Source organism: Vicia villosa, linkage group LG3 (assembly GCF_029867415.1).
Source record: "Vicia villosa cultivar HV-30 ecotype Madison, WI linkage group LG3, Vvil1.0, whole genome shotgun sequence".
NCBI classification, from domain to species: Eukaryota; Viridiplantae; Streptophyta; class Magnoliopsida; order Fabales; family Fabaceae; genus Vicia; species Vicia villosa.
Genome location: NC_081182.1, coordinates 20,512,247 through 20,584,335, shown reverse-complemented (window position 1 = coordinate 20,584,335; position 72,089 = coordinate 20,512,247). Strand labels below are relative to the sequence as shown.

The 72,089-nt window shown below is 35.4% G+C and overlaps 3 protein-coding genes across 6 annotated transcripts in view; 1 reads left to right on the top strand and 2 right to left on the bottom strand.

The window, feature by feature from the left end:
* Positions 1-2,688, bottom strand: part of LOC131660574 (DDT domain-containing protein DDR4) — a 4,561-nt gene extending 1,873 nt beyond the window's left edge. The window contains exons 1-9 of the mRNA XM_058929834.1: positions 2,279-2,688; positions 2,079-2,189; positions 1,096-1,182; positions 957-994; positions 795-876; positions 527-633; positions 282-438; positions 111-203; positions 1-2 (exon numbers count right to left, since the gene is read on the bottom strand). The exon at positions 1-2 is cut by the window's left edge and continues 122 nt beyond it. Of these exons, the coding sequence (XP_058785817.1) occupies positions 1-2; positions 111-203; positions 282-438; positions 527-633; positions 795-876; positions 957-994; positions 1,096-1,182; positions 2,079-2,189; positions 2,279-2,422 (821 nt within the window). The 5' untranslated portion in view covers positions 2,423-2,688. The remainder of the gene's footprint in view (positions 3-110; positions 204-281; positions 439-526; positions 634-794; positions 877-956; positions 995-1,095; positions 1,183-2,078; positions 2,190-2,278) is intronic.
* A 13,416-nt stretch (positions 2,689-16,104) lies between these two features.
* Positions 16,105-62,107, top strand: LOC131660573 (uncharacterized). 4 transcript variants are annotated; one of them, XR_009300976.1, is made up of 37 exons: positions 16,105-17,132; positions 19,551-19,695; positions 21,920-22,198; positions 22,330-22,497; positions 22,602-22,814; positions 23,478-23,572; positions 25,298-25,472; positions 26,681-27,102; positions 27,335-27,458; positions 28,535-28,609; positions 28,718-28,789; positions 29,779-29,916; positions 31,221-31,374; positions 31,493-31,860; positions 32,556-33,019; positions 35,494-35,832; positions 36,376-36,594; positions 37,285-37,375; positions 38,213-38,290; positions 38,472-38,762; positions 38,876-39,073; positions 39,277-39,765; positions 40,041-40,202; positions 40,389-40,712; positions 40,802-40,884; positions 41,030-41,134; positions 41,716-41,944; positions 42,098-42,460; positions 43,560-43,661; positions 52,504-52,641; positions 53,009-53,097; positions 54,270-54,352; positions 54,448-54,563; positions 59,500-59,585; positions 60,151-60,250; positions 61,462-61,657; positions 61,794-62,107. XR_009300976.1 is itself a non-coding variant. In XM_058929831.1 (36 exons), exons 1-36 carry the CDS (start codon positions 16,327-16,329, stop codon positions 61,525-61,527), a joined length of 7,449 nt encoding a protein of 2,482 aa, XP_058785814.1. In that variant the 5' UTR covers positions 16,105-16,326; the 3' UTR covers positions 61,528-62,107. The 4 variants fall into 4 exon arrangements, 3 of the variants coding, with proteins under 3 accessions (XP_058785814.1, XP_058785815.1, XP_058785816.1); XM_058929831.1 differs by having other exon boundaries at positions 61,462-62,107; XM_058929832.1 differs by lacking the exon at positions 16,105-17,132 and having other exon boundaries at positions 19,558-19,695; positions 22,023-22,198; positions 61,462-62,107.
* A 6,347-nt stretch (positions 62,108-68,454) lies between these two features.
* Positions 68,455-68,820, bottom strand: LOC131657678 (uncharacterized). Its single transcript, XM_058927046.1, has one exon. The coding sequence runs from the start codon at positions 68,818-68,820 to the stop codon at positions 68,455-68,457; it is 366 nt and encodes a 121-aa protein (XP_058783029.1).
* Between the last annotated feature and the right edge of the window lie 3,269 nt (positions 68,821-72,089).

The window sequence follows — 72,089 nt, the reverse complement described above, 5'->3', positions numbered from 1 at the left end:
TTCTGCATAATTTGATAGTATTTTTACATTATGTTAATATCAAAAACAAATAAAGGGTATTCTCCATAAAATAGACACATATTTAACAATAATCAATAGGATATATATACCTTTTGAAGTTTATCAAGAACAGGAATAGCTTCACTTTGAAGCTTCTTGCCAATAAAAACTTCCACATGAGACTTGCTGGATGATAATTTTTCCTGCAAATAACATTCAAAGACAGTTAAGATTTTAAATACAGGTAAATCAAAGACAAAAGACGGTTAGCTTTTTCTTACAGCTACTTCTGAAAATTCTTCAAGATTGGAGGCAAGTGTTTCCCATTGAAAGTTGGGAAGTGATAAACAGCTTTTGACCTTACGGTTTGGAGTTGAGACTGATGTGATTGTTTCCTTGTACAATCTGTGACTCTGTGCTTTTGTGTTGGCATCGTACCTACAATAAACATAGTCAGACAGATTAATAATGAGGATTTCATTATAACAATAATCATGAAGATATTGGAACATATTCAAATAATTACCAATAGGTTGTGCCAGTTCCAACTTTTCCAAAGGCATTTTTACGAAAAGAAGAAATTTCAGTTCCTTCTTTTAGAGAATCATTAATATATGATACCACATCATGTTGCTGAACAATAACAAACCATCAAAATAATCAGTATCATGAAAAATTGAAACATAAAAATTTAAAAGGGATTAGAGAGAGATCGGGAACATGAGTATACAAATACTATTACATTAATTAAAGAAACAAATAATTTGAATAAAATAAACAGAAGGTCACAATACATCAGCTCTAACTTCACAAATGGCTTTTAGTAGTAGTAAACGATCCAATGGATCAAGCTCCTTGTACTTTGATATCTCCTCTCTGCATAAGCAATAATGACATGAGTTCCTTGAATGCCATAACAATTATTATTAGTAGAACATGATGATTTCTCTCCGTACCCTTTAGATGGTACAAGTGGATTCTTGCCCTCAGCAACCTAGAGCAAAGAGCCAGCCAACAGAATAAAGCAATAAATTCTATCAGCAATGGGAAAGAACAAATTTTTAAAAAGAACATAAACAATCAATTGTAACTCACCCATGGCCACCACATACTCAGTTTCTTAGAGAGAACGGTCACCCATTTATCAGTTTCATTCAGTATTTTGCTCACTGGTGGTGTTCCCTGGTTGGAATGAAATGAAACTTAAATTTACAAAGAAACTAAGGAAGAACCAGTATCCAAATAATATTGGATAAGAAGCCACCACAAAGTTAACCAGTTTACAGACTTTGTATGTTAAACCTCCAAACTAAAATTGCATTGCCTTTCACATTTTGCGCTCTCTTAATAATTTTAGATACATAAGAAAAAACAATTCTTCCTCTATAGTGAGAGATGATATGCACCATGGGGTATACAATTTTAAGAATCAGATAATGGAGTTCGTGATAGGTTTAACTTATAACTGAACACTGCTTCTTCCAAATAAGATGTGAAAAGAAATTAGAATAGTGTTACTAACAGTGATAATTGTCTATAAAAAAAATCATACAGCTTGAACAAACATTACCCAAACAACAATGACATCAACATGGTCGGTCATTTATAACCCCTGTAGCAATGACACCTCTGAAAAAAAGTGTGTCTGTGTCCATGTTATGTTTGGTTTGTTCATTTTTTTTCAAATTACTCCTATTACCAATATCAGCGTGTCAGTGTAGTGTCCAGTGTTTGTGTTTGTGGCTGTGCTTCATAGTTTTTGACCCCCAGTGCTTTTTTCCAGCCCTAGGCCATATATTACAGAGAGAGCAATCATAAATCATATATCTTTTGATACTTAAATCATATCACATTCGCATAAATCTCAATCAACAGTGTTTCTAATTCTCACAACAAACAAAATATTTCGTTTCAGGAACTTAAACATCACATTTACATAGCTTTAAAACGCAATGCAGAAAAAGCAAGTTTTTGAAGTTGAATCAATGAAAAACCATCAAGAGTAATAAAATACCCACACCAAAAAAAAAAAACACTTTAGATTCTTAGAATAATAACAACAAAATCAAATAAGATACCTTCAAAAGCTGAATATGAAGGTTCGCAAGTGCAGCATTAGGCTGAACAAGACCGATCTCAATTTCTTCAGCTGAAACCTTCAAATCCTTACCAAGTATCGGACTAAACACCTGAATCATAAAATCACAAAATCACAAAACAAATAACCGAAAACATTACTAACATGAATACAAATCGTAACCTGATATGAATAACTTACGTCAAGGAAGTTGAGAACGGAAGCGAGTTCCCAGCGTCGACGTAGGTTTGAAATCTCTATCTGTAAAGGAGTTTCTGTTTCTTCAACGCGTGCGTTTTGGTCTTCGCTGCCACTACCTTCTTCTACGGTTTGCATTGTTATCATTCCTAACGGTTTCGCAACCGTAACTGTGTAGTTTCACGGTGAACGTAGAGAGAGAGGGGGGCACTTTCCCGCCCAAGTAGGTGATTGTTGTTACTGCTTTGGGAGTCGAGAATGTTTGCAGTTTGCTCTGTTAATTTCTAGGGTTAATAATTTCAGGATCGCGCCTTTTCCACTTCCAGTTCCCCCTCTATGCTTACACTGAAACGCATCGTTTCGTTGAACATTTGGATGTGTTACGGTTTGTTCCCGCAGTAAAATGCGGTAAATTTGGATCTTCAGTTCAAAGTTTCAGGGTTTTTTGAAAGTTTAATGTACGGTCGATTTAAAGTTTTAAACCAAATATGTGTCCTATGATAATCAATATTTTGATATGTCACCCTATTATTGTAATTTAAATGCCAATATGATGTATGTTTGTTACACGTACTATGGTAGTAATGAAAAGTGAGGCGACCTTACTATGGAGGGTCAAGGTGCATGAACTCGCCCACTTTGGAGGTGCGTTGGTGGAGGGGAAAAAACTCCACCCTTCAATGTTCTCAATTATTGAGAATAAACGTGGCTACAAAATTTTAGAATATGTGATATACTGCAATTAAAATATCATGAATGTGATAACTAGACGCCAATAACAATATAGTCGTGAAGCAAGCTCAATTTAGGTCGTTTAAGAAAAAAAACTAGATTTGATTGTTACATATAAAACGCGTTGGAATGATTTACGTTGAGAGAACAGCGTCCATGATAACATCGTCAGTTTAGAGTTAAGAAGTCGAACATCTCTCCTTAACACAATAAGGCGGAAGATAGTCAAGTATAGGATGTACCTTAACCCGCCTTCACATATGTAGTTAATGAGTATATGATGGACCTACATTACCATTTAACCTCCTTCAAAAATGAAAATCCAACAAGTATTTAATGTTCTAAATCACATTGACACTAAATAGGGTTGCACTTTTGCATTTTTTTCACCTCAAATAGATCCATCGAGTCGTCAAAACACTTTATGGGTTAGTCTCAAGGTTCATTAAAATCTGAATAACCCTTGAGAGCTCAACATGTCTTGTCGGGTTTAGTAAAAATTAAGAAGAGTTTCATAACTCTTCCACATACATATTTAATTAAGATATATCTCATCGGTGTCGGGTCTATAAAGTATACCTGCTTTGTAACTCTCAAACATTTGAGCCATCTAAGAACATGTACGTGATTATAAAAAAAATATACAAGAGGATACTTAATTTTTAAAGACAACAATTTAACAAAATGAGTATATTACACGAGACTTCCCGCGTAATGATTTTGATCAAGAGGAGGACATAATGATCGAGGAGAAAACACGGTGAGTGAGTATTTCTCCAACTACACTATTGTGAAGAAAATGTCAAAAATTATCTTTTGAAATGTCAATGACTCGAACCTTTTCACCTTACATCAATAACGAGACACCAACCCCCACTACATTCATAATGAAATACTTTGAGTGCCATAAAATTCATGGTTATTCCATGATTGACTAACCATGGAGAAAATAGTGATTGAGAAGTTAATATCCAATGGACACTTGTGTATCGATATATTTATGAATGATCCACCAAGGGCGAGGAAACCGCCAATAAGGGGAGGCAACCTTCTATTATTCGCCATGGGATAATTCTGCCTTAAGCATGTAAGAACAGTATTGATTCTGCATCTGGCCTTGAGTTTTGATGATAACTTTACATGGAATCAAAGAGAACAACCGCGTACTCTAATAGTTTATGTCTAGTGTGTAGCTTTTGGTAAACAGGTTGTGACTTTAGTAAGAAGGCGTGTGGCGTCATCAAGTTCTGAACTAAACACTACGAAAGAATACCTTTGTTGTGTTACAAAGTAAGTTAAGATTCTGGAATGCTACTTATGCAATGGTTCTAAGGAAAGTTGGTAGAAGAGCTTCTGATCATAACTTTGCAAGGAAGCTTTAAAGGTTTTCTAAAGTTTTGCTTCTGTTGTCCCAAGTTTTGAAGATGGTGAAGACAAGGTTTTGTTGAACAAGTTTTAAAGATCTAAAGACATCACTTCTAAAGACCAATTACTGAAGACTCTAGATACAAGGTTCTGTTGAACAAGTTCTAAAGATTTTAAATACTTAGGTTAAGAAGACTCGGGTTTTGATCCTTCTACAACATGCTTCAATCAACATACATGAGAAGCCTCCAAATACATAAAAGATCAAGACTGACTTGCGTGAGATGGTGATTATAAAAGTACAAAGTACATTGTGACCACTACTCTAATAGGGTGGCGTAAGGACAATCCTATTTGTACTTGTTGTATACCATTCCCATCATGAACGTTGGGAATAAAACAATTGGTTTTGTGTTTCCTCTATCCTCAAATGGATTTATCCTTCGACTATAAAAAGGAAGAATTGGAAGAATTTAAAGACAGCGAATCAGTTTTACAAAACTACACCAAAGCGTTGCACAAACACTGGTATTCTTTGTACACTTTTATATTCTTAGTAATGAGCTTTTGTTCGTATCTTGCTACCAACACTTTTGTGTTGTTGTAATTAAACATTGTGTAATCTGCTTATTAAAAGCATCTCTGTATACACACTTTGTATTTAACAGTTGTTGATAGGTTCCTCAAGAGACTGGATGTAGTCAGGATTCTCAAGAAGACTTTGGTTACAGTCATAGTAGTTTGGCAATAAGGATCAACTCAACTTGTTGGAGTCGTCAATAAGGTTGATCACACTTATTATGGTTGTTTGCGGCTTGGCATTAAAGATCAACAGAACTTGTTGGGGTTATCGACAAGGTTAATTGGACTTAGTATGGTTGTCTGTAACTTGACATTAAGGATCAGCAGACTTGTTTAGACTCGTCAACAAGGTTGATCACACTTATTATGATTGTTTGTAATCAGTGGATTATAGTGGAGTAAATCCTTGTGGATAAGGCAAATCACCTTGAGGGGTGGACTGGAGTAACTTAGTTAACATTTAACCAGAATAAGAATAATTGTGTTCATTAATTTTTATTCACTTGTTAGCTTTGTGTTTGAATTGAAAATGATTATATTTGGTGCAGCCCAATTCAAACTCCCATTTCTCGTGTTTCGTTCACCTTCAAAGCAATCCCCACTCTACCAGTTTGGGAAAACATGATAAATGACATGTCTTGATCAGAGAAAATGTTGACTTGTTTCTATCAAGTCAAAGACTTTCCTTGAATAAAATTGAATTAGGATTTAAAATCTGGTAGAACACATAGTAAATGGCTTAACAGTAAGAAAATGAATTGCCATGTCCATAAATGTTCTTACTACAATAGATTTAGCCACATAGAGCCTTTTTGTTTTGATAAACTAAGAAGGTTTAAAGTTAGTAACCATGGATGTCTTAGAATTACTAACGCGTCAGAGCCCAAGAAAATTTAGGTACCAGAGGTGAAAACCTAATGTGTTTTTGCACTGATGTCTTGCAACCTTAATTAAGTTGTAGTGTGTATTATAATCATGGACAAGTAAAGTGTATACACTACTATAGAAAAGTAATTCCACAACGGTTGGAGAAGTCTTACCACAACGACTGACCAACCTTTGTGAGGTAAGATGTGATTGTATGTACGATGTTTTCCATTACGGTTGTGCGGTAATTGTGATAAACTATGTAGCGCGTTACCTATCATATCGGTTAGCGTAAACAATTATTGTCATAAATGTATGTCATGGGTTCAATACCCAGTTGCAGCCAAAATCTAAACGCATTTAAAAATTACATTTCACTATGAGTATGTATCAGAACTGTTGTGGTTTATATAATAATTTATTATAAAATATGAGATTGCTTATTTTTCCTTGCCCCTCATTTATCATATAAAACAATTCAAATAAATTGTTAAGATAATAATCTGAAAAATTAAATTATTATTGAAAAGCAACTTAAACGATCCAGTGTTTTTTGAAATTCATGCATATTATAATTCATAATTTCCTCATTAACTCATAAAATTTGATTCAATCTCAAATTCTTCAAAGTAATGTTGATGAATGGATGTTTTCTGAGTATTTCACACAAAAATTGATTTTCTCTTCTTTTCTAGTTTATTTTTCAAACATTAAGATTTGTGTGAAAGACTCAAACTAACATTCGTTATTCAACATTGCTTTGAATAATTTGTGACATTGAATCGAATTTTTTAGGCTAAAGAGGAAATTGTGATTTACAAGATGGATGCATTTAGGAAAAAACATTGGATCGTCAAAGTTGTTTTTCAAGAATAATTTTTTCTTATTATTGACTGAAAAATCTATATAAATTAATGCACGTTCAGTGAGTGGTTAGTGAAACAAGCAACTACGTATGATATAACAAACTCACTGACAAAAACATCAAATAATTAAGATAGATTGGGAGAACTTGATAACTAACTGTTCTTGCAAGTTATGAAGAGTTAAAAACATGTGTTCTCTATGGAAATATTATATGAAAGACTCATATAATATTTCCACAACGAACACAACTTCGCAACTGTCTTAGATCCATGTTCATTGATGAGTATCTTCATCTGTGCCACTAATAACATACAACGTCAACAACAACATTAACAACATACAACAACGTATAAATAAATACCTATAATTCCAAATAAAAATAGTTGTGAGTGAATAACCTTAGAAATTATAACTTGTAGTTAATTATGAATGAACAATATAAAATACTTGTTATTTTTCCCATATTCCTTATTGATGTTCTTCATATTAAGTAGGCACAAGAATCTACACATAGAAGATAAAAAACAAAAAGATAAGAGAAAAATCTAGTAAAAACATAAACATCGATATAAAAGTCAGATTCTTGATGCATAGTCTTTAAGGCAGATTTCTTTTTATAAATTTTTTTAAACATAAACATCCATATCATATTAAAGCTAAAATGGGTAAACGTAAACTGTATAAGACTATAAAAAGGGATTTTAAGAAGGAGATTACCAAGTTGATGAAGAAACAAACAAAGGAAGAGAAGCAAAAGTTTGAGGAAGCTTTAAAGATTAAGAAGTTTGAAGGAGTATGCACATCTGTTGGGGCCTCCAAGGTGGAAGAGGTGAGAGATGGAGAATTAAATTATCTAATGTAAGCACGTCTGCTGATGATCCAAATGTAACGCCTTTTTAATGTATAAAAGAATTTTCTTTTCTGAGTGTTTGTTGCCATTTACTTCCTTTAATAACACCAAAACATAAAACACATCAACAATCCAATAATGAGTTTGTAACTACATAAAGTTATTGTCAAGAAATCTGAATAAAACATGAACAATACACATCACAATGTCATTATGTAAAAAAAAAGAAACTATGGGGAAGAACATAAACTTTCAGAAAGAAGTACCATTACCTCAGATAGATAGATAAACAGATAGATAGATAGATAGAGAGAGAGAGAGAGAGAGAGAGAGAGAGAGATAACAAGAAATGAACAACAAACAAGGTGAAGATTTCAAAAATTCTTTTCTAGAAATAATTTCGTTTCCAAAAATGAATGAAGATGGTGAAGATTTTGTTATCGTTGTCGTCTCGTTCACTAGGATGCCTTTGTGTGTTATGAACGAAATAATTTGCATGTTATGTTTATATTAAGTGAAAAGAATTCCACAATGGTTGCAAGAAACAACTGTAATAAAATATGAAACGAATAACCACAGTTGAATGAAACAACCGTGGTTGTTATACTTTTAATTTTTAAATAACAAAAAAAATATTAAGGTCCATGCACTTATTTTTACTTAAAAATGGAAAATATTGATGTTGAGATTTGACGCTTGTCACACAATTTCTATAATCACGGTTAGATTTAAAATTGTGATAAAATGTTTCTTCATAAGATTAGAAATATATAAATTACGCGTAAAAAATAAGATATCACTGCGGTGAATGAATGGTTGTGGTAATATATATTCATCACAGATATGTTTTGTAGTAGTGATACCTTCGAGTATACTATAGTGTTTGATTGGACCAACTTTTGTGATAAAAGGATTCTCGATGACAGTGTATATCAATGATCACGATCAAATTAAATGTTCATAAAGGATGGTCTTAACACTCGTGATATATGATGATCAGATGATCTCTTAGTATATTTACAAGATAAATCTGTAATAGATATATCTATCTCGTGTTTAACCACCTCTCATTTCCAATAATTTGTATAGAAGTATGTACGACAAGGGTTTTTATCAAGATTAATTTATATCCCATGTAGTACACTTTTCAGAGGTTGAATAATCAAAAAACTATAATTAACCCTCTAAATAAGTGTTTTATTGTTTGCTCGCTGATTTAAAACTATTTTCACTAATAAAATGTACGAGCTATTAGCATGTGTAAAAATAAAGTATGCAAATAGAATGAGTAAAGGTGCAAAAAGCAGTGTGCCAGAGTCAAGATTTAACTCAAGGCCCAAAGAGCTACAAATGAGGATGAAAAAACAAGAAACTAATCGATTAGTTAATCAATTAAATAACATATGCGCTACAAAATTCATACAAAATCATATTTAATAATCGTCTTCGAGCAGTCAAATCAGTGCCTCGATGAAAAGCGTGTGAGATCTTCAAAATCACCTTGATCTAATTGATTAGATGGTTTATTTTGGTAAGATTTTGCTCTCGTGTTTTTTGGGGAAAATCTTTGACGATTTCTGCGGGTTTTACACGCTCAAACCTTCAAAAGGAACAATATAAAAAGATAAGTTTATTTTTTTTCATTGCATCTCATTCCACTCTTCTTCTTGTGTGTATGTGAAAATATTACTTTATTATTTAATCATCATCACCATGGCACCTAGGAGGTTATGTTTCCTATCTAGTCCTCTCATTGATGACTTATCATCTTAACAACAAGAAGAAAGATTTTGTAAGACCCATAGTTCTAAAGTAACAATAAGTATAAGGGTTTGTGAATAATAAAGGAGTTAGAAGTTTTTTTATTATTAACCCACGTAATTGTCTATAAATAACACAGAGTTATTGAGTTCGTGCATGAGTGTTATCAGAACTATAGTAAAATTGGCAGAATGTTCATATAATTTTTAACTATCTATGCAAAATGTTCCTATTGTATCAAAATTTTAATTTAAGTTTCTTCTGATTCTTAAAAAAAACAAAAACTATCAGTCGTTTAAATTTTCACGGACTCCGATTCTTCTCAAAATTTAACTAGGAGTTTTATATATATCGCATAGAATGAAAGTTTAATCTTAATATATTTTTCTAAGCTAAAGAGCAAATATTTATTCAAAATAAAAAATATTCAAAATAAAAATCATTCAAAATAAAAAAAAATATTAAAAAAAACAGTTATTCAAAATTTTGTTTTATTTTAATTAAATCAATAAAGTCCAATGTTGTTTTGACGATTTGCTTGATATCCAAGTCTTGTTACCACAGTTATCTTCAAACTTATAACTTTTTCCTTCTTTGATAATGCATTTATCTAATTATCTTGATATGCTTGACTTCATTAAAACACTAAACACTTGTTGGGGGCTTGTCTTCACAATATCCCCTTTTATGATGATGACACTGATTGCTCTTGAAATGCTTGAAGTTCTTAAAGTTGATGTTTGTACAAAAACTTGATGCTTGATCAAATGCTCCCCTTGAATTTGAAATCCCACATGATTGATCCATATGTTATATTTCAAAAACTTTTGTTCTTGCAAAGGTTAATAGACTAACAACATACCATTCCCCCCTTGTCATTATAAAAAAGAAGGACAAAGTAGCAAAAAGATAAATGCATAACGAAACTTTAAATAACCATACGTAACCATATTCCATTCATATCATAAAACATAAGTTACTTAGTCTTACAATTACAAACCATAAGCACGACATAATAGAGATAACCAAAGTTCAAAACGAAGTATAATAAAGAAACCGACAAGGAAACATAAGCATAGAAACATAAAACGACACAAAATAAGACACAAGACAAGACATAAGAGACACTCTAGTCACTATCTTCCTCCATACCCTTTTGGGTTTTGTTCTCTTTTTTATTATTATTATTGTTGTTGTTGTTTTTCTTGTTGTTGTTACTGTTATTGTTGTTCTTGTTTTAATTGTTATTGTTGTTGTAGTTCTTTTTCTTCTTGTTTTTGTTGTTCTTATTGTTGTTATTGTTGTTCTACTGTTTATTTATTATTATTATTAAGAGACATACAACAGAAGTTGTTTAATATAATTGTGGTTGTATGTAGTGCGATATTCAGTTTACTACTGCGAGCAACTAACCGTGATTGTAAATAACTCACTTACAACCACATCCTACCTAGTAACAGTTGTTCAACCATTATTATAGGTCTTTCGCAACCACTGTAATAGGTGTTTTTCGCAGTAGTGTTTACAGCCTGCATAATATGAGTCAGGATAATAAACTAAATCACATGCATTACCTTCAGGATACCATAGCCCAACATTGATTGTTTCTTTTAGGTACTTCATTATCCTTTTCACAAAGGTAAGATGAGATTCCCTTGGATTTGCTTAAAACCGTGCATAAAAACCAACACTAAAGATAATGTCAAGACGAATTGCTGTCAAACATAGTAAGAAACCGATCATACCTCGATACTTGGTGATATTAATAGGAATGTCGGATTAATCTTGATCAACATATGTTCCAGAACCCCATCGGAGTAGCAATCTCTTTACAATTCTCCATATCAAACTTTTTCAACAATTTCTTGTAATACTTGGATTGGTTGATAAACTTGTCATTCTTTAATTGTTTAATTTGAAGTACAAAAAAGTAGTTCATTTTACCCATCACGACATCTCAAATTATTCTTGCATCATTAATGAAAATTATTCACAAAGGTCTTTGTTTGTTGATCTAAATATGATATCGTCAATGTAGATTTGATCTAATAAAGTATGATCTTTGATTTTTTTAATGAATAACATAGTATCAACTTTACCTTTTTCAAATCCTCATTCACAAAGAAAGTTGTTAAGTTTATAGGGACATGCTCTCGGTGCATGATTTAAGCCATTAAGAGTTTTTCTCAACTTGTAGACATGTGAAGGATTCTTGAAGTCTTAAAAACTGAGAGGTTGTTTGACAGACATCTTCGTTGATGTATCCATTCAAGAAAACACTATTGACATCCATTTGGAATAACTGAAATTTTAATGAACAAGCATAAGCAAGTAATAAGCTAATAGCTTCTAACCTTGCAACTAGAGTAAATGTTTCTTCAAAGTCGCTTCTTTCTTCTTAATTATATCATTGGGCCACCGGCCTTGCCTTGTTTTGAACAATTATACCATTCTCATCAAGTTTATTCTTAAACACTCATTTGGTACCAATGATGTGTTTACCACTTGGTTTAGGAACATGTTCCCAAACTTGGTTTCTTTCAAATTAATTTAATTCAAGAAAACTAAGTTATGGTTTAATTATCATTGCAAAAGGTCCTTTAGTGATGGCACTCGACAAGAATAAATCTCAGGCTTCATCATAAAGAAGAATTAAAACAAGCGTTAATGTGAGTGAATTATCTGAGAAGTCTTGAAGATTCAAAGTGTGAAAGAGAGGAAGTGTGAATGCTTGCCAAATCATGCCTTAGCGAATAACATGTTATAAAATCATAAGGACTTTTTTCATAAAGTCATACAACTAAATCACACTTAAACACTAAAACATATTTTCAAGTTTATTTTTCTTAAGGAATTATTCCTAAAAATGTTTCAAAGTCGTGCTCGTTGAATTAAAAGTTGTTTGAATGTTTTTGGACAAAATCTACATTGTCCAATCAATTGGCACCTATACCCAGTCAATTGGATTAATGCTAAAACTATCGTTAAACGTTTAGGACAATATGTTAATGAATGACAACAACATTAACAACAACATATTTGTTCCTTCCTTTTGAAACGACCTAAATGTTTATTTTGAGGGCTTATAATCAGTTGGTGCATGATGCCAATCGATTGACGCATTAAATATGGCCCAAGAAATTTTCCATTTATGTGCCAACCTCTATACTACAAATTTGTGGTCCTTCCCTTTACATTTTCACACCTAGAAACATGAGTTTTCATACCTCACGTCTCACACTCTTTCTAAAAATATTTTCTTTTACATTCTTTCACTTGAATTTAGCCATAACACTTTGAGAAAGTTCTTTTGTTTAGCGATGCTCCTTTATAATTCTATAAATGGTGGTATTGTAATTTCACTAAAGAGTATTTTCTTTTGGTTGAATATTTTATTTGTAAATGATTGTATATTTGGGTTCAAAGTTAATCCCGTTAAAAACTTGAGTTTGGCGATTTAGTTTCTAAGTCACTGCTTTGGTTTCTAAGTTAAGTTTGGTTTGAGATCAACCCGGTTCAAAATCTCTAGTTTATTTGTGGTTATCCTGGTAAAAATCGTAGTTCGGTTCGTAATCCCAGCTCGATCAAAAGCTTTATTTGATTCGGGTTAAGCCTGGATTAAAATCTCGGTGGTTTATGGTCATCCTAGTCAAAACCTCAGTTCAATTTGTGAGTTTAAGCTGATTTAAAAGCTCACTTTGGTTTAAGATACACTTGTGTAGAATCTTGTTTTAACTTAGGGACCGACTGCTTCAAGTTGTTGTTTGAAAAGAAGACTACATGCTTCAATCAATTGTTTGGAAATATGACTAACTTCTTGTTTCCACTGACCGTTGTTTCGTTGGAAGTTATGTTTAAACTTCATTTTCCTTGTATAAGGGGGGTTCGAGAGTTTAACCTATTAAAAGCTCTTCAACATTATTGAATACTCTTAAGATCAAGTATTAGGGAGATGATTATGTCACTTTATTTACTGCTTATTAATCTTTTTGCTGCTAATTATTAAAACATTTTTGAAATGGTTTTAAACTCTAAGGATAATTGTAAATTTTTCCCAAACTACCGTTTTTTCTGAAAATCCCAATTTATCCCTTCTTGTGTGTGGAGACACATGTCCAACACTAGGCACAATAATGTGTGTTTTTTTTGGTTATTTTAATAAAAAAAGAGAGACTTTCCAATCATTCGAAAGTGTGTGTGATTTGCCTTAATTAGTAGATTCTAGTACTAATCTAATACCTTTATAAACATATATCATTCCATACAGATTTTACGAGCTTTCGCACTTCACTGGAACCTTAATTTTCCACTAATGATGATTGATATGACTCTTCGAGATATACACCAACATCAAACACACAACTTGATCAGAGATCTTTAGTGATTATACCGAACACTATATGGCATAAGGTGTTGTCCTCTAAAAATGAGTTTTAATATATTGATCCCCAAGCACCATAATTCGATCACCACTTACAAGAGATTTGGCACCTTGAGCACCACAACTTAATCACCACATCAAATGGTAACTTCACCTCATAGTGTCGTCACCAACACTAGATCGACTCGATCAACATTTTTTATGAATACTTCTCTTAAAAACATTGTCAACATCAAAACAAAATAGATTACTGCAGACATAATACATGTAAGCACATAGATCCACATAACATTTAACCAAGATTTTTATTATTGGACATTAGTTTACAACACCCACAATTCTTCTCCTCTTATGTTTGTAATCATTTGTCTAACACATGGGCATCCATAAGAGGATAAACGACTTCAACGAGGATCGACTCTAGCGTAACTCTTTGGTCGCTGTGTGGAGTTGCTTTGCATACAGAGTGGTATATTGAAGGAGCGTATTGCAGATTTTCCTCGATTTGGAGTAGTCTTTTAGTCAAGAAGTGCAAGCTTTGTTGTTGGACCAAGTTGCATTGCAAACACTGATGAGCAGATCGCTCACCCTTTGTATGCCTAAGGTTGTTTGCAGTTGTTGGAGGTTCTGAAACATCTGTTGTTCAAGGATATGCAGTTGTGTTGGAGGCTGCTTTGAGGTTTGGTCTTAAAGCAGTTCCTGAGAATATTAGAAAGTAGGAAGAGAACAATATCAAAGTGAGATATTTCGCTGCATTGATGAATGTTTCCGATACGACAAAGTGAGGTGGACCTACAATGATAACACTCCAACATTCAAGTCAGTTAAATATTTAAAAATTGATCTAGAGTGAAAGTGAAGAGATACATGAAATCAATGTGTGTGGAATTTATATGAGGTAAGCGGTTAAAATCGCTTCCGTTCAACCCGACACTCTGTGCAAATCTCCGTTCAATTAAATCTAACGGTGGAAGATAGGCCGTAGTCCGAAAGACATGCTTCGTGTTTGGGTGAAGACATATTCCTGCCAATTATTTGCATCTTTGGTATGTGTTTTAGGGGTGTTCGCGGTGCGGTTTGGGCGGTTTTGACAAAAAAAATCATCCGAACCGTAAGAGAAAAAATCGTGCGGTTTGGTTTGGTTCGGTTGGCTTTTAAAAAAAAACCGAACCAAACTAATGTGGTTTGGTACGGTTCGGTTTTTTACAAATATTTTATTGAGCCATACATACACATATAGATGATAACATCATTTTGTATTTAGACATTCATACACTATCAAATAACAACAAAACTCGTCATATTTTGACAACAATTTTCCATTTAATATGTAAAACTTTAATTAGACAAAAGTGGAATATTGAACATAAAATAATAGCATAAAACAATATAAAAATTATTATAATGAAACAAAAAAATAGAAGAGACGAGAGATTGGTGAAGGTGAAAAAAAAAAGTTGAGAGATTAAAGAAGAAGATGTGCGATAAAAACGAAACTGAAATACGGAACATTTACATAAAAATGAGAAGGTGAAAAAGAAAGAATATAAGAGAGTATATATTATAGAAGAAGAGGGAAGATGTATGTGGCAAAGAATGTGCAATAATGTTATTAGAGATTTGAGAAGATCGGGACTGAAATTATATATGTAAGGATAAGAAAATTGTTCGTAATCATTAGGCTAAGGTATTATAGGTTTAAGTTTGGGTTGGATGTGAGTTAAGTAAAAGTTAGGTTGTAACATAATGCGGTTTGATTTGGTTTGGTTCGGTTTACAAAATACAAACCGCAAACCGAACCGTGCGGTTTTGTTAAAAGATGATCCAAACTAATCCGAACCAAATGCGGTTTTTTGCGGTTTCGGTTTGGTTTGGTTTGGTTTGGTTTGCGATTTTCTATTGGGTTGGTTTGGTTTTGAACACCCCTAATGTGTTTCATGTTTTAGCCTTTATTCACGTCATCAAATGCCCTGTGAATGGCCCGAAACAATGCTCATCATATAACATCCACAACCAAGGTTGTTTTTGGACCTCTGGATCCGAGAACTGGACCAATGAAATCGGACCAATGGACTGGTCGAAATGTTACTCGATCCGGAAATGAATAATTTTTTTATCCGATACCAAAAATGGATACTATATTGGATACTTTTGTTGGATATCCGAAGTAACGGTCCGATTTCGGTCAAAAAAAGGTCCATCACTATTTCGGTCTGGTCCATATTTACCTGATTACTATTTTGGTCCAATTTTTGAGATAACAAATATCCTGACCGGTAACACCCCTAATCCACCACCGAAAAAAAGAAAAAAACATTTTTAGTGTTTAAAAAACGGCATCTTAAATGATACTATATACATTACTTTTACACTTTGTTGACCATTCATTTATATCTACTAATTAAACTAATTATTATCACTTTCTTGATTTTACTACACCGCTTGCTTCTCACGGCGAGGCAGTGTTTAATTCATTTTATACTCCATTTAACAACACTTTCCGCGTGATCATTTCAGACTCGAAGTTCCAATTCCAATCACAAAATCACATCCCATAACAATACAATATCCCACACAATCAATTGAAAGAAACTGCGAGCAGAGAGCAAAGCAAAACGCCACAATCTTCAGTTTGAGGGCGATGCGATGAACAAAGAAACCGAAATCCTCTGCCGTCTCGTCGCGAATCATCTCCACCTAGCTCAATTCGAACCCTTACGCGGCGTTCTCCTCGCTCTCCGAACTCGAAACCGTGACCTAGCTCGCCATATTCTTCAATCCATCGTTGCTAGATCCGGCCGATTCCCGAACGTCGCTTGGTCTCCTTCTTGTTCGTCTCCCGCTCTTCTTACATACCTATCGACGCTTGAATTGCTTCAATTGGATGACGCTTCGTCGGTTTGGAAATTCGATACCGAAACTCTGCGTTTACGCGCGGAGTTTTTGTTACTGGTTCAGCATTTGATTGACCTGGTTTCGGACGATGGTGATGGATTGGAAGAATTGGAATTGTGTAGAAAAGTGTTGGATAGGGTTTTGGAGATAGGTGTGAAGAGGCTGAGAGTTGATGAGGACGGTGAAATTGAAAGTAGTGAAAATAGTGAAAGTAGTGAGAGTTTGGTTGAAGAGAGTGAGTTGATGAGTTTGAGGAAGCTGGTTTTGGATAGTGCTGATGTTTTTGAAGCACTGAGTGAGAATATAGAGAAGCAGGTTAGACGGTGGGAGTCTGAGGATAATGGTTTAGCGGTTTCTGTGAAAGGCGGTGGTGATGGCGGTGATGATGATTCGGAGGAGGATGCTATTGTTAAGGTGCTTTTTGGGATACAGAAGATGACTCAGGTTGTTCATTTGAATGCTATTAGAGAGAGTCTCGAAGGCGGTGATGTTGAAGGGGCGATACCTCATTTACGTTTTCTCCATTTTGATTATGGACTGGATCGGTCTGAGTACCGGTATGCTACTTTTTAACCCCCCTATTAAAATTGAAGCAAGGGTTGTTTTTATAATTATATTGGCTGTTTTCTACCATTCTTATCTTGTGATTAGTGACTTATGTCTGATGATTTATCTCCATGCCAATGCCAAGAGAATTATGCTTGTTTTGATTCATGAACGTAGAATTTAGGTCTACCTTTTGTTATCCGATATATTAAACGAATAGAGCGTGGGATAACTGGTTCACATTCGTAAAGACTTAACAATATTTTATTGAACCTTAACGAGGCTATAATTCTAATGTGGAAACCTATAAAGGTTCTGTTTCTAGATTTTATTTGAACTACAGAATTTTCATCAGCAACAGCAAGCATATACACCATCCGGCACTAAATATAAACACCCATTGTTTATTTTACTCTTATTAAGAAAAGTTACTAGTGCAGTAAATGTGTCCATTTTACAACAAATGTACCTAAAATATTTAAATACCCTTTGTATATCTGTGTACATTTAATTTTTTAGAGGTTTATTTGGAAAAGAAACAGTAAATGTATCTAGTAATTTGAAAAGAGGCTTATATTCAGGGACATTTTTTTCTTCCAAACGAGTGCCTATATTTAAGGACAGTGGGAGTAATAATTTCTTAATTCATTCTTATCTGGGTCTATATCTGGATTGATCTGGTAGGGCTCCTTATCTCAAATGTATATTTGCTTCAATTAAAAAGATTTTAAAATAGAAGGAAAGTAAGCCCAATACCGCTGCTATAGCTCACTATAGCAGAATAGCGCAACAGTTGTAGAGTTCGGTGTGGCGGCATCACCATGCAAACCGTCTTCAGCAGTGGCAGTTGTCGCGGCTGCGAATTGCGGCCATCCTGCTATCCACTATACTGCTATAGCAATCTAGACTTACTACAGCTGTGCTAATGGAGATGAGGAGTTGGGGGTGGAAGAACAAGAGTTTGAACCAAGGTGATGAACTAGATAATATTGATGTGGTGGAACTTAGAGTTAGAAGTGAAGATGAGACAGATGCAGAAGCATGATTTTTATTACTTTTAGAACTTAATTTTAATGGCTTTTCATATGTTTTCGTTTATAACTTGATTCTGTCATTTTGATGGGATGTCATTTTGAATACCATGTCATTTTGATCACATTTAGAACTTATTTTTGATGAACAATGACTTAGTTGGTTATAACCGTTAAGTATGGTTATCCCTTTAATTTTGTGTACTTTTCTATTTTTTAGTATTTATATATCTTGTTGGAATTTATGTTTACTTGGTTCAATGTTTTATAGCCTCCACAATAGCAGCCATCCCGCTATCCACTATAGCGTTTTTGGGGTTTGGCGCTATGTGCTGGTATCTGGGATTAACATCATAGAGCCCAATTTGCAAAGATGATAATATTATGATGCATGAGTCGGATCCTTACACTGTTACACAAAACAAGTTTAACTTAGGAATGCATCCCCAAATAGAAAAATGAGGTAGCCCTTATTGTAGAAAAATGGCAGGGTCTCATCTTAGATTCTTTGAGTATTCATGTAAAGACCCCATAAATACAGAAGGAGAGTTAGTCTGATAGGGGGGCAGTCCAATAGTTAAGAGTAGAGATATTGACAAATGGTCTAAATGTGAACTTAATACTTGGCATGGTATTGTGATGCCAATTAATCATATGTAACTGAGTGAAAAAAAGCTTGGTTGATGTTGTTGTATGGTAGGTAATAGGATGTAAAGTTGAAAACAGTTAATGTACATGTGGGAGGATTGGTGGATAAGAAGAGAATAGAAAAAAAAAACAGTGGGGCAACATGGCTCAGAAAACTGTTAGGCTACCAATTTCTTTGAACATTTGTAATTTCAATTATTGTAAAACAGTATTGAGTAGCACCTTAAGAATCAATAATCCGTATTCCAGACCCTATTCTCTAAATTAGTGGACACAAGGAAAGTGTTAAGAGTCCCACATCGGACAATATATGGCCTGAACATGTCCTTATAAGTGGGGCAATCTTCACCCTACAAGCCGGGTTTGAAGGGTTGAGTTAGGCCTAATCACATTTCTTAATATGGTATTAGAACTTCGTTTAAGATCTGGTGGGCAACCCGCTAGGTTTCCGCTATTGGGTCACCCACCATTCATTTCCATGCTTTAGTTGTCTAGTCCTGAGCGTTAGGGGGTGTGTTAAGAGTCTCACATCGGACAATATATGGTCTGAACATGTCCTTATAAGTGAGGGCAGTTCTTACCCTACAAACCGGGTTTGAAGAGTTGAGTTAGGCCTAACCACATTTCTTAACAGAAAGATTCGATTGCTATTTGATTTCGCGAGCTTGCAACCTTGCTGTATTTTTTTGAGTTTTTCCTCATTTTTCGGTCCTAGTAGTTCATACCCACATGTTCCTATTTCCTTTGTAGCATAGTTTTAAAGGATCTCTTGAAGGCCATTTTATCAAGAAGCAAGGATTTTGGGGAATCTTGGCTTATCATGCGTAACCAAATGCTAAGGATTTACAGTGAAGCTCTTTCATCAAATTGCAGAGATATTGTTCAAATGATGCAGGTATACAGTCTCTTTTTTCTTCTACTAAATTTTTTGTTTATTTATATAATTCTTCTTATGATCATTGAATGTTATCGAACTCAAGTGTTGTATAAACTTTCAGTGCTTATGTGCACTAGACTCGTAAAATCAACTTCTAATATTGAACTGTTTACCCAATGTAAAAATTGCAGTTGTATAAACTTTTAGTGGTTATGTGGACTAGACCCGAAAAATCAACTTCTAATATTGAACTGTTTACCCAATGTAAAAATAATATCGAGAAAGGCAAGGCAGTTCCATAATATAGCAAGGCACATTAATAAATGTGATAGTACAAGTCTTATTTTTGCACAAATGACTGAATCATATTTTTGGTAAGGTGAAAACATCTAAAGCAAGCTAAAATGTTCACGATCTTCAAAATTAATGGTCTCGTGGACAAACTCCAAACTGTAAGACTGCAAAAATGATGAATGGACAAATCACACAGGAATGGTTTCAACACATAATTGATAGGCATGGACAGCAATAAAAGAAGAGCAAAGTATATACAGTTACACAAACAAAGTGAAATTAGTTCAGTAGCAGAGCTGGGAATGGTTTGTTTCAACTAGATAGAACATAGCAGGAGCAGTTTTGTGCTAGGGGATGTGTAAGATGTTGGAGGGGGGAGACCGTCTAATGAAGCACACTAATATAAGGATGGGTTTCTAGTGCGGGATGCTCACCAGACAGTGCACATTCTTTGACTAAGTGTTGCGAGAGGATTTCCAGAAGGTAAGGAGATTTTTTATTGGAAGGATTGGAGATTATGAGAGGAGGCCAGCTTTGTTCGGCAGGGAAGCTTTGCGAGGGAACAGAAGTGCCAAAGTCTTATGAAGTTATGTTAAAACACCGTTTATTGCATGTTTTTGGCCCTAATTTCTAGGTTTCATAGACTTGTAAAAATTATATTTTAACTCGCAATTTCGAATGAGTTTGTTGCATGAATCTAAATGAATTTGTTAAAAACTGCGTTTGCATGTGATTCAAAATGATTTTACTACCTATAAACATTAACATCTCCAGTTTAGGAATCAACTGCCAATTTTCATACAACAAAGCCTTCTATTTCAACACGTGAGTTTGACAACCATCTTACAGAGCCTTCAATAGGTAGCATACTTCCGTTGCGGCATGCATTGTTACATGTATCATCAGACCTGCTAAATAAGGCTCTAACTCATGATTTTGAACGAGTTTGCATGGGTTCACAAGAGTTACTGCTAAACACGAGTTTGCATGTGGTTCAACTTGTTTTTTTTACCTAGAAATATCTTCGGAATTGCAAACCATCTTACAAAGCCTTTAGGAAATATTATATTTCATTGATGCACGCGCTGCTGCCAGATTTCTGTCATTGTTAAGTGGATTTGAATCTCACTCTTAAAAGCTAGCTTATAAGATGAGGGTGCATAACACATACATGAACAGCCTAGGAACCTTGACAATGTGAGACTTCAATATCCACCCTCACGGTTAGCGTGGGTACCGGGTCCAATTCCCACACTGTCATCTTTAATCCGGCTCTCTTACCATGTTTAGTGGAATTAGATCCCACTTTCAAAGCTAACTCATAAGATGAGGGTGCCTAAGTCCATATATTCATCCACTGACCTACAAAACTTGGCAATATGGGACTCCAATACAACTTCAACAGTCATAATGAGTTTTTTTATTTCCGTAACTTATTTAATTCAAAGTAACTTACATTCAGGAATTGCTGAAGTAGAATAATCACATATATATGAATAGCAAGACATCACTTCATATGGGATGCTAGAAAAAGCAAAGCAAAAAATAATTCAAATTTTAAGAAACTTATGATTTAGAGACATCTTATTTTAAAGAAAGCAGACAAAACCATTGTTCAGGCAAGCAGAAATTTTTGGGAATGCTTATTTTGTCTTTCAAGAAACATTTTGTTGTTCCATTAAAGCATTCTGGCTTTTGGTAAGTAAGTGTCTCACCTTTTCCCCCACATTTAGTCAACTCGGAAAAAATGGTTTCACTAGCAGTCAGTCCATATCAGTTTTAGATTGGTCATTTTGTCTCAGTGTTATTATTTTCCTTTATTTGAATTCGTTAGTTGTTAGATGAGTAACGAGTTTACACTTTACAGCATATATTTTTTTCCTTAGACATATTATTAAAAGGAAATTTGTTTTGTTTAACTGTATCAAATATCAACGTTTCTGTTTAGAGCATTCATGATGAGGTTTTGTCTGAAGAGATCGAAATTGATAAAGGTCAAACTGACGATTTCACTCCACGCCCTCTTGCACTTCTTCAAAATTATCTGGCAGAACTGAAACCAGGTCAGAACTTGGATGATAAAACATTATCGCTGAACGAGGTAATCAGACTATGCAAGACAGAGATGTATCATTATGCCCGTGTTTCTGGACTACATGTTCTTGAATGTATTATGGATACTGCCCTGTCTGCTGTGAAAAGAGAGCAGCTGGAAGAAGCTAGCAATGTATGTGCCAATTTATGTTTGACGCTTACTGTATCAATTATTACATTCTGTTAATTTAACTCTCCCTTATCCCTACCTAGTCTCTACACAGATGTATTTTCAATATAAACTTATGTACTTGCTTGTTGCAGGTCCTCCAATTGTTTCCACAACTTCAGCCTTTAGTAGCTGCAATGGGTTGGGATTTGTTGGCCGGTAAAATAGCAGCTAGGAGAAAATTAATGCAACTTCTATGGACAAGTAAGTCGCAAGTGATTCGGCTTGAAGAATCTTCTCTTTATGGTAATAAATCAGATGAGGTATTTTTTCGTCTTTCATTGTTTCTTATGTGATTTTTGGGTAATAAAAGTAAAATAATGAATAGGTGGATCTTTGCTGAAAGTTTGATTTGATATTCTGACAGATCTCTTGTGTGGAGCATCTGTGTGATACTTTATGCTATCAGCTCGATCTTGCCTCTTTTGTTGCTTGTGTGAATTCTGGCCAGTCTTGGAATTCAAAATTCTCATTAGCGCGCTCTGGAAAAGAACAAGCGGCATTTAGTGAAGATGTCTATTCTGATCATTTTGTTGAGAACTTTGTGTTAGAACGTCTTTCTGTCCAAACTCCAATGCGGGTAATAATTTTTGTCAAATGCACGACATTGTAGTTCGCATGCTTGGAATTCATTCCTATCTTTGAAAGGCTTATAATTGCACATCAATGGTTATTGATGTGATTGAACTGAAATATATGTAATTTCTGCATCTTCTCAGTAAAGACAATTCTCCTTTATAGGACTCACTTGAATATTTGAACTTTATGTATGTTGTATCCTTTGATACATGATGATATGTAGAGCAGGGGCTATTGGGGCTGCTTTTATTTTTATTTAGAAGATAGATGTAATGTAAATTGTTGACAACAATGTTATGATCTTAAATAAATGGCATGATTCCTCCTCTATTTTGGTATCATGTAACTATGCTAGTTCTTTGAATTCATTCCACACACAGCGAGTATATCTTTGATGATGAAAACATATTTGATTACAAAAGAATGTTAGTTGATGTGTAAAATCATGAAGTTACGCTCCTTTCTGAAATTGTCCGTAGTCACTACAAAATTGCCGTATTTATTTTTCAAAGGAAAATATATCACAAGTTGATACTTTATGGTTTTTTAAATTTTAACGAAATCCATCAGAATTCATTTGAGATTCATTGTACCTTATGTTTCAGTCTTAAATATGTAGCAGCATCTTCTCTTATCCTTTTCATGACGGGAGAATCTTCTGTAGGTACTATTTGATGTTGTCCCAGGCATAAAATTCCGGGAAGCCATAGAATTGATCACTATGCAACCAATTGCTTCTACTCTGGAAGCCTGGAAGAGGTATGCTTATGATTCTCCTTCACCAATAAAAAAGTAATGGTCAGCTGCATCTGCAGCGTTATCTTTTTCTTAGGACAGATAGTAATCCGAAGTGGCTGGTTTTACTGGATTTATTTGTTAATTAATTAGTTTATAAGAAGACAGACACACTTCATTATGAGGTATACTTTTCCAAGAAAATTTCAAGGTATTCTTGATGTGTGTATATTGTACTTGCACTTAGTAAACATACACCGACTCCTCAATGTTCCATTTATTTATTTTGATAGAATTTTTTTCTCACGAGGCTAGGAGAAAAATATCATGAAGGATAACATGATATCCATCAAAACTCCAAAACAGAAAAAAAAGAATGAATCATGAATACAGAATAAATCATGAATACATCAAAATTCCAATTGATACACAAATAAATAGGAAAAACCCCTTTGAATTACAGAATAATACTGCAAAACTTCGAGGGTCTGCATCTCCTTTAATGCCAAAATGACCCCTTTCCTGTCAAATTCCACGATAGTAAACCCTCCCTATGCCCCCCTATTTATTCTAAACACATAATTAGTAAAACATAATAATTTTCCACTAATACTCCTAATAATTTTCCACTAACCCATCCTTATAATATTATAACAGTTACAGAACCGAAGAGGTCTAACAATACTCTGCTCCTAAAGTTTCACCCTGTCTTCAAGGTGAAGGATAAAATAAGTGTCCACCAAGGTCCCACAACTTGAAGTAGAATGACAAAGCAACACATGAAATATGATAACTAATGCCTGAATCATACACCGTTTTGGGCGGTATGTTTGACCCAAATAGATAGCATGACAAACCACAGGCATTAACAACGCCGGTTCGATCAAACCAAAATATGATCCACCCTTCACCAATGACCCGTCGTTTGGAGACAGTCTGGTCATCGATTCAAACACCATACTCGCACCATGTCCATCAAAGTGTCTACCGATACAAATTTGCAAATCTGCTTTTGTCTCTTGTTGCTTTTCCATAATGACATTCACTAGGGAATTTTCGGCATCTTCTAATGCTCCTAATAATTTCCCACTAACCCCTTCTAATAATATAATAACAGTTGCAAAACTGAAGAGGTCTAACAATTCACTTCTGTAATCTATTCTCGATCTTTCATTAGTGTAATTAATTATTGGCTGTTACTGTAAGCAACTAACATATAAACATTTTGGTCTAAGATGAACTAATGTAGTAAAACATGACATTTTTATTTTTAATAAAAATGTTATTTAATTGTTTGAGATGGGATATTTATATGAATGGTAATTTTGTCAACTATGGAGTGGACGGACATCTGATTAATTAACTTGCATTACATTATGTTCTTATTACTTGCATTGCATTATATGAATCGTAATTTTGTCAACTATGGAGTGGATGGACATCTGATTAATTAACTTGCATTGTATTATGTTCATATATACTAGTAGTATTTAACAGAAATGCGCCACACACTTCTTTTCCTTTCTACACCATTTGATTTGCCTTTGGATTATTCTCAGTTGCATCAAGAATTTTTTGCACATATGAACATGTAATCTGATGGCACCTGACTGAATGAAAGCCACAATTGTATGACGAGACTTTCTTGATATGAAATGTTCAAATGCTTAAGGTCTTATTACTGTGATGTCTATATGTCATATTACCTGAGCTTTCTTTTCTTTGCTGATTTTCCTTCATTTGACATAGGAAGCAAGATGTAGAACTCATGCATATGCGGTATGCTCTAGAATCAGTCGTTCTCGCTTTAGGAGCAATGGAAAGGAGTATACCTGATGAAATAGAAACTCAACAAAATGTGCCCCTAGTTCATTTGAAGGACTTGCGGAGCCATTTGGATGCTATTAGTAATCTTCCACGCAAGGTTATTTCCTTTTCAAAGATTTATAATTTTTTTGTCCAATTTCTTCCTTCTCAGAGTGTTAATGATTGTAAGGAAGAAGCTGTTTTCTTCAGGTAGTCGAGTATATCAGGATTTTCTTGTAATCTTATACTTCTCATTCCAGAGACAGACATGTAATTCATTCTTTTTTCTCAACGTTTTTTGAACATCTGACCAGTGATAAGTGCTTTGTCAAATACTTTCATTTATTTAAAATTGGAAAATATGCCGTGTTTGGATCCTCCTATTAATTGTTTCTCACAAAATAAGGGAAGGACTTATGTAGGATGTAATATGTCATGTGATGTATCAATGACTGACAGTTGTGAAAAGTGCATTTTCTGTGATATTTTTAATTTTTTAAAATTGTTATATTTAAAGTCTTGGCACCAATTGTTCAAAGATTCTATAATGTATTGGTTTTTTTTTTTACTTGACATGGATGAAAGTTGAAACATATGTCTGGTGACAAGTTCTACCTGTATTTGAATATTTTATTAATTGCTTTTCTTCCTCTCCAATATTACTTTCTTTCATGTTTTTGCTTTTCAAATATATTATGTTTAGACGCTTCTGTTAATTAATTTTCGCAAAATAAAGTTAAGAAAAATACTCATAGGCTGTATAATATTCAATGTATATTTGACTAGACATTAAAGTTTGCAAGTAGCATTGTACACATTATAAAAATGGCCCACGTGTCATCGTTTTAAATGTTTTCTAATTTTGATCTCTTCTCTAATCAATTTTATGATTTTTTGCCCTAGTTTAGATTAAGCGTTTGTCCAGTGGCAAGTGCTACATGTTGTCTGTGTATTTGGTTAATTAGCTCATTGCTTCTCTTTCTCCATTATTACCTTATTTTATTTGAAATCAAATAATTAATTATACCTTGTATTTGGATCTTTTGTTGATGTTCACAATATAAATATGGGAAAAGTTTATGTAGAATGTAATGTCATATATCAGTAGCTAGTTATTGTAAATATTACCAAACAGCTTCTATGTGGTATGGTGCACACTATTTAAAGGATCCATTTGGCATTGTTTTTTGCATTTTCTGTGATACTTTAATATACCATTAAATTTTAATATTTTAAGTTTTTGCATAATTTGTTTGAAGACTCTTAAATTTCTTTTTCCAGTTATGATACTATGCTCATTGATCCCTGGTTTTTTCAATGATGCAGATTTTTATGGTGAATGTCATGATTTCACTGCTGCATATGGATAATATCTCTGCTAACTCCATGCATTGTGGATCACGAGGGAGTGATTCTAAATTATCCAATGCATCTTCGGGAGATAGTTGTTCTTCTAAAAGTGAAGAGGGAAATAAAATGGTCATATCTTTCACTAGTTTATTACTTGACATATTGCGTCAAAACATTCCGTCATCTGTGGTTGAATTAGAAAACACACTAGATGGTGGTGTAAGCACAGCTAGCAGACAGGCCCTCGAGTGGCAAATGTCAATCTCAGCACGTTTCATTGAAGAATGGGAATGGCGTTTATCAATTTTGCAGCATCTTCTTCCATTATCCGAACGCCAATGGAGATGGAAAGAGGCACTGACAGTGTTACGTGCAGCTCCCTCCAAGCTACTTAACCTGTGAGTGCAGCTAGTATTTTTGTGCTTTTTGTTATATTTTCATTTATTGTCTTCGGTTCTTCTCTAGTAAATTTCATGAGCATTAGATAACTCTTTGGGCTAATGTTCTAATGCAAGTTTATTTTATGTAGTTGTTTCATCTGTTTTAGGGAGAATTTTCCCTATTCTTCTATGTACTTGTGTGTTAAATATATTTTTTGTCCCAATAAATCTGATGTTTTTTCTTCTGCAGTTGCATGCAGAAAGCAAAGTTTGATATAGGAGAAGAAGCAGTTCATCGATTCTCATTATCCGCCGAAGACAAAGCAACCCTTGAGTTAGCTGAATGGGTAGATAGTGCCTGCAAAAAAACATCTGTATGTACTTTTATTGGGTTGGAATTTCCCTGATCTATTGAACTTATGGCTTTGACAGATTTTTCCTGTCATCTCAATGCATTATTGACATGTGTGCGGGGCTAAGTTATTGATTTTGCAAAAAACTATATTTAATTTCCTGTGAGTTTTGGCCTCATTGTTTTTACCAAAACCTTTGTAATGAGCCAACACAATTTGTTCCAAGGTAGGAGGATACATGCTGTGCTTAAAAGAATATCAAAGAAATCGTTCCCAAAAAGGTGGCTGCAACACAGAAGTATTCTGTTGTTTCAATTTTCAAAACTAGATTGCACACAACACAACACACTTAAGGTGAAAGAGAAGAGAGGCCTGATTTTAGTCAATAGGTTGAGAGCTTAAAGTGGTTGTAAATTGTGAGGTTGATCGGCAGGAAAACCCCTCTGAGATGACAGGCCTCTTTGAGATTACTCGCCTGAATGATTTGTCGCTCGGCCTCCATCCTCTTACTTCTTTTTCTTGATGTATGGGGTAATCCAATGAGTGTAATTCTTATGGGTTTTGCATTATATCCTTAGGGTATGTAAATGCTGTTATCATTTTCAAATTGCTAGATCCTTATGCTATGTGACAAATATACTTTTATTCTTTATTAGTGTTAAGATTCCGACAGTGGATGAGATAAAGTCTGATCTTATGTTTATTAGTGGGGTCAATCATCACCTTACAAGCTGGTTTTGTAATGGTTAAGTAAAGCCCAACCCAAATTCCAATATGCTATCAGAGCCTATTAGGTCACCGCTTTTCGGACCACTTGAGGAACACTCCAAATGGCCAATTTTGAGCCTATAAGATATGTGTTAAGAATCTCACATTCGATGAGATAAGATCTGATCTTGTGTTTATACATGGGGACGGTCATCACCTTACAAGCCTGTTTTTTAAGAGTTGAGTTAGACCCAATTCAAATTATAACAGTCAGTATAACACACCGAGTTGAGTTGTCTTCCTTGCAACTTTTGTATGGATTCCTTTTTAACACGTCCTTGACTATTTCTAATTGCTTGTCATGAATGATAATCATTTTATAAATGCAGGTAGATGATGTGGTGTCGCGGGTACAGGACCTAGATTTCTCCTCTTTACGCTCCCAGTTGGGACCCTTGTCTACAGTAAGTGACTTAAATGTTATGAAAGCAATTTAGATTTTATCATTTGAACTTATAGGGAATAGAATGCTTTGTATATTGCTGGTTCTGATAATGTGCATTTCTTGCCAGATTCTTCTTTGCATTGATGTCGCTGCAACTTCTGCAAAGTCTGCAGGGATGTCTCAACAACTGCTGAATCAGGTGCTGCAATAATTTCTTTAATAGATTCCCCCTCCCTACAAAAGAAGTTAGACATGTGGAGAAGCAAGGGAGCAAAACAATAAAAGTAGCATAATACTGTTCCTTTTCAGATACAACAAACAAGCTCATGATAACAAAAGAACTTTAGGTGCTAATGTTATAGAGACATATGAATACCATTTTTCAGCCTATACTTGGCTGTTTAGCTATTAGGAGAGTTAATATTTAGTTTTCACTTTTCTCTTTAAACATTGCAATTAAATGCCTTTTAAGAGACGAAGGCTAGAAAAACCAATCCGATTTCATAGCAGGGTCTCGGAATCGTAACTTTAAAAGTGCGGACACTCACTCTACTCTGCAGTTCTACTAAATACACCTAGTAACGGTGTGAGTTTACCACTCCCATGAACTCTGGCCTCTTTAATCTTTTAAAAGGTTTTGAAGCTAAATAACTCTAACTATTCCAATTTAACCGGAATTGCCAAGCTTAATAACAACTCCAAAAACCTATGTTGGATTAACTACTTAGTTATGTAAAAACAATGAGAAGCCAGCTCGGAGCTAGAGCCCCAATAAAAGATATTGTCATGACACACCTATTTAAAGACTTTATTTTAATATTGTTGGTTTTACAAATTATAGGTGTATCGTAAACTTGTTTGCTAGTTGTAGAATCCATGTTATTATTCATTCTCATTTCTTATTTCTCGTTAGCATATTGTTAACATTAATAGGGTGAAACCAATATTTTCATTAGTTGTAAGAAATCAGACAAGGGAGAGATTGATAGAACACAGAATTACACTGTCATTTATGATATGATTTAGAATCTAATGTTTGTGCACGCAATCATTGTTTACCCTGAATGTCTTCCATTTAGGCATATTTTCTTTTCATAAAATGCTATTCAATATAACTTTGATCTCTAGTCCTTTATTCTTAAAAGCTGTCCTCATGACTAGATAGTGCTTTTTATTATTCACGTGTAGGCCCAGATTATGTTATCGGAGATATATCCAGGAGGATCTCCCAACGTTGGCTCTACTTATTGGGATCAGATCCTTGAAGTGGGAGTCATTTCTGTGTCACGGCGTCTTCTAAAGCGCTTACAGGAGTTCTTGGAGCAGGTTAGGGCTCGAATATTATTTCTAAGACTCCTTTTCAAGAAAACCAGTTCCAATTTGCTCCATGCAAAAATTAATTTCCTTTTATGATTTTGAGCATTGACATATACACCAATATTACTATATTGGCGTCTGTTATTCCCATTAAGTTGGTTGGTTTCTCATGTCGATATAGAACATTTTTTTGGGTTTTTTTAACAGTTCATGTTTTCACTTAACGAGATTATTTTACATGTTATCATAGCTTTGCTGAGCAACTAATTTAGAGTTCAATACTATTTTGCTCGGAAAAGCACAAGATAGTGCTGTTTTAACTTCTGCATCTTCCAAGTTAAGGCATTTTCTGTGATAAAGACGGTTTTCAACCTTTTTGTTTGTTAAGGTTGCATCCTTAACAACACTCGCAGAGTGAATAGAGGTTGCAAAAATATAGTCCTACTCTCCAATAGTTTAAGAATAAACATTTTGAACATAACTACATGCATTTTCCTTTAGTCAAATACACCAAGGAACCACACAATTGTCACATGGCCAAAATTTTTTTGCCTTATCATATTAAAATAAAATATGTTTAAAAGATACACAAATTGTGGAACCGTAGTTACGAGTGGTCTAATACCATTTTCTTTTTGTTCACAATACCAGAATAATGAAACACATTACTAAATTTAGTACTCTCTCCATTTCACAATAGGTGTCATTTTTCCAATTTTTATTTGTCTCAAATTATTTGTCCTTTTAGAATACCAATTTGATATTTATTATTTATTTCTACTAACTTGCCCTTATTTATTGTATTTTAATTCATGTAACTACTCCACTATCTATTATTAATAAGGTTATTTTAGTAAATGATATTCATTTTATCATTAAAATCAACACAATTAATCATTATCTTAAAAAGTGTGAAAATTGCTAAGAGGACACATATTGTGAGACGGAAGGAGTATGTTAAAACCAAAGACAAGGACTGCAAATCCTTTGAACTTAAGTAAAAGAATTTGCTCCATACCTTGAGGCAAATATGATCACAAACTTTGCTGAACAGAAATAACACTTTTGCATATTGTCTTCTCGCTCCCCTTATTTTTAATTTATGTAAAACAGGCTGTATGAAGTGCATTTGGGTTTTTTCAATATGTATTTTTTTTCCCTTCTTTTTTAATTTTTTGGAGATACCAACGTTCTCCTTTACTTTCGTGGTCTTACTAGAGTACATACAAACGCCATACCATAAAAAACTTACATGCAGATGCTGTAGAAGGCTGTGGTTTTGGTAATGATGTTTATATGATTTACTCCTCCAGGAGAACCCTCCAACACTGCAGGAAATCCTATCTGGGGAAATTGTCATCACATCATCTAAAGAGTCACACCGGCAGGAGCAGAGAGAGCGTGCTCTGGCTTTGCTACATCAGATGATTGAAGATGCTCATATGGGCAAACGGCAGTTTCTGAGCGGTACTTATATTTACTGGCATTTTATTACTTTTTTGGTTGTAAAATCTTAGTTTGTTGAAATCTGTGTCCATCAAGTACGACTTCAATGGTTATAACATGTTTTTAATACTAAAATCAGGTAAGCTTCATAACCTTGCAAGAGCTGTCAGTGATGAAGAAACTGAACCAAGTACTACTAGAGGTGAAGGATTGTATTCTGAGAGGATTGTTATTTCCAACGGTGACAAGGACATTGTACTTGGGCTCGGCTTAAGAGTTGTTAAACCAATACCTTTAAGTACAGTTGGAGGAGAAATTGGCCCGCAGTCTTCTGGTTTTGACATTAAAGACTCTGGGAAGGGAATATTTTCTTCCTTGAGTGCCAAACCTATGACGTATTTATCACAATTCATTCTTCATGTTGCTGCAATTGGCGATATAGTTGATGGAACTGATACTACTCATGATTTCAACTTTTTCTCTGTCGTTTATGAGTGGCCTAAGGATGTAAGGTTCTTAAAATATTTAAATTATTTGACAGTGTTTGATTTTAGACGCAACTACCACCATGTTTATGCATATTTAAGCCTGTTACTGTTGCACAACTGTGGATCTATTTTTATTAGCATAAGTTATTCATATATCTCTTTTACCCCTCCACACTGTAATCTACTTGCTGAAATATCCTTCTATTTACACGGTCTTAAGTTTTTAGACCAAACTTAGCCTCACAACACTTGTAAGGTGAGGATTACCGAAACTTTCTAAGTTCTATTTAGGCCTCATCTCTGACCAAGAGGGGATTTGGGTTTTTCTCAATAACCCCTCATGCCATGACTATTGAGCCTGGTGTATGGATAATACGAGTGGCTCAATGATGGTTCTAGGATGTACTTTCATACTATCTTAAGTTTTTATGCATAAATCTACCCCACAAAACCAATTCGAAAGATGGTGATTGTCTAAACTTTATAAGTCCTATTCAGACATTATCTCTAGTTAGTGTGAGACTTGGATTTATTCTATTTAACAGGGTTCAGGCTGCATACATTTGACTCTTCCTAAACGCAGCAATGGCGGAGCCTTAGGCACTAAGTCTCCTTTTATGGAGCCATTTAGAAATGTTAAACGAAAATTTAATATTTTTATATAAAGAGCATGTCTTGCTTTCTTTAACCATGTTTTACTGTTTTATCTCACAGCTTTTGACCCGACTTGTTTTTGAAAGAGGCAGTACTGATGCTGCAGGGAAGGCAGCTGAAATTATGTGTGCTGATTTTGTACATGAGGTCATTTCTGCATGCGTGCCTCCAGTTTATCCTCCACGATCTGGACATGGATGGGCGTGCATTCCGGTTGTACCTTCATTCCCTAAGAGCAGCTCTGAAAATAAAGTACTTTCTCCTTCATCTAAAGATGCAAAGCCTAATTGCTATTCCCGTTCTTCAGCAACACCTGGAGTTTCATTATATCCTCTCGAGTTAGATGTGGTGAAACATTTGGCAAAAATATCTCCAGTGAGGGCTGTCTTGGCATGTGTATTTGGGAGTTGTATACTGTACGACAGCAGTAGCTCTTCTATTTCAAGCTCCTTGAGTGATGGATTACAGCAGGCTCCAGATGTTGATCGTTTGTTTTATGAGTTTGCTCTTGATCAATCTGAAAGGTAGCGTACCCTGTTTGTATGTATTAGTTCTCAGTTTCATATATATTTTAACTATTTAAAAATAATATTCTGTTCATACTAACTCAGACACCCGATCATTAATATACAACTTTTATTCATTTTGATATTGTTAACATCTCTATTTCATCTTAGGTTTTTTCATCAAGAAGTATACATTTATGTACCTTTTTTTTATACAGCTCTATCATATATTAAATTTAAAGATAATACCTCTAAATCTGTTTTAATTTGTTTGAATTTATGTCTCTCTAACGATTTGATTATCCCCCATCTTCCCAACCCTCCTAATTGGTACTTACGAGTCTTCTCCACACATACCCAAATCATTTAAGATGGGAATCTACAATCTTTCTACCTTAATGTAGCCACTACAATTTTATTTTTATGATTGTATTTCTCCCTATCTTGTCTTGTTTAACCACACATCCATTCTAACTTTCTCCCCTTTGCAACAATGAGCTTACTTGTTGGATTTTGTTGAAAAAGAGTAAACGATAAACTATGATATAACCTGTGTGTTACACAACAGTGGGAACGGACGGGTTCAATAAAAGCAATAACGTAAAAGCAATAATCTAGTAGGATGGAAAAAGCAACAAATAGGATGGAAAAAACAACAATATTCTTAGAATTCGGGTTGACCTTAACTTAGTCCTGCAAAACGGTTTGTAAGGGGATAATTGTCCTAATTTGCAAACTTTTATTTAGGTGATATCACATGTGAGACTTTTAAACCCCCCACCCCACCCCACCCCACGCCAAACATGGATACCTAGAGCGTGATCCGATAGTGGTAACCTGATAGCAGGTGGCTCAATGGATCTTAGGTAGACTATGATTACCATCTTAAATTTTGGATTGAGCTTAACTCACCCCTTACAAAACCGGCTAATAAGGTGAGAATTGTCCCTACTGTTTAGACCATATCTCATCCAATGTGTTGTATAAAAAAAACTCTTCCATTGTGAAACTCTTAACGGGCATGACAGCCATAAAAAACAAAGATCATGTGGGTCCACGTGGGTTAGTACAATAAGGGCATGACAGAACTGGATACCTTATTGAAAAAGAGAAAACTGAGCATGCGTACAACATATGAGAGAATATGTGGCTTATACACGAAAGCTATGTTATATATACACCAGAGAAAAAATAAATACAAATATTAACTTTTGACCCAATTTATGTATTTACTCGTCACTATCAAACTGTAACTACTCATGTAAACCTTACTAACAGACGTTAACTGTCAACATTCGCTCCAATATAACATTCATGTCTTATAGCTGGGAAATAAAACTTTCCTCTCTTAAGAGGCACTTCTATCACAAATCATGTAAGAAGCATATACCTCAATTTCTTCTGCATTTGAATTCGTGGGTCAACATCTACGTCTATCTCCCTTATTGTTTTTATGATGCTTTTCAAGAAAGCCCTCACATGAAATTACTTAAAGATTATAACTTAAGCAAATAATATTAAGTTGGTTAGTAGAAAGGAATTTGATTTTGGAATTTACCCCATTGAGTGATGTGGCTTTCTAACTTCCTTGGTCATTTTCTTCCATTCATATCTCTCAGATTTTGACTGGACCTAACTCATTCCTACAAAACTGATTTGTAGGGTAAGGATTGTCCCCACTTCTAAACACAACACAAACCATATCTCTAAACAATGTGAGACTAAATCCACCCCTTCAAACCCAACACAGTGTAGGTGTTGGAGGCTGCAATAAAGACAATCCAAATGCCGCAATTTAGGCGACTAGGGGCAGACCGCAATGAAGGCGGAAATTCCAACACACACCCTAATGCTAGGGCCTCAATGAACCAGAGCGTGAACGATGCGGTAAGTCCAACAACAAATCTAGGATAGACTCTGATACCATCTCAGGTTTTGGGTTGAGCCTAACTCTCATCCCTAGAAAACAAGCTTATAGGATAAGGATCGCCCCCACTTATAAACACCACACAAGCCATATCTCCAAGCAGTATGGGATTAAACCCACCCTTCAAGCCCAACACAATGTAGGTGTTGGAAGCTGCAATGAAGACAATCCAAATGCCGCAATTTAGATGACTAGGGACGGACCGCAATGAAGGCGGAAATTCCAACAATATCTCTAGCTGATAAGGTAAAAATTATTAGGCCTTTTGCTAGCATGCTCTCTTTCTGGGGTTTTGGTGCTTGTGAATGGAGGGTAAGGCAAGTGATTTTACCATGCATTTCCATGTTCACATCTCATGTTAGCATATGAAATTTGCCTTTTTCGGGAGGGTGGGGAGCCGTGTCTGTTCTATATGATTGAAACAGGATTGACTTAGGTTAATATTTTAAACCATATTTCTTGTTGCTTCTCGTCTTTTCTTTTATAAATTCACTTACAAGCCACATGGGTATTCTTTTTGTCAATATTATTCACCAAATTTTTATCATTTTCTCCTGATGTACAGGTTCCCAACTTTGAACAGATGGATACAAATGCAAACAAACCTTCACCGAGTTTCCGAATTTGCCGTAACTGCTAATCAAACAGAAGATGATGGCAGCCTCGAAGCAAGATCTTCTGTTAAGAGAGTTCGTGAACATGATGATACTGAGACAGAACTGGATGCTGATGACATTAATAGCAGTACAGTCCCCGGAGCTCTGACAGATCTTAATAGCCAAGGGGTTGAAGCTGCAGACATCTGGCACGATTCCTCAAAATCTGAAGCTTCTCAACTTGACTCAACCGTTTTCCTTTCTTTTGATTGGGATAATGAAGAACCATATCAGAAGGCAGTGGAACGGTATTATAGTTAGTAGTTGTTCAAACTATAGTTTTTTCCCTTGATCATTTTTTATATAAATAGGGGAGGGAGAATATATATTTTAATTAGTTATGTTTTTCTCCCTTTGTTAAGTTTCTTGCACATGCATTAGAATGTTGCAGACTTGTGCAATCAACACAAATGAGATGCAGCCATGTCATTACCCTATGTCATCAATTACTTCATATTAGTTTAATGGTTATTTGTAATGGTAATTTAGTTTCATCCATCGAAATCTGAACTTTACATTATTTAAACATTGACTTATTCCTGAATCCTGATCCAGTTTTGTCAACTTCAAATAAGATTGTCACTGTCAGCCCTTTTTATTATATGGTGTTATTTGAGATATACAATGGGGAATAACTAAAAAAACACCTATACTTTCTTAATTACAATCTTTGTCTGTTTCTGAATGTTCTTGTATTTTTTTCTCAATAGCTTTAGTTTTAGGGCCCTAAATAATCACAAGTTATCTTCTTTAGCAATGTACATGTGACATAGTGTTCTTCTTTGTTATAGACTAATTAGCGAAGGAAAGCTTATGGATGCTCTTGCCCTCTCTGATCGTTTTCTACGCAATGGGGCCTCCGATCAGCTTCTTCAGCTGATCATTGAACATGCAGAAGAGATGCATTCTGCACAGCGTCAAGGATACGGAGGACGTAATATTTGGAGCAATAGTTGGCAGTATTGCTTAAGGTTGAAGGACAAACAGCTGGCTGCTAGACTTGCTCTAAGGTGTGTAAATTACTTGATCAGATGTATGCATAGTGGGTTTGTTCTTCTGACTGTCAAGCTACTATACTTGCCCTAAGGAGTATTAATAATTTCATGTTGTTGATTTTGGGAAATGTGAAACCATTCTTGAGGCTTCACTTAACAGCCTAAATTTTCACGGGAGTTGATTCATAACATTGTATCATCTATTAAAGCTTCTGACCCATTGGTTAAAAATTCAATTCATCCTTCCACAATTTCTGTAATTGAATTTGTATTCAAAGGAAAGTGGGTTTGTGCATTGTCCATGCTTCAGTATCAATCAATTTTGAATGATGGGACATGTGGGAACCTATATATTAAAATTTCACACAATACTGTCATGTTTAAAATTTGCATGTATCTCTTTCTTGATATATATTGAATAGGCAAAACTTTCAAAAGTGAATATTTATGGAAAGAGAGAGAGAACTTTTACACAACAAGGTAATGCCAAATTTCCAAATGAGATGATTCACTCCCGAGTGTGTTATGAGATATAATGCTATTTCTGGGCATCCACCTCACAGCAACTTAAGATTTTAGCAAGTGAATATATCTCTTTTTTGTTGCATGCTTATAATTATGAATTTATGATCATTATTAAATTGTGTTGTCCAGTACTTGTATCAGCCTTTGATGTCACTTCTAACTTTCTTAATTTCATAAAAGATACGTTCACACATGGGAACTAGATGCTGCTTTGGACGTTCTCACAATGTGCAGCTGCCATCTACATCAGAATGATTCTACTAGGGAAGAGGTGCTGAAGTAACACTTATTTTTCTTTTAATACCGTTTTGTTATATCAACATTGTCTTTGCATGATGCATGGATTTTCTTAAATAGTTGCTGTATCCATACATATTATGTATCCATTATCCACTGTAGATACTTGGTTGACATGCTTGGGTACATACCCTTCCTTTTATTCTTCAAATTTCTCTATTTAATGTCCAGGGCCGACCCAATGTATTATTAGTCCCAAAGCAAAATTTGACGCAAGTTCTTATAAAAGCTAATAATAAATAATAAATAATTAAAAGCTAATATTCAATTTTTATTTAAGCTATGTTTTTAATTATTTTGTTTTTCAACTTGTGTGTAAATGCAACACATGTAAGATTTCCTATAACTAATAACTTAGGATGGGATACTAATTATTTCATTGTTAAACTTAAATAACAATATTTTTTGGAGAACTCAATATCCCATTAAAAAAGCCCTTGCTTTATCATTGCTATTTATTGTTCAAGCCTCAAGTACAAGGAAGCCATGCAAAAGACCAAGTTTTGCACTAAATGAAGCAAATTAATTGTGCATTCCTTCAAGTCACGTGCTCTCTTTATGTAGTTTTGCATTCCTTCAAATGACGTGTTCTCATTATGTATTTTTGCACTCTACATATATTTAGGGAATTTGTGAAAACCTGGAATTAGGAATCCTCTGATTTTACCTTTATTGCTTTTGGAATTCTTGAACACCTTGTTTAAATGTTGTAGAAATATAGTTTTTAATATTTCTACTTAATATCTAGAAGTACCTGTACCAATTTCCATATTATTTTTATTCTTAAATGACATTATTCGTTAATGCTTAGGTTTTGCAAATGAAACAAGATTTGCAGAGGTACAGTCACATACTAAGTGCAGATGATCACTATACGAGCTGGCAAGAGGTTGTGATCTCGTCCTTGAACTGTTACACGTCTAATGCAAAAAAGCTATGCAAGATTCATCTTTTTTCTCCAGAAGTTTATATTGTTTGTGTATACAGGCTTAAATAAAACTTCGAGTACTTGACAGCTTTATCGATTTTCCATTTTATGTAAACTCAATACAAAAATCATTGCATTTCAGGTTGAAGCAGATTGCAAGGAAGATCCAGAGGGGCTGGCACTTAGATTAGCTGGAAAAGGAGCTGTTTCTGCTGCACTAAAAGTAGCAGAAAGTGCTGGATTATCAATTGATTTACGGAGAGAGTTGCAAGGGCGGCAGCTTGTGAAGCTTTTAACAGCAGATCCTCTTAATGGTGGAGGACCAGCTGAAGCTTCACGCTTTCTTTCTTCATTACGGGATACAGATGATGCTTTGCCAGTTGCAATGGGTGCAATGCAGCTTTTGCCCAATTTGCGGTCAAAGCAACTTCTTGTAATCAAACATTCATCTAGCATATTTTTTTTCCTTCTTTAATGATATAAATTTCATATAACTGTATTTTAGTGATTTTTGAAATTCTATCTTCATTTTGGTGACTGTTGAAGGTTCACTTCTTCCTGAAGCGGAGAGAAGGGAATCTGTCTGATGCTGAGATTTCCCGGCTTAATTCATGGGCTTTAGGACTTCGTGTGCTGTCTGTCTTGCCAGTGCCATGGCAGCAAAGGTGCTCTTCCCTACATGAGCATCCTCATCTGATTTTAGAAGTGCTACTGATGAGGAAACAATTGCAATCTGCTGCACTGGTAATGTAATTTAAACTTTGTTTAGATACCTTCATTAACATGCATTATTTTCCTTACTAGTTCATTTGAAAATGCTGAAAGCTAAGTATTAGGGGATAGTCTCATATATGGATAGTTTTTTGTCTTCCTTTTTTACTTGTTTTCTTCATCCTTCTTGATCATTTTTCTCTCATTCATTGTGACATTTGCCTGTATTTCTGTAGATATTAAAGGAATTTCCTTCTTTACGAGACAACCATGTAGTTACTACATATGCAACCAAGGCTATTGCTATAAGTATCAGCTCTCCTCCTAGGGAACATCGCGCATCTGTCTCAGGATCCCGACCAAAGCAAAAGGCTAAACCAGGTGCTCCGCCAAAGTTGTCTTTTACGAGCAGTCTAAGTAACTTGCAGAAAGAGGCTCGAAGAGCTTTTTCATGGGCTCCAAAAAATGCTGTGGAAAAAAATGCTCCAAAAGATGTTTATAGGAAAAGGAAAAGTTCTGGACTCTCTCCCTCTGATAGGGTTGCTTGGGAAACAATGACGGGAATTCAAGAGGACCACATTTCATCTTTTTCAGCAGATGGGCAAGAGAGGCCCCCTTCTGTTTCAATTGCCGAGGAATGGATGCTTACAGGTGACCCACTAAAAGATGAAAGCATCCGTTCATCTCACAGATATGAAAGTGCCCCCGACATTACACTGTTCAAGGTGTAGTAATGAGTTGATCTTCATATTTAATATTGTGTTAGAACTTGGAAGCCTGTATTAATAATTTGGTTGATACAATATTCAGAGTTTAGTGCTGTTGCTTTGGTTCTTCATTTAATTTTTCTACATTTCTAACCTCCAAGCTCATATTTAATTGGAGGCATCATGGGTGGGAATTCGTAGTTACTTAGTGGCTGAAAAGCATATACATGTTGTCTGTACTGTTTTTATTAATCTCATTATTTCTGCTGAATGCTTGGTTGTGCCCTTTGCAGGCATTGCTTGCTCTGTGTTCTGATGAATCAGTTTCCGCCAAGATTGCCCTTGATTTATGCATTAATCAAATGAAAAATGTCTTGAGTTCTCAGCAGATGCCTGAGAATGCATCTATGGAAACAATTGGGCGGGCATACCATGCCACAGAAACATTTGTCCAGGTATATAATGGGAACAGAGTAATTTATTGATTACAGTTTATGTTAGTGGTTAATAATGTTAGGTTTTAAGCAATATATTCATTTGTTTTACTTGCACAGGAAAGGCAGCAGCATCACTGTCAATTTGCATCGCTGGCTTTTTGCTTGTAATGAAAATACAATCATTCTGATCTGTTGCATATGCAGGGTCTATTTTATGCCAAGTCCTTGCTGAGAAAGCTCACAGGTGGTAGTGAATTTAATTGGGAAAGAAATAGAGATGCTGATGACACGTCATCTGATGCTGGTAGCTCTAGTGTGGGTAGTCAATCCACAGATGAGCTATCTGAAATCTTGTCACAGACAGATGTTTGGTTGGGACGTGCGGAACTCCTCCAAAGCCTTTTGGGATCAGGCATTGCTGCTTCTCTTGATGATATTGCCGATGGAGAATCATCTGCTCGTCTTCGTGACAGGTTGGTTGTGGAAGAACGGTATAGCATGGCGGTGTATACCAGCAAAAAGTGTAAGGTAGACACATAACCTGTCACATTTTTATTTACTAGAACTGCCACATTTCAGTTATTGAGGGTTTTAAACATAATACTGTCCTTTTTTAGATTGATGTGTTCCCAGTGTGGAATGCATGGGGTCATGCATTAATTCGAATGGAGCGCTACGGACATGCTCGTGTGAAGTTTAAGTATGTTAACTTTTATCTTTGGCGACAATACTTCAGCTCCATCATTTTAACAGCTTTGAAGTTTGAATTACTAGTCTATTTTTTATTGACAGACATAAACACAGACTTAAAATTGATTAAGTATTGTAAATCTATTTCATTTCAGGCAAGCTCTTCAGTTGTACAAGGGTGACCCTGGGCCTGTGGTTTTGGAGATTATTAATACAATTGAAGGTGGCCCGCCAGTTGATGTTTCAGCTGTTCGTTCTATGTAAGATGTTATGCACTAATGATAGTTTTCTTTCTATAATCTAGTTGGGGTTTCAATTTTTTGCTAACATTTGTAATACTTGTATTGAATATTTGCACTGTTCTTCCTAGGCGTGTGTGTGTAGCTGTCCAGATTAAATATCTTACCAGTAGATTACCTGATGTATTATGACATGCTTTCATGTGCTATACTAGAAAGCTAAAATGCTAAATATTTTTAGGGTCATGCTAACGTGTGCCCTAAGGGCACATGTTAAGGATACTATAATTAGAAAAAGTTAAATGTAATTAAATGCAATAGAGTCATATTTAAAAATTTCAATACATTGAATGCACGCGTTCCAAGAAAATATTTCTATAAATATCTCATTAACTTGTGCCCTTGGGGCACATGTTAGCTTTTCCCATATTTTTATGGTTTGACTTCTGAGTATTCAAGCTGGTTAATTTTTTTGTAAGCATTGCTTTGCAATTTTATCTGAAATAATGAGCTAAGGAAAACCAAGGGGGAAAATAGTGAATGAAGAAATCTTTAGTGATGGTCACTGCACATAAATAATATCTAATTATATTTCTCTTCAGGTATGAGCATCTAGCTAAAAGTGCGCCCACAATCTTGGATGATTCTCTTTCTGCTGATTCATATCTTAACATCTTATATATGCCATCAACATTCCCCCGTTCAGAAAGGTCTAGACGGTCTCAAGTATCTGCAAACAATAGTTCTACATATAATCGAGACTTTGAAGATGGTCCTCGGAGTAACCTAGACAGTGTTAGATACACTGAATGTGTTAATTACTTGCAAGATGTAAGTGCAATTCTCCATATCTGCAAATAATCGGCTCAAAAATGTTTTCATTATTAAGTAGCTTGCTAATGGTATATCGAAAAGGTGTGTCTTTTTTTTTTTTTCAGTTGCTTCTAAATTCAGTTTCCTAATATTTTTTTTTTGAATTTACAGTATGGTCGTCAGCATTTGCTCCGTTTTATGTTTAGGCAAGGTCACTACCTTGATGCTTGCTACTTGTTTTTCCCTCCTGATGCTGTCCCACCACCACCACAGCCATCAATCATGATTGGAGTGTCTTCTTCATCACCCCAAAGACTAGATTCTTTGGCAACTGATTACGGGACAATTGATGATCTAAGTGAATTATGCGTTAGTTATGGTGCTATGCCTATTTTGGAGGATGTCATTTCAACTAGAATGTCATCAACTACATCCCAGGAAGCAGCAGTGAACCAATATACTGTTACGGCCCTTGCTCGTATATGCCTATATTGTGAAACTCACAAGCATTTCAATTATTTATACGGATTTCAGGTAACTTTTTTTTTTTTTTTTTAACTATGTAATAACATGTGGGTAACTAAAATTGAAACCGGGGCTAAATATCTACTAGGGGATAACATTTTGTCGGAATACACTCAATACAACCAAGAAGCTCTTGAATTGGATCCTGAAATTAAGAGAGGTTGTTTCCTTCTTATATGTCTCTTCCTTAACGAGCAGAGACGTTGTTTCCTTTGAGACTGAAGACCCTTCACAAAAACCTATAGAAAAAACAACTATTCTCAAATATTCTCCAAAAATTCGTTAGAAAATAAAATAATGTGTAAAAAAATGTTTTATAATATATTGTAAAGTTAAGTTGCGACTCAATAGGTAGTTTGTTTAAATAGAGAAAAAATGTTTCAGGCCATCAATGGATTTATTGATTCTGTACAAAAGTTGCTTACCTTTTGTTGCTTACCAGAGAGCACAGGTGGCTGTTGCATCTAAACTTCCTCTTAAAGCAATTCGTTAAGGAAATCATTATTCATGTTAAGAGTCCCACATCAGACAATGTATGTTCTGAGCATGTGCTTATAAGTGGGGGCAATCCTCGCCCTACAAGCCGGTTTTGTAGGAATGAGTTAGGCCTAAATCACATTTTTTAACATGGTATCAGAGGCTGGTTTAAGTCCTGTGGGCCACCTGCTATCAAGTTTATGCTATCGGGCCACCCACCTTTTATTTCCATGCTTCAAATGTCCAATCTTTAATGTATAATCTGTCGGTTTAAATGGTAATCTAATCTTTAATGACCAACAAATTAGTATTGATAAATATTATTCTGCCATTCAACTCTATTAACAAATCTGTGAGTGGTAAACTTCTAACTTTCAAGCCGATTTTTTTTAGGGTTAAATTAGATCCAGAATTAAAGATCAACTATAAGGCTACCAAATGTCATTAATTAGTCATTTTCATATTGTTAATACATTTGTATAATTTAAGTTGGTTCTTGTTTCGCTTTGTAACCGCCACAGTTATTTGTCATAATTGCATTTAAGTTGAAGCTCTATTGTAAATTATATCTGTTGTGTTAAGTTCTTTCTTGTCGGAGATGTATTTGGTTTTATAACAGTCTTCTGTTCAGGTAATTAAGAAGGACCACGTTGCTGCCGGACTCTGTTGTATTCAGTTGTTTATGAATTCTTCTTCACAAGAGGAAGCCATTAGACATTTGGAACATGCTAAGGTATGTCCATAGTTGTTAGAATGGAATGCTTGGATGATAACATTTTAGCTTGCATGTGACATCTACATTTACTTTTCATTCAGAACTTTTTACTGTTTTTTTCTTTTCAAGTTGCATTCTTATTATTTTCAGAGTATAAGGGACTGATTGATTGAGTTTTAGTTTTTAGTTTGTAAATACTTCTTTATAAATTAGTTCTATAAAACTGTTTGAGAAGAAAACAAAATAAAAAGTTGTTTGGTTATTCTATTTTAAGATCAAAATGGCTAATAAAAAAATATATTTTTAGATGTGTCTGTAATTTCAATACTTTAAAGATTATAATGACAATGTTTCTCACATTCGGAGATCACAATAATTATTTATCCATTTATTTACCATACATATTTATATAGTTTTTTCTTTTTTTAATTTTTTTGTTAAAAAATAGTTATATAGTTTTTTAAATATCCTTTTGTTAATAATTAATTTTACTATTTGTTAGTTTTTAGTATTATTAATAATTTATGTTTGGACCTTTAGTAAGGCCCGTTAAGCCAGAATACTCTATATAAAGATATCAGTGCTTATATATTCATTATCACAACTAATATTCAGATTTAACATAGTATCAGAGCTCTCGTTTGAGAGGGGAACTAATTCTAATCCCTTAAATCTCAACACAATGAAGGTGTTGGGGGCTGCAATTAAGGCAAGCCAAATGTGCCGCAATTAGGCGAATAGGGGCGGACTACAATGAAGGCGAAAATTCCAATATTCTCACGCTCGGCCTACAATGAGCCCGAAGCGTGGACGATGTAGGGAGCCTAACACAACAAATCTAGGATAGGTTCTGATACCATCTTAATAACGTGTGGGTTGAGTCTAACTCATCTATGCAAAACCGGTTTGTATGGTGAGCGCTGCCCTAACTTTATATATATTACACAAGTCATATCTCTAAGCAATGTGAGACTAATTCTTCCCCATCAAACTGAACACAATGAAGGTGTTGGAGACTGAAATTAAGACAAACCAAATGGTGCAATTAGGAGACTAGGGGTGGACTGTAATGAAGGCAGAATTTCCAACACATACCTATTGAAGTGTGGAAAATTCTTCGAAATAGAGGCATTGAGTGGCTCACCAAACTCTTTACCGAAATTATGAGGTCAAAGTAAATGCCGGACGAATGGGGAAGAAGCTCTTTAGTTGAAATATATAAGAACAAGGGAATATACAAAATTGTGCAAATTATAGGAGGATTAAACTAATGAGTTATACCATGAATTATGGGAAAAGTAATTAAACATATACTAAGAAAAGAGACTTAAGTCACTAAGAATCAATTTGAATTTTTGCCTGAAAGGTCGACCATGGAAGCGATCTATCTACTAGGACGTGTGATGAAGCAATATCGGATGGTCCAACAAGACATACACTTGATTTCTATTTACTTGGAGAAGATATATGATAAAGTTTCTAGAGAGATTTTTGGAAAGCCCTAGAGAAGAAAAGGGTTAGGAATGCATATATTCAAGCTATCCAAGATATGTACGAAGGGGTATCGACTAGTGATGGTGGAGAGACAAACGATTTTTCCATTACAATAGATTTGCATCAAGGTTCAACCCTTACCCTTAGTCCCTACTTTTTTACTTTAATTTTGGATCTACTCACATAACACATCCAAGAGTTACCACCAAAATGCATGTTTTTTTGCAGATGATATAGTCCTACTTGGAGAGTCGAAAGAGGATCTATATCAGAGGTTGGAGAGGGTTTTTGAAACACATGACTTTCGCTTAAGCAGAAGTAAAACGAAGTATATGGAATGTAAGTTCAGTAAAAGGAGAAGTGTTTCTAACTTAGAGGTGAAAGTTGGAGTCCATATCATCCCACACGTCACACATTTTAAATATCTTTGATCTATAATACAAAACGATGGAGAAATAGAAGGGGATGTAAACCATCGACTTCAAGCCAGGTGGTTGAAATGGAGGAGGGTTTCATGGGTTTTATGTGACATAACACAAAGGTACAACTCAAAGTGAAAGGAAATTTTTTATCGGACAACTGTAAGTTCTGCTTTGTTGTACGAGACAAAATGTTGGACAGTTAAGAATCAACATGAGAAAAGTGAGGCAGAGATGAGAGAGAAACAAGAGAGAGAGAGAGTTCCACCAGCATCCGGTTTACACTGAGATTTTTCTACCTTTTCAACTGCATAGTCATGGAAGGGGTTTGGCACAAAGTTGCAGGGAAGCATAACAGGAAAACAGTAGGAGCTAAATGGGACATTTTGAGGAAGGAGAATGAGGTGTATAGGAGGGATGTGGTAACCATCTTCATCACTGATTTTGGGGACAAATGGAGCGCCAGGGATCTGTTCATTGAGTTCAAGGAGTTGGGAATGATTGAAGAAATCGTGATACCGCCAAAAAGAGATTGGAGAGGTCAAAGATTTGGGTTTGTTAGGTTCCTTAATGTGAATGATGAGAAGAATCTGGAGGTAAAAATGGACAACATTTGGCTTGAAGGTAATAAGCTAAGCGCGAATATCTCAAAGATAAAAAGGAAGGAGCAGAAGATAATCAACAACCCAGTTCAGACAAAAACTTACGAGAAGCAGCTATTCACAGATCACATGTTAAGAAGTAAACCTCTAGCTGCTGGGACTGGGGGGCGAGTAGGTTCTTCGAAATCTTACGCGGAAGCCATCAAAGGGGAAAGGTCGAAGACTTCAGAGGTGGCCATGGAGGCTTGCAAATCGCTGTTCTACACATCCAATGAAGCGGAGAAGCAGAAATACAAGAAAGCTAAGGTGGGTGTTACAAGAAGAGCGGGAGATGCTTTTGCAGTAGCTAACAGTTTAATGGTTGAAGGTATATTCACCATCTCTGCTACTGCTCTGGGTCCTAACCTGTGTCTATTAGAGGAGAGCATAGAAGGAGAATTGGAGACTTTGCTACAAGAAGGGGGGGAATGGTCATCCTTTTGGTTTGAGGAAGTTAGGGATTGGAGGTTATCGGATGTAGAATGCGCAAGAGTGGCTTATATCTCCATCTTTGGGGTTCCCTGTTTCATCAGAAATGAAAGATTCATGGATATCTTGTTAGCGGACATCGGCAAACTCATGAATCCCCAGATTTTGAATACTAAAAGCAAAAGATTGGATGTAACTAAAGTTATGATCTACACTAATCACCTGGATTCCATCAGAAACAGAGTGAGAGCCTGTGTTGATGGGGCTTGGTATAACATTCTTATCATTGAGGAACCCTTCTTGGAATCGGAAGAACCAGAAGAATCCATCTCCAACACCAGCTTTTCGTCGGATGGGGAAAGCCTCCCGTCTTCTCAGGGATCGCACGGCGGAGATGATGAACCAGAACGGCACCGATCGAAGCATAGCCCTAGGAAACTTGGGAATCTGTACCGAAGCATTAATGGTGATGTTGACAAGGCAGAGGTTACCCAGAAAGCTGCGAAAGAGGATATACGGAAGGGGTTTGGGGATGAATCTACCATTAATTGCAATGAGCTTTTTGAGGATAAAACCAACAGCCTTTCAGATCTTATCAGCTACTCAGATCCTATTTCTTTGAAAACTTTAAGCAGAGCAGGGGAAGAGCCGCAACAGGTTTGTGTGAAAAGTAAAACAAATAACAAAGTTGAGATAGTGGGGCCCGCTGGTTTATTTATTCACAATAATTCCTTTATTTCTCATTCTAACTTAAATGAGCTGGCGGTGGAGAAAAAGATGGAAGAAGTCAAGGTGAGAGAAAGGGGTCTTTTAGTGGGAAAAGATATAGTAGCTGAAGTGGAGCCCATTAGAGATGCAGATAGGACAAAATGTGATACATTTTTTGAAGTACCATTAATAGAGAAGGTGGCCCACCATGATAATAATGTGAGCCAAGGAGAGAGGGACGTTAATGTGTCTAAGGAGGAACATGGTGCATGCATTTTCGGAAAGAATCATATTTCATATAACAGAACGAAAGTCACAAAAAGAATTATTGTTCCAATGAAGAAAGCGATCAAAACTAAAAAGAAGAAGGAAGTGAGTAATAATTGGAACCAGAATCTTTGTTTCGATGATCATTGTCAAAAGGTGAAGAATTCAAAAAAAGCTAGGAGAAAGATAAGAGAGGTGTTGGATCTTGGGGAACCAACAGAAGACTTCATTTATCCAGTAGAGACTCGTCTACAGGATGAGATGGAATCGACTTTGAAGGGAGCTTCTCCCCCATCCAAGCAGAACAAGCGTTTCGCAAAGTCGAATTACTTATCAGGAGGCCTTCCCTTTTCTTGTGATTCAATCTCTAGTGCTGATATCACAAACTGTAATAAGAGACTATCTAATGGAGTGCTGAACAAGGCAGCTGAGGGGTTATGAAATTCAATGGTTAAGTTGGGCATCAAGAACATTTCTGACAATTTTGATCCTATAGCAAAACTGAAGGAAATGGAATCCAGGGACCACAAAGGGAAGTTGGTGATGAAGGGGACCAATAATCACGCACCTCCATGATTATTTTTTCCTTAAACTTGAGAGGTGGAGGTAGCCGGGCCAAGAGGAAGAGAGTCGGTTACCACATTCAAAAAGGGGATGTAGATATTTGCTTTATTCAAGAAACAAAGTTAAGTGGCATAGATTTTAATGTAGTAAAAGATATGTGGGGAGACGTTCATGTTGAGTGGTCATATCTGGATGCCATCGGGGCGTCAGGAGGCATTCTTACGATGTGGAGAAAGGACCTCTTCACCCTAAATTTCAGCTTTAGAGGGGAAGGCTTCTTGGGTCTATGTGTGGAGAAGGATGGCAAACTCATTTATTTTGTGAATGTATACGCTTCTTGTGACTTAGCCATTCGAAAAAGAACTTGGGATAGGTTATGTGCTTTCAAAAACAACAACTTTAAAGGATCTTGGTGCATCGGAGGAGATTTCAATTCTATCTCCTCTTCTGAAGAAAGAGTTGGGACGTCATCTCGAAGTTATAGGAGGGAGATAATGATTTTCAAAGAGTTCATAGAGGATATGAAGTTGGTGGATCTACCTACTATAGGAGGCAAGTTTACTTGGATGAAAAGTAATGGCAAGACTATGAGTAGGCTAGATAGATTCCTTCTATCGGAAAGTTTTGTTGAAGATTGGAAAGTGGATGGTCAACACATTGGTAAGAGGGATGTGTCCGACCATGCCCCAATTTGGTTGAAAGACAATAGAAAGGATTGGGGCCCTAAACCCTTTAAATTCAATAATATGTGGTTCAAACATGAGGAGTTCGATAATTTCGTGAAGGAGGAGTGGGGAAAGATTGATGTCAAAGGGAGGGGGGACTATTGCATGGTCGAAAAGATGAAAATTCTCAAAAACCGGATCTCTTGGTGGAACAAAACGGTCTATGGGTGGATAGACCTAAAAATAGACATAGATGGAAAAAAGATGCACTCTTTAGATAACAAGTTTGTTCATTTTGCAGGTGACGTTCCGGAAGAAGTGGTCATGGAAAGAATAAAAGTGGTGGAGGATTTTTGGGATAACATTAACAAGAGAGAAGGACTTCTAAGATTAAAGTCAAGGCAACTTTGGCTTTCCGAAGGAGATGATAATACTAGATACTTTCACAACTCTCTAAAAGAAAGAAGAAGAAGGAATTCTATTTGCTCCATTGAGACTTTAGAGGGAAGAATGGAAGGGGTCGATGAAATAAAAGAGTTCACTTTCAAACATTTTGAAAACTTCTTTAAAGAAGAAACCCTCTTAAGGCCGGAGCCTACCGGGATCGATTTGAATTCTCTAACTTATGATGATTCTTTGGACCTTGAGAAACCTTTCTCCGAAGGTGAAGTGAAGGAAGCCATTTGGTCGTGCGATGGTAACAAAAGCCCGGGGCCGGACGGATTCTCATTGGAGTTTTACAAAAGGTTTTGGCTTCTCCTCAAAGTAGATTTGATGAAGTGTTGCAATGACTTCTACCTTAAAGGTACTCTTGTAAAATCCATTACTTCTTCTTTTCTCGCTCTTATACCTAAAAAGAAGAATCCGCAAGATTTGTTTGAATACCGTCCCATTTGTTTAGTGGGGAGCATTTACAAGATTATTGCTAAGATGTTAGCGGCAAGATTGAGAGGAGTAGTGGACAAGTTGGTCTCTTCCAACCAAACCGCTTTTGTTCCGGGTAGAAGCATGATGGACGGGGTCTTAATGGTTAATGAGATTCTTGATTGGGCTAAAAAGAAAAAGAAGGGGTGCTTATTACTCAAAGTAGATTTCGAAAAGGCGTATGATTCGATTTCTTGGAATTATCTTAGGTGGATTTTGGTGAAAATGGGATTTGGCAAAAGATGGATGAAATGGATGGAGTCTTGCATTTTTACTAGTTACATGTCCGTGTTGGTCAACGGTAGCGCAACAAAAGACTTCAAGGTTCAAAGAGGATTACGCCAAGGTGATCCTTTATCTCCTTTTTTATTTGTTCTTGCTATGGAAGGTTTAACCGCTTTAACTAAGAAATCGGTGGAGGTGGGAGACTTTAAACCTTTCAAGTACGGAGAAAATGACTTTGTGGACATCCTTCAATTTGCGGATGATACCATCATTATAGGCGAACCCACTTATGATAATCTTTGGAGCTTGAAAGTGTTGTTGAGAGGTTTTGAGTTTGTCTCCGGTTTGAAAATCAATTTCCACAAAAGTAATCTCTTCGGAACTCACATAGGAGATTGGTTTTTTAAATCGGCCACAACTTTCCTCGTTTGCAAAAAAGGATCCTTTCCGTTTAAATTCCTTGGTATTTGGGTGGGTGAGGGAGCTAACAAGAAAAGGGTGTGGAAGGAAGTGGTTGACAACATCAAATCAAGACTTTCAAAATGGAAAGGTAGAAACATATCCATTGGTGGAAGGGTGACTCTCATTGGATCCGTTCTTAACGCTATCCCTATTTTTACTCTATCTTTCTATAAAGCTCCGAGTAAAATTGTTCATGAAATAAGAGGTATTCTTTGCAACTTTTTGTGGTGTGGGAATATGAAAACAAGATGCATTCATTGGGTAAAGTGGGAGAATGTTTGCAAGGCAAAAGGGAAAGGAGGGTTAGGTTTAAGAGATGTGGGAGAAATGAACAAATCTCTTCTTCTTAAATGGAAGTGGAGAATTTTGAAGGAAGACAAGGCTATATGGAGTCGATTTTTAATTTTGAGATACCTTAACCCGAAACTTAAAGTGTTAGCTTCTTGCAAGGACTCTTTAAACCGGGAGGATTCTAGATGGTGGAGAGACATAATTCTTAACGATTTCAAAGAGGATGAATCGGAAGATGGTTTTACCAATTGGGTAAAATGTGAGTTAAAGAACGGTAATAACATTCCCTTTTGGCATAGTTGTTGGTTGGGTGATCAAACTCTCCGAGCTTCCTTTCCGTATTTGTTTGAACGGACAACCAATAAACTAGGTGCGGTGGACGATCTTATCATTTGGAACAACGGTGCCATTTCTTGGAACTTGGAAGCTATTTTTGGTAATGATCTTTTGACTACTCCGGTTCCGAACTTTTCTTCCTTTAATATTCTTGGCACGGGCTCGGTTCTTGGGAATGAATTGAGGGATTTAAAGGAGCTTCTAGATGGAGTGGTGTTGGACAATTCGACAACGGATGAATTCCAATGGAATCTAACCTCTAACGGAACTTTCTCGGTGTCTAGTGTATCGCATTTGGTGTCTAATGCAAAGAACCTAGCTTGGCCAACTCCAACCATCATATTGTTGGATGTTATTTGGAAGACAACCATTCCGGCAAAAATCAAGATATTTTCTTGGAGATTTTTCATAAAAAGACTACCGCTAAAAGTTCTTCTAGCAAATAGAGGTGTGTCTAACTTTCCTTCCATTGATTGTTCTTTTTGCAATAGTCATCCGGAATCCTTGGAGCATCTTTTCTACCAATGCCACGTTTCAAATGCGGTATGGAACAGAATTTTTATTTGGTTGGGTAATGAGGTTGCTCTTTCGTTGGAAGAGTTCAAGAGCTTTGGGTGTATCCAAGACAAGGTGAAAAATACCAATATTAAAGCTTATCTAAATACAATTTGGTTGGCTACAATATGGTGCATTTGGACTATGAGAAACACCGTCACTTTTGATAACGTTCTTTTTAGCTTTGATGAGGTGATTTCTAACATCATGTATTACTCTTGGAGATGGGTTTGTAGTAGGGAACCATCGCGTAGGATTAATTTTTATGATTGGTATAAATTACCATTATGTAGTAACAACAATTACTAGTGTATTCTTGTTGTAAGGGTGGCACCCCTAGTGCGATTTCTTATAATCATTGCTTATTAAAAAAAAAGAATCAACATGAGAATAAAGTAAATGTAGCGTAAGTGTAGCTGAGATGAGGATGTTGTGTTGGATGTGTGGTAAGATTAGACATGATAAGATTATAAATGTCAATATTAGAGAGATTGATAGGGTATGACCGACAGTAAAAAAGATAGTGGAAAATATATCTATGTGGTTTGGGCATGTAAAGAGAAGACATGTTGATTCTGTGGTAAGGAGAGTAGACTAGATGGAGATGAGTCAAACGGCTAGAGGTAGAGGAAAACCTAGAAAAATTATAAGAGACGTTATTAAGAAAGATTTTGAGATTAACGATTTGGATAGAAGCGTGGTCCTCGATAGAATATTATGGGGGAAGTTGATCCATGTAGCCGATCCCACTTAGTGGGATAAGGCTTGGTGGTTGTTGTTCAGATATTTTATTTTTCTACTATGCATCATTGCTTTTAAGCTTGTTTCCATTGTTCGATTTTATGTCAGTAATTATGTGTTTTTCTACTTTTCTTTATAGATGCATTTTGATGAAGGGTTATCTGCAAGGCACAAAGGTGGGGAATCTACCAAACTTGTCACAAAAGGTCTTAGGGGAAAAAATGCAGCTATTACTGAAGAAGGTCTTGTCAAATTTTCTACTCGGGTATCCATTCAGGTAATTCGATATTCTCAAACCCAATACTGAAATGATAGTGCTTTGATGATTAATCCCAACTTTGAAATTCCAAATTAATGACAAACTTACCTTTGCTAGATGGAAAGTATCACATCTTTGAATGAAAATGCAAATATTTGAGACTTCTAAGTCGTAGACATGTTTGTGTTGGAAAATTTTGATGTTACAGTATATCATCTCTTATTTCAGAAATTCCTGGGAAATAATCCTGATTTTTGGTCTTGGTCATGCTTTTTGGAAAATCACTTATTTTAGATGCTTTGTTGTTCCATATATTCTCATGAGTTTTGTTATTGACATCCTTTGTTTACTCCTCATAATTTCTGTCAATTTGTATTTTTTGTAGGTTGAAGTTGTTAAATCCTTTAACGACTCGGAAGGAGCACAATGGGAACATTCACTTTTTGGAAATCCCAATGATCCAGACACTTTTAGGTTTGTATAGTTGCTAAGCCTAATTACTTGGTAACTTTGACCATTCATTTCTCTTTCTTGGAGTCAGTTTGGGATTTCTTCCATTTTGTAAATTTATTACTTTTAATACCATTTTTAAAATAAACTCATCTTGAACTTGACAACCGATTTTTTAGAGAAGAAAAAACTAACTACAAACTGATAAATCTAAAAAATCAAACTGACTGTTGAAAGCAAATGCGATTTTATATATTTAAGACACCTCTTTGGGAAAAATCCTCGTGGGCTTGAAGTGTCAGCAGTGCACAAGACCACCTTACCTTGTGGTGAACTTTATTTATTTAGGAGATTTAGGGGGCGTTTGTTTTAAGGATTCATAAATGGTTCAGGAATAAATTGTCCAGGAATAGAAATATGAAGATTTAATTCCTGGGTATTTTTCTAAAAATGTGTTTGACATATTATGTGAAATTTTATGGGAATGAACATTCCCACCTTCTACTCATGGGAATAAAAGCATAGGAATTATGGAAGTTATTTTGTTCCAAGGAACATTTATTCCTGAGAATAATTTTTTCATAACCTTGTAACAACCATGGGAATAACTATTCTATCCATATATTCCCGGGAATGTAATTTATAGACTTGAAACAAACACCCCCTTAGAGCTGCAAGGGTTGATGTCATAGTGGCTCTAATATTATATGTTGAGAATAATATTGGTTGTATTTTATTATGAATAAAGGTGCTTTTTTTATAGGAGAAAATACAATCAATCAACTCCTTAAATATCAGGAGAGATATAAGGAAAAATAAACATAAAAATAGAATAATTGAAAAAGGGAATAATATATCATATTTCAACATTATATTGTGAAATAGTTATCTCTAGCATACGCTGTTTGGTGAAAACATTTGCATGGAAGAACAACTTATAAATTAGTTTGGTGAAAGCATTTGCGTGGAAGAACAACGTATAAATTATGTCATCTTAACTTTTTTATATGATGTAATTTAATATATAAATTACAATTTTTAAGTTATTTCTGGTGCTAATAATTATCATAGTCCTCTCAGCTAAAGGTTCAGTCAAATTTCTCCATATTCCATATCACATGCATTCAAATGTTTTTCTGATTGTTTAATGTACCAATAGCTATTACTAATGCTCATTCCGTTTCTTAACATTTTAGACGAAGGTGTAAAATTGCAGAGGTTCTTGTTGAGAAGAATTTTGATTTGGCATTCCAAGTGATTTATGAATTCAATCTTCCTGGTAACATTGATAATTTACTCTCTACTGTCTTGCTGTTTTAACTGCACAAACTGTTATTAGCATACTTAGCTAGATAATTTAATTGTAATGAGCAGCTGTCGATATATATGCTGGTGTTGCTGCTTCTCTTGCTGAGAGAAAAAGAGGCAGCCAATTGACAGAATTCTTTAGGAACATCAAGGGCACAATAGATGATGATGACTGGGACCAGGTAATCTAATCACATATTTACTTTTTCTCTTCTGCTTGAAGAGGTCTTGTTTCTACCTAACTTTTAATATGACTTGTAAGTAGCTATAACTCTTTTAGAATGTTTTGATTGGTATAAACTTTGACGAATACTCCCTCCGTCCCAAACTATAAGAAAAAAAATCAGTTCACACTTATTAAGAAAACCAAAACATAAAAATTTGGAGTATGACTGTCCTTTTTTTAGAATAAGTTTCTCAGGAAGAGGAAGATGTAAAAATGATTTTCATTGGTTATTTATTATGGAGAAAATGGGAGGGAGAGCAAATGAAATGCAATCTGCATTCAACTTCATCAGAATAAGTAAAAGCAATTTTTTGAAAGAGATATGTTGAAATACGAGAGACTAAGAGACATTTGAATAAACCGTGTGTTTTGTAAAGCACTACGGAGACTTTATTATATAGAGAGATTACAACTAATTATATGATATAGTCGATGTGGGACTATTCTATATACAAATATTATCAACACTATATATTTACAAATATCAACACTCCCCCTCAAGCTTGAGCATATAAGTCAAATGCACCAAGCTTGCCACATATATAACTAGTTCTGGGACTTCGTAAAGATTTTGTAAACACATCTGCTAATTGATCATTGGAGTTGACAAAGCTTGTGACAATGTCGCCTGATTCAATCTTCTCTCTGACAAAGTGACAGTCTATCTCAATATGTTTGGTCCTCTCATGGAAGACTGGATTTGAAGCAATATGCAATGCAGCTTGATTATCACAAACAAGTGTCATTGGTCTTGCTTCTTCAATTTGAAGTTCTTTGAGCAACTGTTTTAACCAAATGAGTTCACATGTTGCCATTGCCATGGCCCTATACTCTGCCTCGGCGCTTGATCTTGCAACTACATTTTGTTTCTTACTTTTCCAAGATATAAGGTTTCCTCCAACAAGTACACAATACCCAGAGGTGGATCGTCTATCAATGGGTGGCCCTGCCCAATCAGCATCAGAGTATCCAACTATCTGAGTATGTCCTTTATCTTCATACACGAGGCCTTTTCCCGGAGCACGTTTTATGTATCTCAGAATTCGGACAACAGCATCCATGTGTTCTTGGCAAGGAGAATTTAAGAGCTGGCTTACCACACTAACTGCAAAAGAAATGTCCGGACGAGTGACTGTGAGATAATTCAACTTTCCAACCAATCTCCTATACCTTCCCGAGTCAGATAGGGGCTCCCCCTGATTGGGTAGGAGTTTGACACTTGGATCCATAGGAGTATCAGCTGGTTTAGCGTTCAACAAACCTGTTTCTTCCAAAATATCCATAGCATATTTCCGCTGAGAAATCACCAAACCATCTTTAGATTGGGCTACCTCAATACCCAAGAAATAGCGGAGTTTACCAAGATCTTTTGTCTGAAATTGATTCGAGAGATGTTGTTTTAACTGGAGTATTCCCTGCTGATCACTTCCAGTTATGACAATATCATCCACATATACAATAAGATAGACACACCCTTGGGTAGAGTGACGATAAAACACAGAATGATCAGCTTCACTACGGACCATACTAAACTGTTGTACGACAGTGCTGAATCTGCCAAACCAAGCTCTCGGAGATTGCTTAAGACCATAAAGCGACCTGTGTAGCCTACAAACCATATCTGAGGACTCCCCCTGAGCAACAAATCCAGGTGGTTGCTCCATATATACTTCCTCTTCAAGATCACCATGTAAAAAAGCATTTTTGATGTCAAGTTGATGAAGAGGCCAATGTCGAATGGCTGCAATGGCTAGAAGAAGTCTAACAGATGCCATCTTGGCTACAGGCGAGAAGGTATCACTATAATCCAACCCAAAAATCTGAGTGTATCCTTTGGCTACCAAGCGAGGCTTAAATCGATCAATCTTACCATCTGGACCAACCTTCACTGTATAAAGCCAACGACAACCTACTAAAGATTTTCCAGGGGGTAGAGGGACCAGTTCCCAAGTACCACTGCTTTGAAGAGCACACATTTCGTCAATCATTGCTTGCCTCCACTCAGGGTGAGATAATGCTTCACCTGGAGTGTTAGGAATAGAAACAGAAGACAAAGAAGACAAACAAGTATACTGCAGAGGAGAAAGACGATGATAACATAAATCAATATAATGTGGAGAAGGATTTCGTGTTTGACGTATACCTTTTCGAAGGGCAATCGGAAGATCAGACTCAGGTTGCGGGATCGGATCCAATGATGGCGAAGGCGTCAGAGGAGAGTCTGCAATGACCTCAGGGACATGTACTGTCTCAGGGATAGGTACTACCTCAGGGATAGGTGTGACAGACGTGGGTTGACGACGGTGATATGTTTGAAGTGGGCGAGAAGTGGGGGGGTCAACCGTAGGGCTAGAGTGATGGTGGATAATGGGAAATGGGACTTTCGGAAGAGGTGTGGGAGTACTATCCTGAAGGGGTTCCGGAGTTACTTGGCTGGACTCGAAATATGGAACAGACTCGAAGAAAGTAACATCGGCCGATACGAGGTATCGTTGTAGAGTATGTGAGTAGCAACGATAACCTTTTTGGGATCGATGATAACCAAGAAAGACACACTTTAGTGATCGAGCTGATAGTTTATCAAGACCAGGAGAGAGATTGTGTACAAAACATGTGGACCCGAAGACTCGGGGAGGAATTGGGTGAAGTGGGGAATTGGGAAAAAGGATTGAATGGGGGATTATATTGTTAAGGACTGATGAGGGCATGCGATTTATAAGGTAACATGCCGTTAGCACAGCATCCCCCCAAAATCGAAGTGGAACTTTACCATGGAGAAGTAGGGTCCGAGTAGTTTCTACGAGATGCCGATTTTTGCGTTCGGCTACCCCGTTTTGTTGAGGTGTATGAGGACAAGATGTTTGGTGGAGAATACCATTGCCGGACATAAAAGTTTGAAATTGTTGGGATAAGTATTCACGAGCATTATCACTTCTTAAGGTACGAATAGACACACCAAACTGAGTTTTTATTTCTTTATAAAATTTTTCAAAAATAGAGAATAATTCAGATCTATTTTTCATTAAAAATAACCACGTGCAACGTGAAAAATCATCAATAAAGGTGACAAAATACCTAGACTCAAGTGTAGAGATAGTACGCGAGGGACCCCAAACATCAGAGTGAACTAAAGCAAAAGGGGATGAAGCTCGTTTATTGACTCGATTTGGAAATTGACTACGAGTGTGTTTCCCTAACTGACACGACTCACAATGTAAATTAGACACCTTCGATAAACTTGGCACCAACTTCTGTAATTTAGGAAGACTAGGATGACCTAACTGAGCATGGATAGTGAGTGGGGAATCTTTGGCTGAGCATGCCTGAGATGACACTGAGAGGTAATAAAGGCCTTGAGACTCACATCCGACGCCAATCGTCCGTCCCGAATTCCGATCCTGCAGGGTAACATTACTATTAGTGAAAGTGACAATACAATCAAGAGACCGAGTTAAACGACTGACTGAAAGTAAATTAAATGGACAATTAGGTACATAAAGAACCAAAGTAACAGAGAGAGAAGGTAGAATTTGAACAGTACCAATCCCTTCAGATCGGGTTTGAGAACCATTGGCAGAAGTTATAGTAGGTAAGAAACCCGAGGTAGAGAGGGAAGTAAAAAGATTTTTATTACCAGTAACATGATCAGACGCACCAGAATCAAGGACCCAGGATCCAAGAGAAGATGATTGAGAAAGGCAAGCAGATGAATTACCAGTGTGTGCAATCGAAGCAGTATAATCTGAGTTCTGATAATTTTGATACCACTTGAGAAAATCATCGTAGTTTGGTGTAAAGTTCTGAGTAGCCATGAGTATCAGATCTGGAACAGTTGCACGGTGGCAAGTGGGGCGATGGAAAAATCGTCGGGATCGACCGAATCGGTGGAGACGTTTCTGCCGGTAAGGTTAGTTAGCCGGAAGGTTGCCGGAAACAATAGCAGCAACAACGAATGGCGACGGCGACCGGAGAAAATTGAAAACAGATGCCGAAATGAGTCACGGCAGTGTATGGAAGGCAAACCGGAGTTATGACACGGTTTGCCAAAAAATTTCTCACCGGACGACAGTGGGTCAACCGGGTAAAGCACGGTAAAGATTGTCTCTCAGTAGGCTCTAGATACCATGTTGAAATACGAGAGACTAAGAGACATTTGAATAAACCGTGTGTTTTGTAAAGCACTACGGAGACTTTATTATATATAGAGAGATTACAACTAATTATATGATATAGTCGATGTGGGACTATTCTATATACAAATATTATCAACACTATATATTTACAAATATCAACAAGATACATTTTTGTAACATGATTAAATAGGGTAAAAGTTGATTTTTTTTGCTTATAATTTGAGACAAAAAATGAGTTTTTTTGCGTATAAATTTGGACCGAGGGAGTATATGAGAAGTCTGTTGGTTGAAAACTGCACTACATGTCCATGGGAAGTACCTTTTAGCTGCCAAGAGCTTAATGTTGGAGTCGGTCAAAATAATTTGAGAATGCAGTTTGAAGTTTAGAAGGTTTTTTTTTAGCAAAATATTCTCTTTTCATTTTTTGTTTTCACTTTTAATTGCAAAATTACCCTTTGTTTCACACCTGTTGCTGTCTTAAAATATTTGTATAGGAAACAGTGAAAACAACACTTTTTTTCTTCTTCTAGTTTTTATAGTTTCTTGTACAAATATTTGAAAGCAGGGGAGAAGTTATAATTATGAAATCAATAGTTTTTTTCTCTCAAACCAAACAAATCCTAAGATGGACCTATCCACTTTGTCTATGATTTAGTGTTAAATGATTCAAGATCCTCCAACAGGATAAAATAATGTGTTAGAATAAGTGAACTTATTTTAAAGAAATTTTTACCAGCTTCAACGATCTTAATGGTGTAGGTTTTGGGTGCTGCAATAAATGTATATGCTAATAAGCATAAAGAACGCCCAGACCGTCTAATAGACATGTTAACTAGCAGCCACAGGTGATTTTTTTTTTTTTAATTTGTCTATTTTTTTAGTTATTTGCCTTCATGCACTTTCAGTTATGTTGTTATTCGGGAGTTTTATATAGAACTGTTTAATATATTTATAAATTATTTGGACACAGGCATTGCCTAATTCGTGCAGGTGACTCACTTAATTATAAATTTCACATATCCTTTTCTTTATTATTTTATTTGGTTTACATAAACAGTTTAGCTGTTGCAGATTTCGCTCCTAAACATGAGGAATTCAAGTTACTGTCTCCTCTTCTTTGTATATTTAGTTAGCCACATTCATTCCAAAATAATAATACAAACTTTCAGATAATTAAAATAGGTGAAAATGCTTTTGTTGGTGATGTTATCAATCATTATTCATTGACTGTTTTTAGTATTGATCGTTATTTTTGTCATTGTTCAAAAGAGAATTATACAATCTGTATGGGACTCAAATGCTGCATGAGACATCATGTCATGTCTCATGTGCCTTCTGCTTAGATTTTTTTCCGAAGTAATTCAGTAACCATGGTGACATATTTATTATATTTTTGAATTGGGCATGCAGGAAAGTTCTTGCTTGTGTAGTTTGTGGCCGTTTAAAAAGTGCATTTCAAATTGCTTCGCGAAGTGGAAGTGTGGCTGATGTTCAATATGTTGCTCATCAGGTGAACTTTTGATTAATTTTGGCATCCTCTTTTGGATTTATGCTTTTAAACGGAATTAACTAACCAGCTCTATTCTACGAAACGACCTCAGTTCACACTGAATTCTAACCTACAAAGGCCTATCCGCATAGGATTGAGCCTTTCTGTTGGGAAAATATCTGCTATAAAAAATTGTGAATCTGCTAGGAAATCTAAGTTGTCAAATTATGGATAGCTTACCCTGCCACCTCAAGGCAGGAGCTTTAGCTTGATAATCCTGACTGTATCACATGGAATATCTAACCTTTCTCCTTGTTTCCCGTTCCTATGAATAACAAGGATCACCAATTTACTATAGCCATTGTTATTCATAGCCAACTTAGTAAAAAAAGGATCTATCAATTTTCCCTGATTATAATAATAATCAGAACAATAATAATTTTATTTCTCAAATAAGAACTTGAAAGTCATAATTTACAGAGTTTGTCAAAATCATTTTTTACGGCGAAGTATGTGTTTGGATGGGTTGTGAGTTTGTCAAAATCATGGTGGCATAGTTATTTTGTAGAAGCTCTAAACTTTTGCCAAAATTGCAGTGGCTCACTGGGTATCTGACCATCCCACCGTCAATCCAAACATATAGGAACCCTAAAATCATCAAGTTGATGCATTCCATTACACAGACTACCGTAACCCTGCTCCACCTTTAAAAAAAGAGGATCATACTGTTAAAGAAAAATTAACAACTGGAGTTCATTTTGTTTAAATTTAGTATTTACATCTATACTTTAGAATTGGTAATGACCATAAGAAAATTCCCATGTCTCTACTTCTCAATGATATAAGAGCCCATTTCTAGGACACTCCTTGGAAAGAAGTTAATGCCAGATTCAAACATTAGTAGATTTCAATAGTTCAACTTATTCCTTCCTTCTCATCCCTTTTCTAGGCCTTCGGACTTGTTGACATAGTAAGTGGTTGATGGCTAGCTTAACCAAAGGACATGTCACATCCTTTAGTTCCCACAGTGCATCTTATGAGATATCAATTAAAAAGTTGAGACATATTATCAGCTTTTTAGTTTTGACGGGTCCTACATGCCCTTCGATTATGAATATCATCGGAATCTCACATATCAGGGTTTTATCATTACTACTAATTTCATGGCCTGGAAACATTTTGTTTTCTTCAAATGTTCTAATTATCTTACCTTTATATCGATGTTGTTGCAGGCACTGCATGCAAATGCACTTCCTGTGCTTGATATGTGTAAACAATGGTTGGCACAGTACATGTAATCCATTGTTGGCAAAATTTGTGGGCTATCCAATGTGCATGTTTATTGTTGCACCAGATGTCTACAAAGCAGGAGTTAGATCACGGTCATTAATCAAGAGAAGCGAATAGGACCAAAGCAATGAGAGCCAAGTATTAATTAAGAGATCTTATTTTGTTTCATTGATTCCAAAGCTTCTAGATTTGTTGAAGCAGGTTTCTGTGATCTGTTGTGGTATATAATCATCCGAGTTGGTCCAACTTATGTATGGTACTGCTACCTTGCTAGGTTTGGAGGATCAATGGAAATAAATCGTACTCGACTTGAGCAAAAATTGATGCATTTCTATTCCTGAATCTTATTCAAGCACTGAATTTGGGCCCACCTGAATGCCAACAATGTTGATACGGGAAGGTTTTTTCCAGCCAGCTCAATTGATTTCTCTATAATATTGCATTAGAAAGGAGGAATGTACATTGTAAAGCATTATATGGATGTTTAGTTGTGTAGAATATTTGTACATGAATTTTGAGCTTTTATCAATGTATCAAGAGTAAGTTGTTGTAAAAATGTCAATCTGAGTGTTACACTCTTTACCATCATTGTATTTTTTTAAAGTGAATATTAGTTTTGTTTTGCTGAAAGCTATACTAACACACTAAATCATGGGTGGATCATAACTTCTGATTCTGTTAAATTGCCCCTTAGTTTTTGTAACGGTGGTTATCTGTTTGCTCTTGGCTGCCTTTTATATTTAAATAATGGATGGATAGTTTGTAAATATATTCTAGAATTTTCTAGACTGTTCTAGTATATTCCATTGTATTTCGTTCTCATTATTCATAATTGCAATGTTTCAACATGTCTATCAGAATCTTGTACTTTTTCTCTTTTAATATGATTTTCGAAGTCTAGAGGAATTAATTTGTCATTCCCTCACTTATATCACCTTTCATATTGCATGCTTTTACTATCATACTAAGGTATGATATTCAAAGGCAATTTTTTTCACCCTTATATGTTTTTCCAAATCTCTGGTGAAAAGTGAAAAAAAAAAACACTCCCTTAAATTTGGAGATGCATTTTCGGAGCACCATAACAAAATAATCACGAATTGTTGAGCTATTTTCAATATGGAAAATTTTAATTGAGAGATGCATCTCTGAATGTGTTTTAGGGTTTGTTCATAGATGTTAATCGAAAAAAATATAAATAACCAGTATTTAAAAGAAAAATACAAAAAAAAAAAAGATTTTGGGATAAATTACCTGGGTAACAGGTTTGGGGGGTGCCCTACAAATAGGAACCACCCTCCATGGCGGCAATGTGTAAATTTTTAGGTGTATGCGCCACCCTATGTGGCGCCTTAGTTCAAGGAGAACTCGAATTTGCTACAAGGAGGCGCCTATGTATATATTTTATACACAAGAGCCACCGAGCCATATGGGGTGGCTCCTATGTGTTAGGGATTTTTCTATAAATATACCTCCAATTCCCCTTCAATTTCCACACTTTTTCTTCACCGTTTTCTCACATTCTCTCTGGTTTTTTTTGTCATGGCAGCCTTGTCGTTTTTTAAGAGAGATGGTCATGTTTGTTTCTGTAAAACCTCCGATTAAAATGAAATTTTGGAACATTCATTTCATGGACCGTTTGAAGAGGTTGTTTATGCGATGATTAGATGAGGAGTATGAAGCTCGTGAAAGTATAGGTAACACTTGACAATTTTTTTATTTAAGTTTGTTTGACAACATCAATAAAATTAGAAAATATAACTGGGGGTCTGCCGTTTTGGATATGCTTTTTATTTCCCTCTGTAAGAACGTAAAAAATGATACTTGCATGTTTTATGGATGCGCGTTCTTGCTCCAAGTATGGGGTTGGTGGAGAATGTCCACACTAGCCTCTGCAAACGACGACCACTACATGTTCTCTTATGCAATAAAGTAAACATAAATTTATTTCAATTTTCTCACTCTCTTCTAGAAAAAATTGGAAATAACATGTTTTATGTTTTTTTTTGTTTAAGGTTTTGTGTTACAGCATTGGATTACATCAAGAATTCGAGGAGAAATATCTTGCTGTATCGACAACTTTTGAATCACCTACGACCTGAGGATGTATGACCACTAAACTTTTTAAGAATCATATTTGTAATATCAACCATCTTCCAAATAATATATTGTATTCTTTTTTCCTATGCAGTTTTTTTGGAGACCATATATGGGTCTTCAACATAAGCCGAACCCTAATGATGAAGCTGTTTGGACTACGACAACACGTATCATATGGTTCCACATTGTGGAGATGCACCAGAGTGACCGTGTGAAACACTAGTTTGACATGCGTCAAGAAATCCCGACTCCCCCAACGTCTTTGGGCGAATGGCATCTCCAAAGAGTGAATCACCATTGGAATGTTCAAGATTGGAAAGAATTCGCTCCCAAATATTGTCAGATGTGGAAGGACCGTCGCCGATTTGTTCTCCGGTTCCCCGTTGCCCCATTTTCAATGAAACCAACAGAAGAGTACATGAGTTGGTATATATCACTCTTGAACCGTATGTGTCTGACCCGTACTACTTGCACAACCCCCGTCAACAAATATACAACCAACAACCACCTCAACAACGCCAACCAGGTCAACAAAGCCAACGCCAATACCAATACCAGTACCTTTACCAAGTGGATTATCAAACTCCATGCCAACAACAAAGTCAATAGTCCCAACACCACGAGGCAGGCCCATCCACATCCCATACTAGCCCCGACTTTGGCCCATATGAGGAATACGACCCAAACGATCCAATAATCCCACAATCGTCACTTTACCGTAGCACCAAACAACAACCAAATAGCTCCACCACACCTTAAGCAACAATGCCTTTTTACCAAGGCAATTCAAGTGCGGGGTGCTACCAACCATATATGGCTACCCCACCACCCTACCACCACGACAAAACTTTGATGGCATGGGGATCCGACTCTTTAACAGTAGGATCGAAAAGTACATGGACAACGAGCATATGGAGGGGCTAAAACAAGGCCCACCTGTCCAAACACAATAGGAACCTCAAAGGGGTAGGGGTCAACAACGTGTTCAACATGTTCGGGTAGCGTCTAGGTGCGGAACCTATTGCTGTTACGGTGACAATCATCATTAGAATATTTGTAATTTTTTTAAATTTGTAATGCATGTTTTATTATTAATATATACATTTTTGTATTTTTTATTATTTATTAAATAGTTAATTTTATATAAAAAGAAAATTAAAAAAACTTAAAAAAAGGAAAATGGGCATAGGCTCCCCCCCACATGACAACCCTAAATGGGTTTACACGTTGGTGCCATGGGTATAAAAATTTACACATAGGCGTCATGGGGGTGGCTCTTATGTGTATGGAACCCCCTAAACCTGGTTACCTAGGTAATTTTTTCCAAAACTTTTTTTTTGTAATTTTTATAAAAACATGTTATTGGCATTTTTTTCCAAATTAACCATTATTTTTAAATTAAGGGAAGTTTCTGGTGATGAATCTCTGAATGCGTTCAATGTATATAAAACGTGCGCTAGACCTTCCTACTTCTCCTTTATTCGTTGAATATTTTACATCCCCCATTAAAGCTTGAGAGCAACCTGCGTAAGTCTATTTTTCAAGCAACATAAGTACCTCTACTTCAATCTTTTGAATCCCAATTTACTCTACTTACAACATTCACCATTATTCATCCTCATCAACACTTTGTCTGAATAAGCTTGTCATTTAATTTTTCTTACTTTTGAATGATGTATTGAGTAAAATATGTTATTTTTGATGCATTAGTGTCATACCCTAATTTTTCCCCAAGCATTCATTCATCGAAACATTTGTAACATAAGTTTAGTTAGTCATTAGTTAGTTTAATAAAAGTCATCATTTGATCGACTTTTATTCTGTTTTAAATTTAAAAATTGAGTTAATTGTATTTCATGCATTTTCATCGTCTTATGCCTCTTTTTAAAGCAATCCTAGGTCATATGAATAAAGTTTTGATTCTACAAGCACATAGTTAAAAGCGTTTGACATCGTGCAAAAAAATAGCGGGTAAAATATTTCGAGTTTTGATCTTTACCAGATTATTTTATGAAACTCAGTTGCACGTAGTTTATTTTAGTGTGCTCGTTTTATTTTTCCGATGCTGTTTGCGGTCATATTTTTACCTATCAGAGTCTATTTAATCAGGTATTTTTATTTGCATTTTTGAACTTTTTTTATTAAACTTCATTGCGAGTATAACATTTTAATATATTCATTTTATTTTTCGGATCAAACGCGCGTCTGACTATTATTCGTTCCAGTCTCTATTTTTTATTTATGTTTCCTAGTTTATGTTTGAATGAGTGTGATTGTACTGTTAGTTTTGAATGAGTGTGATTGCATTGACAATTTCTGTTGAGAAAAACAATAGTTTCTCAAAATGCCTCTTCATCAATTTTTGGTGGACGCATTAGTGTATTTCACTGAAAAGAAAGAGCTCGTGCAGTTCTCCATTCCGGACGGATGTTGGAACCTCCAGGCATTGACATCCTGGTTGAATGAAAAGTTGCCTGATACTGATAACAGAGTGGTGAGAAAGTTCTTGTACCGTAAAGATTGGAGCATGGATGTTAATGGAATGGTAAGTTACAACGTTGTTGAGTTGAAGTGTGATGCCGATATGAAGGCCATGTGGAAATCATACTTCTGTAGGATAACTAAGGGGACATTGAGTTGGAAGCGCATATCACTAGATCTGTCAGCAGCGTCATGAAGATGCTTGAATGTCTAGAATCATCAGCTAGAGTATAAGTTTTAAAGTTTTAATGTTTTAAGAGATGTTTGTTGCAATTATTCCAAAAAGGTAATGCTTCAAAAATATGTTATAATAAAAATAATTTGATTTTAAGTCACTTATGCTAAACTAACATATGCTAAACAAGTTTGAGTCAACATAATACAAATAATACAACAATAGTTTAATTTTGAGTTACTTTTGCTAAACTAACATATGATGGTAATACAGGCGAAAGTTGTAGCCAAAGTTGAAGACGTCCGACAAATCCTAACATCCAAGATATCGTAACTTGAGAACGAAACTTCTTCCAATCTACTGTGACTAGTGGCAGTGGGAATCCATCTTTCATGTTTACTTGATTATAAAATAAAGTAAAGTATGTCATATATTAAAAAAAAAATAATTATGCCCCTTATTTAAAAAGCAAAATTTTAAATTAACTACCTGAATCCAATGATTATTGTTGACAAAACCAATGCAGTAAATAGAGGCAGCTGGTGAATGTGAGGTTGTCGTAGGAAACAAAGTCAAGCACGAGTTTCCTAAATGCACAAGAATAACATTATAGCGATTCTCTATCAAATAACCCATGTCTGGTAGTGTCAACCATTTCTCTGGTAGCTGTAGACCAATGACTTTATCATCAATCTTTCTCTCACTTCAGATAACCGATCACCGAACAACTTCTCATACAAACTCTTCCTGTTTTTATCTCTAGTTTCCATGTCCATGTCTCGACGAACAATTGCCCAACCAACTTCACTATAACCATGCAATGATTCTAAATCCGCAATTACCATCTAATTCAACATTAACTACCTCTGCAATATATGGCATAATATGACTTGGAAACTGAAGAGTAAATTAATGCTTCTTTGATTTTGATTGCTTCTTTGATTGTAACTATTTCTTCGAAGTCTGTGATGGTTGAGATTGCCTCTGTGAAGATTGAGATGCTTGGTCAACATACTCTGATATAAAGGATCCCTATAAATATCATACCCATCTGGTTTCTTCCCTTTCTTCTTCACTCCTTCATTGGTTTTTATTTTCTCAAGTGGTGGACACATTGAATTTGTTATAGGGTAAGCAAGTTCAGAAACCTTACTCTTTAATGCTTTTTACACAACAGCATCTAGTGATCTAAACCTTCTCCAGAGTTCATCTATTGCACTACTCATATCCACCTCTGATCCAACTTCTTCATCTACATGCAACTCACCTTCCATACTTAATTTTCTCCAATGAAGATGAATATTATCTATTGGTATCGGAATTCCACCAAGAACGTATCTTCCTAACTCACAAGCACAAGGTCACCCATAATTTGTTCTATTAGTACAACCACATTTTTGCCTGTTACTTCCAACATTATCAAACTTTAATTACTCTTCAGCAATGCGTCTCAAAGCAGCTCTCGATACAAAACCTCGCAGATTACCATAAAATGGACTTATGTGTGCGTGCTCAACCTCATAAAAACTTTTTTTTGAAAAGAAGCTCGAATGTCGCCTACTTGTAACTTCAGATTATCATTCAAAGCTTCCCTACATTTGACCATGTCACTGATACTATTGCCTATCATCTGCTGTAACTTCCAATGTACAGGCTAAAAAATAATGCATAATAAAAATACTAAAAAATATGACATATCGATTAGAGGTGGTGTTACCCAAATGAACCACTCGATTAATCCAAGTTCCAACCAAACCGGCCCGCGAACACCCCTACTCATCACTAGCCCATACAACATCCATCCATAATGTCTCTATCGTCTCTTTCATGTCATTCACCACATATTGCTTGCATTTTGCACCAATATTTTTGTTAATGTGAAATCGACATAGCAAATTAATCGTAGGAAACACAACTTCAACTGCTTTCATCAAAGCAAGATTTCATCCGTCAAAATCACTTGTGGACACAAAGCTTTCTTCACAAACAATTGCTTCAGCTTATCCAAGACCCAATAAAAACTCATTGTCTACTCACACTCCATATAAGCAAATGCAACAACAAATGTCAACTCAGTCGATGTCATGCCAACAATTTCAAACAAAGGCTGTCTATATTTGTTTGTCTTATAAGTGTAGTCCATAACTAAGACAATAGGAAAAATATTCAGCAACTTTACCTAATCTGGATAAGCCGAAAAAATATCTCTCACAACTTCAGAGTCATCTCTTTTTCTACTCCAGTAAACGTTTGCATCCTCTATAAGCTTAAGCAAATATTGTATTTCACTTCTTGGACTTCTAATCTCTTTTTCTATTACACTCTTGTGCTTATATACTTGTGTGATTCGAGTGACATTCTCAGGATCTCGCTCTTTCAACGAGATCAAGATGTGTCTAGGTAGAACATGTCTCTTTGTCAAATCAACAACATGCTGTTTCTCATATGTGTTCAACCTACCAACAAAGACATGGCCTTCTAATCTATCAGGTAATCCATGATTATGAACTCCACATTTTACATCAACATTCCATCCCAGACCCATCTTTTGCTGGAGTCGGCCTGATTTTGAATGGACATCCACATCTCTTAGTTGCACTTTGAGTTTCACTTTTGTCCTTGTATTTCCCCCCTTTATCGTAATCAAATATTACTTTGTTGCTTCTTTCTCTCTTACCTGTTTCGGTGTCTGAACGAGTGATAATAACACTTACTTTATTTCTGATTCCAACCTTTTAAATCCATATGATAACCTCTTCTCGTGTACATAATCTTTGAGCACTTGTGAATACATCAGTGGTATCTACAAATTTCTCGTTTTCAGGAAATTTGGAGCGGAATTTCCATATCTTAAAAAAACAAAAAATTAAAAAGCATTCCGGAAGAGTTAAAAAGAAGTGTTCCGGTTATCAAAAATTGCAAACCAAATGACTTTGTGTAAGTGTTCCGGTTTGATTCAAGCCATTTCATAACACTTTTTTAAAGTCTTCTAGAACATATTTTTCTTAACCGAATGTTTTTTCGTATGTGTTCTGGTTTGTTATTTTGCATACCAGATGACTTTCTCAAGGTGTTCCGGATCGCATGCGTAGGAGTGCAACTTTCTGATTTTTTTTTGGAAATAGTAAAAAGTTAAATGGTAAATTGGTTAAAAACATCAAAGGATAAAATTGACATTTTTTAAAAATTGTAGGGGTACAAGTATAAACGTAGGGGTATGAAGTAAAATTTTCTCAGATTTATTTTTCTTTGTTCTCACCTTCAAGCTCAAGAAAAACATTTGTAATAGTGTCCAAAAACCTAGAATTCAAAAGTCAACAATGCTGTGTGTGAGTTTAAAAAAAAACCTAAAATGAAGGTGACACCAATGAGTAATGAATCTAGAAAGAAAAATTTTGCGAGCTTAAAATAAAAGGGATTTATACATGGGATCATGAAATTTTTTTATGCCTTGTCACCTTCAAGCTCAAAAGAAAATTTGACCTTCCCTTTTAGAATAGATTTAGGAATATGAAGAGCCGTGAACAGAAGTATATAAGAAAATGTTTGTGAGTTAGAAGATAAGATGATAGAGAGAAAACAATTGAAATGAGAATGAAGAAAGGAAACATTAGAAAATGTTTGTCTTCATTTTCTTTTCCATTATATTTTTATAATTAACTACTCACACGATTTAGACACGAGCAACACATTGCAATAAAGGGAAAGCTTGGATAATTGTGCGCCGAACAATCATCAGATGGACAAAATGAGATAGATCATGTGTAATCATGGCGCTCTCCACTATGAGCTATTGATTGCTCAACTCAAGCTCAATTAATAATAATTACTCCCTCCGTTCCTTTATAAATGCCACTTTTGCAAAAAAAAAAAGTTTGTTTCAATTTAATTGTCATTTTCAAAGTAGTAATTATTATAATTTTGTCAAAACTGCCCCTAACTAATTATTATGAGAGAAAAAATTACATTGAAATGATTAAAAAATAAAGGTAATATAGACAAAAGAAAAATTATAACTTAAAAAGTAACAATCATTATTAATTTTCTTGATATGTGTAAAAAGTCAAAATGTGACAATTAAAAAGGAACAGAAGGAGTATTTTTTAAAAGTTTGAGGAACCTAAACATCTTTGAATATCTGACAAAAATGGCAATGTAAAATGTGTGTTTTCTAGTTAACATTTTGGGAGATCTCTTTTATACTCAAAATTCAAAGATTCGAGAGATCTCTTCGAACCTCTTCGAACGAGTTAATCTCCAAGAAAAATACATTTAAAAGGCATGATATCGTTCTCCGATGTCCCACTTTTCTTTTCATTAACAGCTTGTTTGTAACACCCAACAAATTTTTGAACCAAGCCATTTATTCGATGCCATCGACATTTTAATTGCCCCTCTGACTTTTCCCGCGATTGTCCACAATACTGGTTATAATTGACAGCGACTCTTACCCAAAAAACTCTCAGCCTTTTGATCAACACCCACAATTGGATCCTTTGAAACATTGAGCCATGATTGGATAAGAAGTATATCCTCACCCCTTGTAAATTGCTCTCGAGGTTTTTTTGTAACGACAACACTTTTTTCTGTTTCACCACCAACTTAGAAAACGGTGGAAGTTGACAACTGGACATCGGTTCATGACGAAAAAATTCCATACTATTAGAATTCATTTGAGGGCTAGGAAACATATTTGAATTGTTTGGTGACGGAAAAAATATGGCGGGGTTTGTTGACACCGATGGAATTTAAGAATTTTGAGAATTAGGATTTTGATAATTTTGCATGTAATTGAACATAGTTTGTTGATAATGAAAATGATTAGGATCCATTAGACCTAAACAATTTTAAGTTGACGTAAAAAGATGAAAATTTGGATGAAATTTTGAGAGAAACTTGAAATTTAAGAGAAAATAAAAGTGAAAGAAAATTGGTGTTGATAATTTTTTTTCCTAAAACACTATATTTAAAATTGAAAAAAAAGAAAAAAGAACTAGCTGTTCAACGACTAGTTTGAATTTTATAATATAAAAAAAGGAAGAACGTTGTATCTCTTTGTGTCGATGGCCAAACTAGAGCTCTTTGAAATTCAAAAACGTGGTTCCAGCTGGAAAACCAAGTGACGAACGGGCCGTTGGAGCTGGTCTAACGAGTACAACACGATCGAAGTGTAATTTTATATGTCTTAGAGACTTGTTTAAGAAGATTTTTAGACGATAAGACAATTTTTGTATAATCCAAGTCATGTTTTAGGTATCTAGACAAGACCATTTACTATAAATTGGGAGATTTATAGAAACAATAATTCATGGTGAATTCTTGTTGTTGTAATATCAGTATTATTATTATTAGAATATTTTGAATATCATACAACTCATAATACAGTTCATTATGAGCTGCTGTCCTGTACAGGTCATTATAACTAAATTAGCATTTATAGGGAGAATAATTACCATTCCCTTATTTAGATAGATTTATAGTCTATAAATACCTCTTATGTATTTGTAGAAATATGGAATATTTTATATATTTTGTAAAGAATACATAAGAGGTATTTATAGACTATAAATCTATCTAAATAAGGGAAGTGTAATTATTCTCCCTATAAATGCTAATTTAGTCATAATGACCTGTACAGGACAGCAGCTCATAATGAGTTGTATGATATTCAAAATATTTTAATAATAATAATATTGATATTACAACACTCCCCCTCAAGTTGGGGAATGGATATCTATCATCCCCAACTTGCAAGTAAGATCTCGAAACCGCTCCAAGGGAAGTCCTTTGGTGAGCACATCAGCTAACTGAAGT

What these genes read in the sequence shown, in the direction of transcription:
- LOC131660573 (XM_058929831.1), top strand. Translation starts at nt 16,327, where the DNA reads ATGAACAAAGAAACCGAAATCCTCTGCCGTCTCGTCGCGAATCATCTC. An exon ending in TTAGTAATCTTCCACGCAAG is followed by an intron (nt 25,473 to 26,680) that starts GTTATTTCCTTT and finishes TCAATGATGCAG; the next exon opens with ATTTTTATGGTGAATGTCAT. An exon ending in ATACCAGCAAAAAGTGTAAG is followed by an intron (nt 40,713 to 40,801) that starts GTAGACACATAA and finishes GTCCTTTTTTAG; the next exon opens with ATTGATGTGTTCCCAGTGTG.
- LOC131657678 (XM_058927046.1), bottom strand. Translation starts at nt 68,820, where the DNA reads ATGGGTCTGGGATGGAATGTTGATGTAAAATGTGGAGTTCATAATCAT.